Raw genomic sequence first — 72,089 nt, forward strand, 5'->3', positions numbered from 1 at the left:
CAGTTCACATGGCCCACAGCTTGTTGCAAAGTATGAAAAATTGGGGGTTTTCATATAATAGATACAAATTTCAGACAGAAATTCACTTAAAAAAATACAGGACCCAGCACCACCACCAGGACCACACGGTAAGGGACAGGAGGCCAGGCAGAGGGGCAGCAGGGCGCAGTCACGGGGGAGGTAGGTGGAGACGAGACCGAAGGAGCAGGGCCAGGCTCTGGGGGGGGCCCGGCCGTGGTCTGGACACCACCGGCGTGGGGACCACAGTCAGGAAGATGCCTCTGTGTTTGTCACAGGGGAACATCAGAGTGGTCTAAACCCCCGGGTACGAGACAGACTGCAGAGTGTTAAAAAAGGAAAGACTGAAATCAGCGAGCCATCAGGAGGTTAGGCTTTGGCTCTGGTGGGTGTGGCTCAGTTGGTTGGAGCGTCAAACTGTAAACTGAGAGGTCACGGCTGCCACTCCAGGTCAGGGCACGTGCCTACATTGTGGGTTACCTCCCAGTCAGGGTGCAAATAGGAGGCAATCGATCAATGTTTCTCTCTGAAATCAATCAATAAATACATTTTTTAAAAAGAGAGTGGAGGCTTCAAAATCCATTCTACTTAGAGATAGTGGTTGCAAAATTATAAGTTTGCTGCAATAAGCGAAGGTCATGTTCAGGGGCGGCAAAAGTTGCTGAAGTGAAAGAAAGAACGAACGCACCAAAGCGCGAGGGCACAGTCTGGGCAATGGCGGCTCCCAGAGAAAATCGGAAGTTCAGGTACAAAGCTCAGGCAGAGAGGCCTGCAGAGAATGGATGGGGCGCCTTGGGTGTCAGGTTCCTCTGCACACAGAGGCCACGCGGGGAACCACCGGGCAGGCAGGGAGCACCCCGTGCAGCGGGCACACGCTTGAGCGAGGCTGCAACTGCGGGCTTTTTAAGGATCTGCAGATAACAGTGCTTTCATACTTGCCTTATTTATCAAAAAGTAAACTATTATTTTTGAGCAGTTATTATGTATTAGTAGGAAAAATCAAACACTTCGGTACATACTCCCATAAACTGAATACACAGAAATATGACAGAAGCACCAAGTGGAAAGGAAGTTTCACGGACACACAAAGAACCCGTCTGTGACACGAGCTTTCGCGACGGAGAGCGAGAGCTGAGATGCACATTAGCTGCCTCTGCAGATGCCCGGCCCATCTCAAGAGCGCCGGGTCAATAGTAAAATTAGACCCTGCACATGCTTACGTAGAGGTATGTGAGGTTACTTCTTATAAGCATTGTACTAAAGTTCTGTGTAAAGTCAAAGCAGAACAACTGTTTAGATAATGAATGATGTAGGAAACTTAATTACAAATGCCAGGCATCAGGAATATATTCACTTTCTTGGTTTATTAAAATAAAACTACAATTCTGTGCTCTTTACAATACATGAACAGGCATAAAAATCGATCAAGGTTTCCAAATAAGTGCTGCTCACAAAATTACGCCATGTTATTTCAGGCAAAAGCAAGTTTTCACACAGTTTGAATGTTTCTCTGTGCAACAGGCAAATAGTTTAACACCTTCCATCAAGGCATTTCTGGGATTTACAGGTTTAGAAATAAAGTCAAAATGCAGTCATTAGTTTGTATTAAACTCAAATGCCAGCTGCCAAGTCTCGAGTTCCTAAAAAGAGTGTTTTAAAAAACAGATGTACATTCCAAATGAAGTCTTATAAACTTCAGTAATAGGTCATCGCTGCTGAACACTAGAACCATCTGTCGATAAAAATCTATTGTACATTCAATTGTGCAATATTTTTTTCTAAGTCGGAATAAAAATCTTAATCACTTGCCCCAGTTAATCTCTGTGTTAATTTTGCTACTTTTAGTGAAAGAACCGGGATGGCCGGTGGCCGCCCTTCCAGTCAAAGGAGAGGCTCGAACCCCCGTCCTGCAGTTCTTGGGTGCTCGCTGTCCCCAGGGGGCAGGAAACGCACAGCCGTCCAATGTAACACGTGTGCAAAACTCACGCGGATCCGGCCTTAGTGCCACCTTCACACCTACCCGAGGGAACCTAGTGAGGGGTTCACGGAAAAGGCCCTGGGTGGCACTTTGGAAACGCTGGGCTGCACAGGCGCAGTCCTCGCGGACCGGAGCCCCGCTGCGCCGCACTGCGCGGGTCTCGGGAAGAGGATCCAAGTCCACATTTGCGGTACCAGTGACACTTTCTTCCACAGAACAGCTGTGGACCTCACACAGCGCACTCGAACCGCAGGGAACCACGGGCATTGCTTCCCCCCCCACCCCCCCACCCGCAGCCCCCCTGACTGGCCCTCGGAGGGGGATGGGGAATCCCACCTCCCAGCTGACATTCACTGTGATTCCCCAGGCAGTTTATCCTTCACCTTCAGGGCTTCCAGAGACTTCCTGTTCTGAGAAGGCTGGCTCACGGTTACTTCTTTTCCTGGCTGGATGATTCCACACTAGCTCCTCCCCTGTGTTTCCCTTCAAATTTAAGAGAGCAAAAAAATTCCTTCCCCTCTTCCGAGTTACTTGGGACATTCTCATTTGGAAGGAGTGCAGTTTCCCACTGTTTATTATTGGGTTTTTTGTTTGTTTGTTTGTTTAACTTGACTCAGTCTTTCCCTAGAAGGCATGCATTTCGGTTTTAGAGAAATGCAATAGAGTAAACTGTAATACATTATTTACAAGCACCTAATTTGTTTATTTAATCTTACACGAAAGCCATTCGCTTTTGGGAAACAATGAAAATAAACCTCTGAAGCAAAACTGCTACCTGGAAGCCTTACTGCGATGCCGTGCATGTTCTCGGTGACGAGGCACTGAGGATGAGTTGTGGGAACATTCACTCAGGGCCAGCTTGTCTGGGTGAGCGTACCTTTGGTTGGGATTTTTCTTCCTTAAAAAAGGTTTTCAAAGCACCAGTTAATTACAAAAGAGCATGCATATTTAGTCTCACAGTGAGTTGAGTGGCGAGAGAGCTGGGGGATCACAGTTCACATTCTTCAAAGCATCTGATTAGGGTTCTAGAAAACAAACCAACCGTGAGGGGAGATGCAGCCCAAGAAGCCGCTGCCCCCTGCTCAGCCTGGCCAGGCAGCGGCCTTCAGAAGTCGCAAGCAGGGCAGCAGCGTCCACAAGGGAGTCAGTCCCAACCCGGACGTCCCAGAGGGCCGAGAGCTAGTCCAAGGACTCCTGGATCTTTCGTTCCAGGGATGAATAAAAGAGACTAGTGAGACGTTTGCTGGCCTAGATAATACACGGGACAGGTAAGCCCCCCTGTGCATCCCCAAATCCAGCACCCCCAATTAGTGAAATGAATGCTACAAGGTGGAGACCCCACGCCACACCAGAGCCATGACAACAACAACCGTGGCTTCATGGTGCACGTGTCCCCCTCAGGAAGGAACATACCCCCAGTGGGGGGTCCCCGAGGGGTGGGAGGCCACCAAGGGCTTGTTATTGCTACGAGTTTCCAAGGAGATTATTTTAGACAAAGTGAAGAATCAGTGTCCTGCGCTCTCCCCACATATACAGAATATTCATGAAATACGATTAGTGTTTAAAATACAAGCTTATGAAAGTACAAACTTAATTCTCAGTCCTTTTATATTAAATTCAAAGACCAGAAGCAATATTCATTAGAAAAAGTTCCTTGTTCCATAATACCATGGAGAGAAGGAACAGTGAGCTGCTGGAAAACGTTTTGCTGCCACATGATCTTTAAGAAAAGCACAATTACCACACTTAGCTAACACTTACGCTCCCCACTCACAAAAAGGCACCTGCCTGCTATGAACAGACAGGCTTTCACAACGATCCACCACCATGTGGCATCGGAGTTGACGCATATGATCCCCCTACATTTTTAAAGGGCCGTGACTTTTCCTCAAAGCTGAAGATCCGTAAATGCCTCTGATGACTCCCCAGTCAGCAGGGCCGCCAGTGCCGCCCACGTGGCACCCTGCACACCTCGCGTGGGCGCCAGTCCCACTTCCTGCCCGCAGCCTATCAGGCCGAGCTGGCGGAGTCAGGACAGCCGTCACCTGGCTGGAGGATCTCCAAGGAACAGCTGTACCTGTGAGAGGCAGGCACCGCCAGAGGGGTGGGAGAGGAAATAGACATGAAACAGCAGTCATTCCTAAATACTTGCTGGTCAGTGAAGAAAACCCAATGGTACTTTTTCATATGAGCAAAATTTTTCCACGTCAGTTTTCTGGCCAAGCGCACCTTGAATCTTGCCAGCCAAACGTACTTCCTGGTGTTGGGTGTCCATCACGTCACCTCCGTCCCTGACCTAATCAAACACTGGGTTTTCATGTAGTTTATAAAACACTTTCTGAACCCGGCTGCCAGGGCAGCCCAGCGCGACACCTGGGTGTGGAGCGGGCCGGCCCGATCCTTCGTGAAGCTCACTGGGATGGAGGGTGTTCCCCTGTGACACGTACCTTCTGTGGACAGAGATAAAACTGGGGAGGGGAAATGGTAAATGGATGACTTGATTATTTCTAAAGGGAGCTTAGCGGTTAGTGAGAGAACACACCAGTGAATTCCCTACCAGCATCCAGTCCACCACACTAGAGTCCGTGCAGAATACAACTGCGTCTTTTTGTCCTTCACAGGAATTAGTCCTTAGCAGTTACACTTAAAACATAAGCGTTTCATAAACTCCAAAATCATTTCTGAGATTTCATTTTGCAACCTACTGATTAGGAATCGCAAGCGAAGGCTGAGGGCCGGGCAGCACCGCCCGCAGGCTGCCGTGCCGTCTCGGGCCCGGGGGGCTCGCAGATCCCTGGAGGGAGAAGGCACTTGTCTTCCAGGAGGTCACGTCGCAACAGGGCAGCCCGGCCACACGGCGGTACCTTCCACTTTCCAGCAGGGCCAAGCCCACGCCAGGTCATCCGCGCCTTTCGCCTGCCAGAGGTGCTGACCTTCCTTACAGCACCACAAAACTCAGCAGATATTCGAGGAGTTTTTGCCGGTTGCACTGAGGTAGAAAAGTGCTGCTGAGTTCTAAAATACACACTCGCTTTTGTTTGGTTTCTTTGAAAACCTAGAGAGAAAGTTGAGACTAAATTAAACATGCACCAAAAAAGGGGACATTTCTGTCACCAACTCTGACCTGTGTCCTGGGCCTCCCCGAAGCAGGGAGATGCATAAACCCATATCCTGGCTTTGAGAGCACGCAGTGTATGTGTCTGGGAGTGTCCGGTGGGCAGTCCTGGGTGCGGGTGGTCCTGTTTTCAGTGGGCTGCAGCCGGTACACATGCTCCACAATTCATGATAGAATTAAGTCACACACAGCCCCTGACAAAGGCCACTGCGGCTCCACAGAGCACACGTCCCGAGTGGAAGTCAAGGATAGCTGTGATACTTCTCAAAATATTGATAAACACAACGAAATAACTGAGAGTCATGCAGCAGAGTTAACATCCCTGCCAGGCTGTAGGAGCATCTCCAAACACACTGACACATTACACACAAACAGTTTTGGGATGAAGGCGAAAACCAGCAAAATTCTGGAAATGCCAAAGAAATCTGTCCTGCAGGGCCTCACCTTCAACATGCCCCCACCCATTCCCAGGAATGCCTTCATGATGAGTCCAGCAGAAACCGCTTCTCTGAGGGTCCCCCCACCCAGCACACAGGGGGCTCAGACAGACCTGATCTAACTAGAAGAGAACAGAAGCTAGCACAAGCTTTCACACTGTGAGTGGTGGGCACTCACCCCAAGATCCTTGAACATTTTCAGAGCGTTCTTCACGAGACAGTACGTGGCACTCTCAGCTGTAGAGAAGAATGAGATCTGTCAGACGTGTAGGCCCAGCAAGCCCCTAGACCCACCCAAGAAAGTGGGGGGCTACAAGGAGGATGAGAGCAAGTCCGCAGGCTGAGGTCGGACTCTGGCTGCTGCTGGTGACCCGTGAAGTCTGAAATAATTTGCTGCTTCTTTAAACCTTCTGTGTCATCTTTTAAGAAAAAGAAGTAAGAGAGAGGAGAGAAGAATAAGAAGGAAAAGAAGGGAGGGAGGGAGAGGGAGGGAGGGAGGGGGGAGAGAGGGAGGGAGGGGGGAGGGAGGGAGGGAGGAGGGAGGGAGGGAGGGAGGGAAGGGAGGGAGGGAGGGGAAATGCCTAAAACATCCAGCTTGCAGGGGGTTTGTAAGAGGCAAATGGGACGTGTGGGAACCCTTTTAAACGGTGCAGATGGTTCCCTCAGCAGTGGAACCAGAAAGCACAGAGTCTAGAGGCCAGAGGGCTCTAAGTCCAGACGTGCCCATTCACCAGCTCTGTGACCTGAACAGTCTCCTTGTCTATAAAGCGAGGCGACACTATCGCTAGATGGAGGTCCAGACCAGATTTGTCTGGATCTTCAGACAGCAATCTCTCTAGATATGGCTCTAGATCAGGCCAACACGTCTCCAGATAGAGCTCTCTCTCTAGAGATCTCTGTCTAAAAATGATTCAAAGTGGTTTCAGTTCTAAGCCATAACTGTATAAAACGCTGCCCCCAGGCCAGTCGCATCTCTCATTCAGCAGACAGTACAGAGTGCTGGCCAGACGTGCAGCAGACTCTGCTGGGGAAAGTGCAGGCTGATAGCCACCCCACGTGCGAAGCACCACCAGGACCCAGCAGGCCCTGTGACCAGGCAATTCCACTCCTAGATAGGCAGCCAACGGAATGCGCACGTGTGTTCACCCAGAGACGTATTCAAACATGTGCAGGGCAGCGCTATTCATGGTAGCTCTGAACAAACAGCCCAAGTGCCCGTCCACATCACCGTGAATCAGTAATACATGGTATTTATACAATGGGCTACTACAACGCAACACGAATAAACAAACAACTACATGCAATAACGTCCATGAATCCCACAAAAGATGGGACTATGGAGTGAGAGGTCAGGATAATTTTGCAACTTCCCCCAAGTTCCTACAATGAGCAGATTCCAGTAATCAATCATTGATTTACAAGCAGCCAGACTAGCGGCATGCGTACCATAGACAGCGATGTGCCTCTCCGTCCTGGTGATGAGGTATTTGTGCAGCTTTTGCAGGTACTCTGGCTCAGGAACAGGGCCCCTGAAGTTGTGGATGAAGACGGCAGCAGAGCTGTAGGCCTCCAGCAGAGGGCCCAGGAGCCTCTGCAAGAAGGTGATGAACTGCTGGTGCTCCTTGGACTGGCTCACCTGGGCAAGAGCGGAGGTCAAGTCATGGAGCAGGGACCGAAGAAATGACTCGCTGACACAGGAACCTCTCGGGGTCCCAGTAACTTCAGAAGACGGCTCCCACTGTCACCACCCAGAAGCAGCTTGATGCTCTGTGGGCACAGAACCTCTGTCCCGAATGACTATCGGTTTTGAAAAGCATTCCTTTTCATAATCATTGACTTTTACAACCTTGAGGTTGGTATTCACTGAGCATCTGGCTAGAAGAAACCCTCATACTTGAATGACATAATTATGACGTATTGTCATCACTGAAAATAGCCAGTCCCAAGGTTAGACTCTACAGGCTGGCTCGACGGTCACTCAAGTGTACGGCAAGGTCCCATGACAAGGCCACAAGTTCAGCTCAGCCCTGCCTAGTCCCCACTTCCTGCCACCCTCAGCTGTCCTACAGCCCACAGTCCAGCGGAGGAAGGGAAGTGGTGGTGGTGACACGGAGGCTCTCACTGTCCCCCCAAAACAAGCACATCAGCTCCTCTGGTGTGTGCCAAGCAAGGTCACTACCCCGTCCCAGAACTAGTAAAGCCCAAATGGAAAAATCTTCTCAATGTCACTGGCATCTCCAGAAGCTGCACCCCCCCATCTCTGTGTAAACTAGGGGTGTTATCCCAATCCAGAGAAAGTAATCCACTTCAGGTGTTCAGAAAAGATCAGTCATCATTATTAATCTCTAAAGCTACAAATTAGACAAAACTGATTTCTCTAAATCAGGGACAATCAAACTTAAAAATCTGAATTTCCTCCTGTGATAGGATTTGTATTAATGAAGGCAAAGAACTAGATGCATAAAGTTTTAGAAGGAATGGCAAGACCAAGAAGGTTCAGAGAGCAGCCAGCCAGTGACAGCTGACTGCTGACTTCTGCTTGCTTTGGCGGTGACCGAACAAAAACACTGCCTCCTTAGGAGTGAGGGCAGGTGTATGTGCAGGTGTCTGTAGGTGTGCATACAGGTGTGCATACAGGTGTGTGCATACCATGCATACAGGTCTGCAACTGTCTGTTCTGGGGAGAGGGTCATGAAGGCATCAAACAGGACATTCACATTCCTAAATTTGCACTTGTTTCCTTTCCCATTTAATGATACTCGTAATGTATGAACTCAACTCAAACAGCTTGCGTGCCTTTACTCAGGAGGCAGAAAGAACCGCAGCTGCTTTGTGGGTACTTTAGCTGTGACTAAGTCACCAGAGTCCCTTGGAGCCTTATTAACTAGTGTTAGCCTCAGCCTTAACTCATCGGTGTAACGTCCACCCGAATGCTTCACCAAAGTACCTTTAGGTAGCAATCTCGCTGCTCCTCACCGAAATCACTGTCTTCGTCTTCTTCATCGCTTCTCCAAGACAAACGTTCAGGAAGCTTCTTGTCCCACTGCTGCTCAGCAAGACCGGGGCTGATATCTTCCTGATCGTCTTGCTGTGCCAACGAGATGACCGGCAGTAAACCGACATGCACGGACACACACGCCCCTGCCAACTGGGCCCCGGCCCAGCAGTTAGCTCTCATTCCCTCCCCTGCCCTCCTCTGTCTAGCCCGTGACAGCATCAATCCACTTCCTTTCCTAACACAGAGCCACTCAGGAAACGGCGAGGAGAGAAAGAGTTGGGGAAAGTTACCAGACACATCAAATAAGAATATTTACTCTTCCAGGTCATAACCACGCTGCTAAATTGACCACAATTAAAACAAAACCTCAAAAGAGAAAAATGCGTACTTGCGAGCTACAAGCACCCCGAGCAGTAAAACACCTCATCACACAGCAACTCCGGGGTGCCTGGGACTGAGTCCCGACACCTTTTACACAACAGCAGCCACACAAAAGGAACCGAAATATTAAACGGCCCCAAAGGACGTTTACTGCCCTTGTTCTGGTTTTTCTCTTCTGAACTTGACTATATATCAAAAGTAACTATTGGTTAATACAACTGGTTGTTACATTGGTTAAAATAATTGGTAAAAAAGACAAGGAAATGAAGAGCGAGAAACTAAACAAAGGCAGATAAAGAAAAGCTATTTCTCTTACCTCTGCCACTATAAGGATGCCGTACTGGATAAACCGGCCTACTGCTTCATGGCAAATTTGGTAAAATGTCTGGCAGGGCTGCAAAGAAAAGACATTTAAATGTCAATGCCAACGCACTGCGGCATTATTTACAATCGCCAAGATATGCAAGCAGCCCAAGTGTCCGTCAGTAGATGAGTGGATGAAACAACCGTGGGACATTTACACAGTGGAAACTACTCAGCCATAAAAGAAGAAAAATTTTACCTTTTGCAACAGCACAGATGGACCCGGAGAACATTGTGCTAAGTGAAATAAGCCAGGCAGAGAAAGACAGATACCGTATGATTTCACTCACACGTGGAATCTAATGAACACACTGAATTAACAAGGAAAATGGGGACAGACTCACAGATGGAGAGCAGATGACAACAAAGATTGGGGGAGGTGAGGAGGTAGAAGGACTGAGCAAAGAGGAAAATGGACCCACTGACATGCACAGCGGTGTGCAGATTGCTGGAGAGAGGGAGAGTAAGGGAACTAAACAGTGATGGGAAAAAATACAAAGATTAGATCAAAAGTATAAATAAAAATAACTGTCAGTGTCAAAGTCCTATACTCCTTTTGTTCAGAACAGAAAAACACTGTACCAGGTAGCTACCAAAACTTCCATGATTCGACCTACCTCACTCCACTGGGCACGTCCTAAGACTTTTGATACGCGCACCCCTGATAGTCATGCATGTTCATGGGAAAAGCCATGCAGAGACCTCGTTCACCTGCTCGGCAGAGCACCTGACACGGCGCCACCTGCGGAGGTGCTCCCGGCTCAGTCCCCCCCCCCCCCCCGCAGCAAAGCGAGGCCTCACGGGGCTGCTTGCCAGGCCCCCACCACCTACTTCTTTCCCTTTAGAAGACAATTTCTCCACAAACGTTCTCATGGAGTAAATGCTGTACATAAAGGTGGAAACACAATGGTAAAATAACTCAAAAAGACCCAGGAGAAGGATAAAGGCAACCTTGGGAGACTTACCTACCCTCCCTGCTCCACATCCCCCAAGGGCCACCAATATGCCACATGCAAAGGCCACCGTGGAGAAGGGCTGTACTCATCATGCTCATAAGTGCCCCACGACACATTCATATGAGTAGGTGGGAGAGAATACTAGACTTTAAATAAAATATCAATTCTATTTGTTGGTAACTTTGAGGAAAAAATCTCTCTCTGCTGCTTAATACGTATGCCTCATTATAAATGCCAACAAGTGCTGGAAAATAACATAAAATGCTCATCAGTACTGCTGGGCCTTAGTTTCCCTGTTTGTAAAGTGAAAAAGGATTGAGCACATCTGCTTTTTAAGGCTGTTTCTGTCTCTTATCTTCTGTGTTTCTATCACCCACAAGCAGACGCGTTAATTATTTACGAGCCTCTGACCCAGCGCCTTCTGTGTAATCAGAGCTCGGTAACCTTGGACCTGACTGAGGCAGAACGTGGCACAATCACGGGGGCACGAAGGGGTCACTGGAGCAGTGACCCCAACAGCACACCCCACACCCAGGTAGTAAACAGCACACTGCTTTGGAGGGCAGTGAAGCTGGCAGGAGAATGAATGTAAAGCCTTGGTAACAGGGCATAAATTCTCTAAGAGAAAACAAAGATGGCAATGTTTCACAAAAATGCTTAGGGAAAAGGGAACGAGCAACACTAAACACTGGTACTTACAAGAGAGATGGTGCCTTCGTTAGACAGCAGATAGCACAGGCTGGCCGCCTTCCGCACCAGCTGCTCCTGGCTGATCAAGCTGGAGGACCCGCCAGCAGGCCCGCCTGCACCCCGCTTGTTCTGCATGGCATAAAGGCTGCAGGCTGAGGAAACAAAAGCATCCGTGAAGCCAGCTGCCTTAGAGTGCCAAGAAAACCTTCAGCTGGCTCGGAGAACTTGGATAACCTGATGAGGTTGTTACATCAGAAATAATTACCTGCACCCTGCCTGGTGTGGCTCAATGGATTGAGCAACGGCCTGTGAACCAAAGGGTCACCGGTTTGATTCCCAGTCAGGGCACATGCCTGGGTTGTGGGCCAGGTTCCTCAGTAGGGAACACGTGAGAGTCAACCACACATTGATGTTTTTCTCCCTCTCTTTCTCCCTCCCTTCTCCTCTAAATAAATAACATCTTTAAAAAAGAAAAAGAATTATGTGCATTTCACTGGAGAAATTTAAGTAAACCCCCTTCAGAATTCATTTCTCATGAGTCCATGTGATCCCAACTCAATCAAGTGCCTTCCTGAGGGCCTTTGGTCCCCTCTGCTCTCCTTCTCCACTGTCCCCCTTGATCACACATGAGCCCCCACCACTCACATCACTGTCATGGGAATGTCTCCTCTCACCCAGTTTGTCAGCTCCTGGGTAGCAAGACACCTCGCCTCTCTCTGAGTCATCAATACAGTACTATGCACTAACTCAGGAACTATTTGTTGAATAGTAGATGTAAAAATGAGCTATAAATAGTAATACAGCAGATTATATTTTTATTGGAAAGCTAAAAATATAGCAATGCATTCCCTCACACAAGGGGCTCCCATCCAGAGGCAGACACCACTATGTGTTTTAGGCCCTTGTACTTTCTGCAAAAATGTCTCAGGGCCACTGTACCTATGATGGCCTCCAGGATAAAGACATGCAGCACCCCGTTGCTGTAGAAGTTAAGTTCAAAGACTGATGGGATAGTTGTGCTGGGAGTAATAAAAAACTCATCGTTCCGGCTGGTGTGGGTGATTGTGACGCAATTTCCCAGCAGCTGGATGGCATGTATAACCACGTCTTCTGAATTTCCCGAGAACCCCAGGTCAAAATCACGAGCCAAGACTTCCTCCTTCATGACAAAGAAGTCCTCCACCAACGTGGAGAGATCAATTCCCTGCAGAAACAGACAGAAATGGTCTCACGACAATGGAAAACCTACTTCCCAAAAGGCCAAGAGGCCATCCAAGGGCTTTTTTTCTTGCCTTGGCTTTTCTGCAGCTGCCTGTAGGCACACACAGAAAAAGGGCCAAAACACCAAAGCAGAGAAAAAACTGGTTAAAACGCGGGTCCCTCGGAATATCAAGAAACTGACACTCCACATCCAGTATTCCAACACCTGCCAAGGCGCTGCCCCCCTTGCTGGCTCGCACCGCTCAGCCCCGGCTGACACACCTGTCGGTGTCGGTACAGGAGCAGGCAGGCTACGATGTGCGTCGACATGATGGCGCAGGACTTGCTCGCGGCTGAAAGGCGAACACAAAGATTTAGCTACACTTGCATTTAAATATAACTGTAAATTGTCAGAGTACCTAAATCTTACATAGGAGTACTTAAAACTTACAAGTCTTCTATCACATTTCCCATAAAAGTGATTTATCAGAAGGAAGGTACAACATTATACCATGTTCTGGGCCATCAGAGATCATTATTCATCATCTAACAGCATTCGGTCTAAGGCAGGTCCACCTTCAAGGCAGGGCAATGGAATTTAGCTACTGAATGACCGAGACACAGCTTTACGGAAATGCCAAGACCCAAGTATAAGCCTGTCCTACAAGCTCTACAAGGATACCCTGTTGTTGTGGACCTGCTCCTGGCTGCAGGCTACTGTACTGTAACTCTACACCCCTCCCACAGGTGTTCACAAAGGTGCAGGGGAGGGGGGATTCGAAGTCAGAAAAACTGGGTTCAAAGCCCAACTTCTACACTGACTAACTCCATGACTTGGGGGAAGTTACTTAAATTCCCAGCCTCAGGCTCGGCCTCAGCCTCCCCGGTGGTAAACGGCAACACCGCCTGGTCCTCTGGGCCGTGTGAGCGTGGAAGGGGCCGGCCTGCTGCTCGCCCCACAGTCACGCTGCCCAAGCATTTCCATTTCCTCTTTCCCGCCGGCTCCGAGGCAGGAAAGAACAGGACACAAATAAATCTGAGAATGACTCTAGTCCATGACCCCAGACTCTGAATTTGTAGGACATCGTAATCACAAAAATCCAATATGAGAATGCCTACAGAATAATCTGAAACGAACACACCATTTGTGATTTTTCTGAGATGATAATGAATTCATGAACACTTCACTCACATTGATATTGTCTCCAGTGTTTAAAAAACAAAACAGTACCCAGGATTATATTTATAGCCATTAAAAAGAATGTCTGGAAAGGTTTCGTTATAAATAAATAAATAAACATTTGTGTTATAAATGGAAAAGAACACAATACAAAGTGTGAAAAAGATTTTCAGAGACTAAACAGCAATACCCTGGTCACTTGGTAGTGGGTTTTATCCTTATTTTCCAACTTTCCAACATTAAGGATGTACTGTTGGTAGCATCCAGAATTCAAGCACAAGAGAGAGACGCATTGACGTGCTCGAGAGAGAATGCTCTGGTCCAGCATGAAGCAGGGTAAGAGCAGCGAGGGTGGGAGGAGCCGGAGGCGGCGAGGAAGCCTCCACCCCCGTGTTGGCAGGAAGTGCTGCGCCTCTGACCTGACGGGCAGTGGGGCCCAAGAAATGGAGAGAAGGTCCAGCGTGGCCTGCACACCCCGGGACCGTGAGGCTGCCACGAGACAACAAAGCGGCCTCTACAGTATGACACAACACTGCCGCCTGGAACTTAAGGCTACTTCTGTGCTCAGCTTGCTCCACTTAAATTATCTGTGTACAACCACCCCACTGAGAACAGCAGAAGCTCTTTAAGTGCTGAACCATTCATTGCTCAGTTTGTATTCCCCCCAGCCAAAAACAAGGCTTCACACATGGTAGCTCCTCAGTATTTGCTGAATAACCAGTCATGGGGTCAGAGAGGAAAGGGACATACAACTGTAAACCTAGATGCTGCACTACAAGTTAGTTCAGGAAACAAATTCATGAGCAGAAGGGGAAACCAGTCACTTTGGCGATACTAAATGCTTTGTGAAGTGTGAGGCCTGCTAATCATCTGGCACTAGTGAGACGTTGCCCTCAGTGACCTCGGACCCCACAGTGCCACCTTCCTGCTAGCGATGTACCCACCACCGCCTAGCATTAGGTGCCACGGCCTGACGTGGAGCCAAACTGGGCGGAGGCGGCTCCTGCAGGGTCTGCAGCGCACGTGCCCAGTCCGAACTGCAGGACGGCAGAGCCAGCGGCTGCACTTACTGAAAAGAATGTGCTCGGCCAGGTTGGCGATCAGTCTCCTTCGGAGCGACTCCTCGGCTGCATTTCTGGACTCGTTAGTGGACGTGTCTGCACCTTCGTCAGCGGCGTCGCTGGGTCTGAAATGTTCTCTTAAAAATTAGACTTCTACAGTCACACTCTTTCACAGAGCAAACTATGGGGGCCTAAGGTGTAAATATATTAGACACTGTAAATTACTACAGATTCTAAATGTAAACTACAAATAAATTAGTTCAGTGGGTTCTTTTTCTTCATAATATACTCTATTATGTTCAGTAGACTCTCCTGGCCAAAACACATCATTCAGTTATAAACAGTCTATTAGCACATCAATTCTAAAAACCACCGGCTAAAAACATGCATAAAGCAAGATACCTTATTTTAAAACTTTTATGAAAATTTGACACTTGAACACATTGAAGGAAAGGTTTCATATTCAACTCCTCTAAGGTATGAATAATTTTGAACTCTGGAAAATTCACACAGAAAAACTCCGGCACTGTGCACTTACGTACGATGTGTATAATCTAGGCTACCATCAAAAAGAATTCAGGTAAAAAGCACAAGTCAAGTAAGAGCCCCTGCCTGATTCACGAAACCAAACAGGTTTATAACGCAAATAAATCAAAACCCTCCAAACTATGAAAGCACATCACTTCAATATCCTTTATAAAACCAGCAGAAAAGTTGCTCAAGCTAGAAAGTGAAAACAAGAACATGCATGTTCTTCTTAAAGTTAACCCGGAACTGAAGGAAGTCTGCTTCTGCACTCAGCTTGCTCCACTCAAATTATCTGGGTACAACCATCCTGCTGAGAACAGCAGAAGCTCTTTAAGTGCTGATATACAAAAATAATAGATACTCGAAAGTTTGGCTAATATGAAAATTTCCACAAACCTCACCTTGAAGGAAGTATAGCTGGTAACAAAGCTTGTTCCAAAGAGAGTGGGGTGGACACAGGTCTCTGACTTTGGCTTTCTAAATATTCCTGGGGAAGGAAGACATTTACTAGCATTGTCTCATTTACATAAACATATGCAAAATTATTCAATATTCAAAAAGCAAAGAGGGAGTTGTTTTATAACATCAGCCGCGCTGCAGAGCATGGGGGACACTTCTTATGACCTGAACGCCCTCCCCAAGTCCAGTATAACCACAGAATGTTGCGGAGCGCAAAGTCTAAGAACTGAAAATACAACGAACAGGATGATGCTTAAGCAAAATCATTTATACACTACAGGAGAAAAATCAACTTTTCTCACATCTTCAAAAAGTGATTGAACATTTCCAATATTATTATTAGTGATAAGTGACAAAAGCAGGCTTTTTAGAGGAAATCTGACAACCCTAGGGTCACGTAACAGTCAAAAGAACCTCAACCCCAAGGCCAATCACAGCAAGACAGAGACACTGTGCAATAGTTTTAAAAATGGTAAGAAATGCTGACATTCCTAAATTGAAAGCCCTTAAGGTCAGAAAGCATCTAGCACAGCAATTAGAATCATTTACAGTGAAACCAGGAAATGGGACGGAAGGAGAAGCAGGACCGTTACCCGGTATTGGAGGGCTTCTCTCTTTAACCAATTCACAAACCTTCGGAATTTGCACCCGCTGGGACCTCAGGGGCCCAGGGGGCCGGGGCTTCTCCATGAGGATGACCCCATCCCTCAGGTACGTGCGTCCAGATTCCACTGGTAAGTTAGAGCGCCACCCTACACTGTTGTCGGCACCCAGCTTTTCGAGGTCATGTCTCGACAAACTTCCCCCCAAAAGCAATTTTAAAACACAATATAAAATACTGGTATAGTATATAACAACATGCAAAATTCTCATGAATTAAAAAAAAATACCAATAAATGCTGAACTCAAAATCTCCCAAAGACAGGTATTTACTGTCCTTGGTTAACAGGCGTGCTTTGGCAGAAAAGTTTAGAAAAGGCCACTCTTGACACAGTCCTCCCTCTACGAGAGAAGAAGCCAAGGCGACGACAGAAGCAGGACCAGAGGCTGGACGAGAGCCCAGCCCCTCCGCCACGGAGCCACGCCGGCGCCCTGAGGCAGCTTCGCCCCAACAGACACTCACCTTCAGGGAAAACGGCTGTGCGAAATCCACTCGGACACACCCGTAGTTTTTCCGCAACATTCTGATGACGCCCCTCGCTATGCTCCACAGGCTTTCGTTCTTCTTAGGCTTCCCCTAAATTCCAATTTCAAAAGAATAACATGGTAAGAAATAAAGCTCACACATATGCAAACATTCCCGTTAGCTAAAGAATAGAGTTTTTGTTTCCTTTGTTTTCATGGAAACTCGAGGCTTGTGTTAAAAAAAAAAATGCATGAACAAAGAAAATAAATATTCATTGAGGAAGACCTGTCAGAAAATATTTAGCATTCAAAGGTCATAAAAGACATAATCATGTCACTGGGAGGGGTAATTTGGTCAATGAAAAACAAATCATTTAACACTCATTCAATACACTTTTTATATCATCCACAAAAATACTACTATGAACTAATGAAGGACAAAAATGACCTAGGTTAAAGAGTTACACTTATTCTGTAGTTCTCAGATAAAAATAAGATGTCAAAGAGGTCACTTATCTAAGGTCTGATGGTCACCAGAGTCCAAATACTTCACATCAGACAGCTGAGTGCCAAATCCAGCCCCAGAGTGACCTTTAAGCTTATTCCTTTAGTAAACATTTACTGAAGATTTAAGATACATATGGCACAGTGACAGCCATACATAATGGATGTAGGACTCAGATATGACCTCATGAGACAGTCAGGTGAGTGGAATACACATTCAGAGCAGATGCCTACAAACACGAGAAGGAATTTCACAAGAGAGAGACAGATAAGAATCCAGGCCTATCACTTAACTTTTAAAGCCTACAATTACCAAGTGTCCTTGAGCTTCTGACACACTTTGGGCAGGAGGCTTGAAACAAGCACCTTGCCCAAGACTTCCACACTAAATAAGGACAAAACTAAATTCCTCTGGACCTCTCACCACGCCGGCAGGAATGGAGGTGAGCTGGTAAAAGCACTCTGGAACACTGTTTGGCAGTATTTGCTAAAGCTGAATACACACACACTTTACGACCCAGCAATTCCACTCTTCGGGACATGCCCAACAGGAGACACACACTCGGCCATCGAGAGAAATGTACGGGAGTGATCACAGTCACAAACTAGAAACCAAACTGTTCTTCCACAGTGGAAACCATGGTACACTCATACCATAGATATACCATCCGCGTAGATGACTGTGGCATATTCATGCACTGGAACACTATGCAGCCGTGAAGATAAACAAGCTCCAGGTAAAGGCAACAGCAGGGATGAACTGCACAGACACCGGCTCGAGCAAAGAAAACCAGATGCAGAAAGACCTCGCTCTACACAATGCCCTTTCTATGGAGTTCAACAACAGGCAAAACTAGTCTGTTCCTTAAGAAGTCAAGACAAGTGATTGCCCTTGAGAGGACAGCTATGGGAGGGGCACCAGGGGGGTCCCCAGGGTCCCGATCATATTTTCTTGAGTTCAGTGCTGGTTACAGGGGTGTGTTCACTTTGTGCAAATTCAGGTGACGTGCTTATTATTTGTGCCTTCATTCTTCTAAAGCTATTATACCTACTTCAATGAAAAGTTTACAAAAACGTTACTGCCATTTCTCAATTTAATCTATAGTTCCTTCGTCACCATAGCCCCCCAGTCCTTCAGGCTTAACTTAAATCCGCACACACGCAGTAAGCCCCGAAGAAAACAAGCCACGCAGCGCCACCCCCTGCCCCACTGGAGAGGGCAACTCTGCGCCCAGCGCTCTTCCACTTCCCGGTCCCACGACGAAGGCAGCACTGGCACACCGGATCCTGTCCCCTCCCCGGGTGCAGGCAGGCACCACCGTCCGCTGACGTGGGCGATGGAGGCCACTCACGGCACCCACCCGGCCGTGCTTCCTACAGTGCTTTACGACAAGGGGGCACCAAAAACATTCCTAATTAATTTGAAAAGCAACGGACTTGAAAGCAAAGCAGATTTTGGAGAGGAAGTCCCCTTACCAGCTGTTCACCATTGTAGTGCCCTTCAATGATGCGATCGTAGGAGATTCCGACCGGTATCACCAGGATGTCTGGGATGGTGTTGGTGCACACGGTGTCCACCACCACGGACAAAAGGCCTGCCCGGGCACAGGAGGTCTTTCCACTCCTGGAGCGTGTGCCTTCCAGGAAAATCTCCAAGGACTGCTGCTGTCGAAGCAGTTCAACCACGTGCTGGGATAGCAGGAGAAAGTGAAACGTGAATTCAAGACCACCCATCTTAGGAAACGGTCTGCAGAGTTGAATCTTAAAAAAGCACGCATAATTTCACTACTGACAACATATTTTACTCCCAAAAATAATAAGATAGCTCTTCCAATGCTGTATTTTGGTAATCACAAAAAATAATCACCAAACCCATACCCAAGCAATAACCAATTAAATAATCCCTCAGACAACAGCTACTTAAAATCTCAGTCCAGCCCGTATCCTTCCGCGGTGACAACCGTCACACGGCTGTGAGCGATGGCACCTACCCCACGCAGCAGGGCTCTATAGAGAACATCCTTCCGACCGTCTGGCGTTTCATCCAGCCTCCGTCTGATGAAGAAGCCCCCAAGCTTGTGGATCAAGGTACTATAAATTCAAAGATGCATAAGTGTTTACGAAGAAATGTAAAAGGAACACTCAAATTGCAAGTCACTTCAAGACATTTGCCGAGTGAATATAAATCACGTGTGTTGTTGAAGCTGCTGACGGTGAGAATGCGGACATTTTTCCATTCCGTATTATTGACGTTTCAGTCATTTACACTATTCATCAGTCTTTAGAATGTCACTCCGAGGGCTGAGGCCCTATTGCATCCATCCCAGGCCAATGGGTGTATCAGACAAGCCTGCCTGATACTGCACCCTGCAAATTCCATGCTATAGGTTTAAGTGGATTCTGAAGTTCTGTGTGAATGGAAAACCCTGTCCAGGGTCTCGAGACACTGACTGTTAGACGCCCCCAAACGTGCCTATGGCACATTAACTACAACACGTGTGCGATGTCACAGAAGCCACTTCGGAGAAATTTTCTCAAACAAGCACTGCTCCGAGAGTGTCTCCGTGAGAGAAGGACAACTTTCTCAAACTGAAACTGAGCACCACCATCTTTCAAACCATGGAATGAGAATCTGCTTCGTGTGCCTACACTTAGGAGCAAAACAACTGTTTTTCACAGCCCCAGGTCTCTTTCTGTAACAATGATGGACTTTTGACATGAACTTGAAATGTTCTAGTACTCACGTCAACCTCTCCAAACTCAGAGACTTTATTCTTTCCAAATAGAGTGATGTTAATATAACTATAAATGCGAATATATATACATGTATATTCAAGGTCTTCTATAGTCAGCATAAAAAGGCCACAGTGAGACGTTCCTAGAGCTTAATATCACTCTTTGGGAGTAAAACTATGCAAAACAAGTTCATAATGAAGGAGGTGAACCACCCACAAAATAACCCATGCTGAAAACCGGTTTGTGAGCATGTAGGCTGGCCCATGACAAGAGAAAGGTGCCTATAAATAGGCCCCGTCATCCACAGTCCGTCACCTCCGAAGGAATGGAGGGCTAACCAGTGACTGGCAGAGAGCTGTAGGACGAGGACTGTTGAGTTACGAGAAACTACCAGGGTCTGCTAGCACTTCCAGGAGACCAGGTTGAGAGCCTGGAGAGAACGGGTATGTGAGTTATTCTCGTGACAAAAGAGGCAAACCATTACGGGGCAAGAACCCCTTCTCTAGAACCCCGACTTTGCTCTAAATCTAAGCCTACCAGCGACTTTCTGGTAACACTCTAATTCAGCTTTCTGGGTCCCTCAGTACTGGGAAGACGTGCCCGGGAGAGAAGACAGATACTACTCCCTGGGAAAGCACGTCTGCCCTGGGGGGTCACACACAGTGGATGACAGCTGGCTGCCTGGCTGTGTTCCCCATTAGGTTACCAGCCAACTGAGGGCAAGGCCTAAGATCCTGTTTGCTCTTGCCTTCAGCATGGCTGAGTATTGGCTGACCTCGTGAGTGGGAGGCTTCTTGTCAGTGGTTCACGTGGTCTGGTCAGCCGCAGAACTCTGAGCTACACAATGAGGAATCAGCTCTTTGGACTGGGAGGCTGAGGATCAGACCTCGCAGCTCGCAAAGGAAACGGGCTGCCACTCTGCAAGGCCCCACCTGTGCCCTACCTGTACAACCTGCCAGCCCACCTCCCTTCCAGTCTCTCTCTCAGTTCATCCCCTTACTCCCTACTACTACTCACAGAGCTGACTTTACTGATGCTTTATGCTTTGAAGTTTGAAGCTGCAATTTCCCTTACCAACTAAACCTACTCCTCACCAGTTTCCCGTTGGTGGTCAGCTGTACCACCTACCCAGGTCCCGGTGGTAAACACCTGGGAGTATTCCTCCCTCCTCTCCCCTTGCCCCTTTCTGTTGAGCCCTGCATCTAGACTAGCATTTGCTCCTGTAAATTCAACTTACTAAACACTTTTCCAACCAATGCCCACCTGTCCAATAACACTGCTATGCTTTTAATTTAAGCCTTCATTACCTTTTGCTTGAACTACTCCAACAGAGCCAGAATTGTTCTCACTCCTTCTAATCTGAGTTTACAAATGCAAATCTGACCATGTCACTTCTCAAGTACAGGCTACACTCTACACTCTGGGCTGAGAAACTGCTCTGATCCAGTCCTCACTATCTCTAGTCACCCGCCCGTCTCGACCCTTCCCAATGTATCCAGCATCCCAGCCCTACGGAGTCGGCTGCCACAGCCCAAACAAACCAGGCTGTTGAGTCTCTCTGCCTCTTCACATACTATTTCCTCTGAATGGAATGCACTTCGTCCTCCTGAAAACCTCTAAAACAGGCGATACACGGCTTCATAGGATACTGGAGTTGTTACAGGTTTCTAGCTCTTCTCAATTACAAGATGGACATTATCGGGGATGGTTCTTCTTAGCTATGGTTGTACCATCAGCACCACCCCACCTCTCTACTTTTACCTCCCGACTGCCAAGCCTGATGCAGTAACTTGCTATCTTGTCTTTTTAATGGCCTCTTATCGATTTGGTAAATATTACCTATAAAGTTTAAAGACTCACAGCTCACCAAGTGTCCCATATAACACACAAAATTAATGGTGAATGTCTTCTTGCTTTTTTGTATGTTTCAAATTTTTCACAATGAACATGCAATACTTTTATAATGAAAATTTAAAAACCTAACATCTTTACAATCATATGGCAAAAGGTATAATAAAAAAAAACAAACACAAGTTCAGAATATAATCTTTTCCATACACTCAACTACAAGAGAAGCTGACCTTACCTGAAGACGGGGATGTTGAGATTATTGCCAGAGGCAATGTATGGGGCTTTGATGTTGTGGCAGAAGAGAATGAAGGTGAGCAGCAAGTAGTCAATATGGGATCGATGAACCGGGAGAAATATAAGGGGCAGATTCATCTAGTGAAAGGAAGAATGCCAAATGTAAAGTTCAATTGCCCTTCACAACCTCATATTTGGTTAGTTACTCAAACACTAGCTAACCAGTGACTCAGTCTTTAAAAACATTTCCCAATAACAGGAACTCTTTCAATTTAATATTGACCTAGCTAAAAACAAAAAAAACTACAAAAAAAAGTCAGCAAAGAAGCAGAGTAACCAAGAGTTCAGGGTGAGTCTGTATCTCTGAGAGGCGGCTTAGGTTTTGGAGTCAAGCCCGGTTTGGCTTGAAATCCTGGGCAAGTCACGTGTTAGCCGCAACTTGTAAACATTTCTTAATCTAATGGAGGCTTTACTTCCTCATTTATAAAATAGGGATCGTTCTCCCTGATTTCCAGAATCGTTGCGGGGTAACTCACTACAGCAATCCCGCGTATGGCTGGGAGGTCTCCCTCACCCCGCTGCCCCTCCTCCCATACACGGCTCCAGGGTGAGTTGCAATGCACAATGGTAGACAAGAGAACATTTCCAAGAGAAGCCTAAAATCACTCTACAAGTGTAGAGAAGATGGAATGACAAATCCACGTATGTCTTGCCTCGGTTGCAGCCTTAACCATCTCAAGCTGACCCTTGTGAATCTGAATGTTCCAGAAGAAGCTGTTGAACAGTTTTAGCAACACCCATCCAGTCAGTCTGAAAGTAAAAACAAAAACAAAAGAAAAGGAAGTGTAAGAGTGTGTGTGTGTATAGTGTTTGCAAGTACGCTGTGTATGTGTGCATGTGTGTACCTGAATTGCAGAGTCAAACAGCTAACTGTACACGTGCACTACTTATGAAAGTATCCATCTGTTACGGACGAAAATCTTGCATTTCACTCTAGTAGCACACTTTGGACTGGCAAATATTTCAGTGAACAGAATGACAGGAAACCCCTCCTTTAAGACATGGGTATGTGAAAACCGGCTCACAACTAGTCTAGAGAGCAAATATCAGCAACAATATGACTGCTATCATTTAACAGAGGATAAGACCCCTTAAAGCCTCCCACAGCACCACCTGCCATGGAAGCTGAGTAAGCACATAAGGAGGAGTTGGGTTTAATGACAGAATATGTTAAAACATCTTGGTCCGAGAGCATTGTGCTGGGGAAGGAAGTCCAGTGGTTCAGTCCTGTCTGCTCAACACAGACGGCTCTTGTCGAAAACTTCTGCCTTCCCTGGTATTACCTGATCATTGCTGGTGAGACAGTGGCAACCATTTCTTTCAGGATCCTTCTAGCTTTCTTTCTCACTTTATTGATGGCTTTTGATTGCTGCTGAGCCGAACCGTCAGGGTTTAATTCAGCGGCCACTTGGGCAATGGCATCTTGCACCCTGATTTGAAAATGGAAAGACCGGCAAATCAGCTGACTGTGTGCTACATCCTGTAATCAGTATTTCGTAAACTGTAGCTACAAATCACAAAATAAAATGTACCTTCTCTCTAATACACGGTAACATGAGAAAATAACCTCAAGTGAAAATTCTTTTCATTGCCTGCCTGTTAAATATTAAGGATATCATATTCCTAAAGCAATGAACCCCTGAGGACGCTGGAAGAGCAATTTAGGAATTTAATTCAAATGCACTGGGTAACAGCTCTGTGAATTTCAATCTGGTTACTTTGTGAGAGACACGAAGCTGCACTCTAGCAGAAGAGAGGAAAGGAAGATAATCCATTTAGGCTTATATTTCAGAGCCATCCAAAACCCACTGTCAGAGTAAGGTCTAATTTTACTTCCGAAGACCTAATTAGCCATTTATATTCTGACTCTTTAGAACTATATGTGAAACTCCCTAGGAGGGATGCAAAGGGGACACAAATATTTACAAGTGTTTTCTAATCAAACCAATAAGCTTTAAAAGGCAGAGCTGAAGATTAAATCAGCATGGAACAATGAGCAGTGAGGGAAAAGGGAAGACTCTGTCCAGTTTGATAAATCCTCCACGTGACGTGGGGAAGAATGCATGTACTTAAGCCTCCTCTAATCACTTCTAACATTCTAGTCTCTGGTGAAAATATCTGGTAGAATAAAACGCACTTGAAGGCTTTTACCTAGAAAACAGAACATGTGATAATCCAAGGAGTTTCAAGTAATGGTGTTTTCTCCTGCTGCTGCTGATATCAGACGACTGTACAGAAAAACCCCACACAGCCGTGCAATTCCTTCACGTGACAAGACCAACCCCACAGGACACGGATCGCCTGAGTCTATTCTTTGAGAAGCATCTATTTCAATCTGGCCAGCGATGTTTTCACAAGTAATGGACATGATTATTACATCTCCATTATCAAATATTCATTCATTCCCTCATTAAATACTTGAGTGCCTATTATGTGCTACCAGCGTTCAGGCCTTAACAGCCAACCACACAGGGCCTGCACGGCTGAGCACCTGTCGATCACCCACCTCCAGCTACCCAAATCCAGGCACGTGAGGAACACGGGCCACGCCCATGAGGCGGAAGAGGCCAGCCTTCTCCCAAAACCCACCACATCCTCACGCCTGGTCTGTAGGATGACTGGTGTCCCCTCTCCCTCCGAGTCCAGGCTGGTCTCTTTTGTTCGTAAGAAAGCTCCTGGAAGAGCTAGGGCAGCCTCTATTCTCTCCAAACTCCTCACAGTGACTTTCCACTATAAAAATTTGTGCCTAGGTACTCAATAACTGTTTGACCAAACTCACTTCTCCATTGGCTAAGAAATAGGAAATGCAGTGTCTTACACATTCATCTTACAAAAGATGTAACAGAGAACTTGGAAATCTGTGCGTGTCTGGCTCCAGCTTGCCTTTTGTATATTAGAAACCCACTGATTCGTTAACCCATAAAACCAGACTGCAGTCCCCACAGGGCACTGCCTACCCAGACCACACATGCCCTGCCTTTCCTTGGCTTCCCTTTGGAGCTTAATATTTAACTTGGAAACGCAAAGGCTTCTGCAGGCAGAGTCCCAGAGACACCGAAGCAGGGGTGTCCAACCCTGGGCAGCCGTGAATGCGGCCCAACCCACAGTCACACATTTACTTAAAATATTGTGAGGTTTGTTTTTGTGATGATATGTTGCAGTGTATTTAGTGCATGACCCAAAACAACTCTTCTTCTTCCAGTGTGGCCCCGAGACACTGAAAGGTTGAACACTCTCCACTAATGGTTAATAAAGGAAATTACTTCCTCATTCCCACCCCATCACCATCCCGCTCTCCCCTTTACAGCGGTGCCCCACCCTTACCGACTGCTGTTCAGTACGTTTTCTGTCACGTTGGTGGCAAACATGCCTTTATGGACGTCTCGCTCTTGAACAAAAAGCATGTACGAAAGACGCCTTGCAAGCCATCCTCGGTGCCTACAACGTGAGAGTCATTTAGCAGAGAAGCACTTTAGCACACTTTAAACAAGCTGCTTAAATTATACAGGGGTTTCTCTCTTGTAAAAACATGTCCTCATTTCATCTACCCCTGATACCGGGCTTCTCACATAGCAAATTATCCTTAGGAGTTCAAACAACTTCATTCCCAATTTCTTTCACGTATTCTCAGCTAAAATTTAAACTTGGAATCTATGTACTGACACTGGAATAGCATTATTTTGAAAAATAATAAACCAAATACAAAAACAAATAAAAAGACCATACTTTATTAATACCATAAAAAGAAGAGTATATTTAAATATATATGCATATATATATATATATATATATATACACACACACACACACACAGAGATATATATGCAATACATCTTATAGCTATAGCTATGTGCTACAAAAGATGATTCGGAAGTCTTTTCCTACCATCCAGGGCTAATTTCATTGTTGTTGTCATAGTAATCCTAAGGTTGTATTATAGGTTCACAAAGCCAGAAAAGTTCTTGCTCTTAAAAAAAGTAAAACACACACACACACACACACACACACACACACACATTCAACATGACTAAGGGGTAGGACACACTCCTACCAGTGACTATGTGTTATCTGGATGAGGCGGCTGGGGACAGGCCCCTCAGCATAAGAATGCTACAGACCTTCATTATGCAACGCTCTGATACCATTCACGATGATTATGTAACACCTCATTACCATTCCCGCCATAATGATATTCACACAAACAGATTTCAATTGTAAATTCAGCAATTCTGAAAAGCCCTGGAGCAAGGAAAAGTCATTTGAGGGAGAACTGTTTACGAATCCTATGCTCCATCATCCTTCCCTTCCAACATTCTCTCTTCCTTCCTCCTCTCCTTTCTCTCCACTCTCTGAACACTTGGCCCAGCATGTTCAGTGCTTCATTCTAACCTCTTTCTTCAGTGAAAAGTTTCAGAATTATGACTAAAATGTACAAAGTGCAAACTCTCCATGAAATCCCTTTGCAACTGACTGAAAGCTGTGTGTAAGTGTCAAAACGTTCAGGCTTTGCTTCATGTAACACAGAAGAGCTGAACAGCCAACTCGACTGGACAGGCAGCTTGTTACTCTGAATAATTTCACTTTGTCTTCTCAGTACAGCTTTTGTTTCTTGACTGCCTCCAACTGAGGGCAGTAAATGGACCCTTTGCCTTTATATATTAAATGTGAACTCACACAAAGAGGAGACCCTGCCGGATCTCTTTTCTCAGGGTCTTAATCGTGTGAACCATGGGAAAGGAAAAAATATCAATGAACCAAAGTTTCTCCTGTCACCTTTAAACTTAAGAGAGGGGGAGAAGGGAGGGAGGGAGGAAGGAAGAGGACAGGGGAGCATAAAAATGGGAAAAATACGCCCCATGACTTCAGCTGTATTTAAAAAAAAAGTCTTAACTGATACACGTGTGCATATTGTCACGCTCATGTGACCTTGTCATCAAAATACAGGCCGTCACATCAGAAAGACTAACATGAAAGCACTTCGTTTCTTGGACCCGTTTTTCAAGAATTCAAAAGTATTTCTCATCACCTGAGCTCACTGCTTACCGATGCCAGGCACTGACTTACTTACTCACTCTTTGAATGAGAAGAACTGGTAGCAGTTTTGGCTGCTGTTCCTCTCTGGCCTCAGGGACATTCACACCACCTCCCCACCCTCTGTTCTTCTCTCCCAGCCTAGATTCACCTGTAACAAAGCCTCTTTTCTCCTGCTCGGGTGCCTAACAGCCCATCCCCATTTGCCTGGAATTTGGAAGTAAGAATTCTAAGAAAAGTCTTAAGCTGATAATTTATTAAAGAACATTTGCTCAGCAGAGGGCAATATTCTCTAAAACTCCACATTAGTTTTACTTTTTTTAAGTACAAAATAGTTATCCTTTATTTAAGTATAAACTACTCATGATAAAGCATAAGACATTCAAACAAACCTACACCTCTCAGACAAATCTTTATCACAATTTAGAACAGTTCAGATGCAAAACCAATACAGGAATAAGTTAGAGAAAGCTGTAAGTGATATCTATATTTTCTAGAAAATGTTTATGATATAATTACAGCAGTGGTAATAATAATAGGTCTCTCAGGTGGTTATATTGTTTCTCAATTTTAGATAAAGCCGCTTGTGTCAGAGGTGCATATTTATTAACTCTCAAAAACACGAGACTCATCTTAAAGTACATGAATTTCTATGGAGTTTTTCTTTTGAGGGGTACTAGAAGTGTAAGAAATTTCTTCATACCTTGTGTGCGTTTCATTGATATAAATAACATTCCGCAAACCCAGAGACGGGATACTGGGGTTGAAAAACTTATCCTGCAGGAGACAAAATGAACACAGATGTAGTCACACAGCTGGCGTGCAGGCGGGAGCTCACGTCACTAGTCCTCGCCAACTTTCAAAATTCAAGCCTAACGTTGGGCATTACTTCGAAAGTCAAAGTGATGAAGAAAGATTATGTTTTATCGAAAAGCACCTTTTAGCCTTTAAAGATGGTCACAAACTCAACATTAATCCTTAACATCTTATACAGGGAATAGTAGTGCCTCTCCCTTCCCTGCCCACCCCCCCACCAACCCCAGAGAATCGAAGCCGCCGAGTGCTCGAGTCATTGACACTGATACTGGAGATTTCCAAGTTGCCAAAACAGAAAAGCACTATGCTAAAAGTAACATGCACATTTAAAAAACAAAACCAATGTAGAGAAATTAGTAGTTATTTTCACATGAGTCCCCACATATCAGCTGTTCCAAACTGAAGAGGAGGATCACTACTAACTATTCGAAAACTTCCAAGTGAGTGCATACTTTGGGGCGTAAATGTGGACTTAATCTTTGATGTTCAGGGGAAGGGATTCACGGCTGGTTTCCATGATATACCAGGGAGATAGTTTGTATCTCAGCACTGACACCAGGCATTAGGCTACAATCAATACTACTACTGGCTACATGCTCTGTTGCTGAAATAAAACTGCGACTGTTCTGCAAATAAAGTTTAATGACTAACAAAAAGAAGGGACATGCAGTTATAATTAGATTATTAACCCCCCTAATAATCTTGACACACAAGAAGTATTATCCCCATCTTAGAAACAGGAAAATTGAGGCTGACATATGTTTAAGATTCAATCCTGGATCTTGCTCCACAGAGCAGGCACGGTGTTGCTATTCCTTTAAACCAAAGGTTCCACTTAATGAGATAACACGTGGTTAAAGGTCATCCTCTTTACAGGTAACCTTAAAAGATATCCAGCAGGACCTGCTGAAAAGAAAAAGTCTGGAAAGTAATGTGAACAACAGGTAAACTTGGCACGAATAAATGCTGAGATAATGTATTACCAACAAAAGATGTAAAAATACTAAGTGAAATTTTCTTAGAGAAAAGGGAAACAAGATTTCAGAGAAAGGGTAACGAATACTCAAAAGTTACAATAAAAACATGGTCAAACAAGTATTTTAAATAAACATGCCATCGAAGAATTTTAAGATCAAGTTCACCTCTTGTATTTAGGTACTATAGTACCTAAAGTTCAGGTACGATATTTAGGCAAGAATCAATGATCTGTTATATTACCCACCTATCCCTGCCCCAAACCCATCACCACCACAAATAATTCCCCATACTCTTTCCTGACTTAATAACACATTAGAGTTAACGTATTGCTTTAGTTTTTTAAGCATTTAAAATTACAATTAGATGAGATGACAGATCTAAAAAAAAGAAAAGCCACATGATCTTCTATTTAAATCTTTATTTCTATTGGCCTATTAACTTGAACTGGCCTTACTCCTAGACTAGAAATTTCCACGGTCCTTCAATGCTACCAAATTCTTAAGTTCTTGCACCAGCAAAGTACTTGTGACTTAAAAGGAACAACTTTTAGCTCTGGCCGGCTGGCTCTGCTGGTTGGAGCATTGTCCCATATATGGAAAGGTTCGATTCTTGGTCAGGGCACACACCTAGGTTGCAGGTTCAGTCTCTGGGTGGAGCAGGTACGGGAGGGAGGCAACCGATTGATTTTTTCTCTCTCCTTCTCTCTCCCTCTCTCTCCCTTTTTCTCACCTCCATCCCATTTCTTTCTCTCCCCTCTCCCACCTTCCTCTCTCTCTAAAATCAATAAACATATCCTCGGATAAGGACACAACAATAAAATAAAATAAAGGAACAATATTTATATCAACACATTCATGAGCAGACATGCATATTTAACGTAAACTGCTTGGGTCCCACAAAAATCTCTTCCAGGTTAGAAAGTCCCTGTATCCCAGACTCAGAATTCTACTTCCTGCCAAGCCAACCCTCAGTAAAACATTCACACTGCACAGTTTACCTACTCACACAAACTATGAGCAACCTCTATGAATGGCAGGTCCTCTAAGGGCAGAATTTTTATGTCATGATAACTGACCCATTTCAAAGAGAGCTTAACAACCAGGTACACCTTTTTAGAGGTAACTCTGCAGCTTTAGGACACAGCCACATTCAAGTCCACCGTCCGGTGCTCACGTGTCCCTCTGGCAAACTGCCACCAGAAGCAAACCTCTCATCTAATCAGCTCTCCTCAAATACCAATACCGGCACCCCAATGTGGAAGATTTTGCATGGCTTGAGGGTTTTTTTTCACCAAAATACAAACAACAAACCCATACACACTCTTCTAAAAGTTGTCACCTAAGCTTTCAGTGACCATTTCTCACTGTCAGGGTCAGCAGACACCTGCCCCACTCACCCCTGAAACAGAGGACTCACACTAGACAAAGCCACGCGAGCTAAAGTTCGATATCTGGAAGTTACTTGAAGGTTCCTGCAAATGTTTGGGAAGAGTTAACCCAAAGTAAGACCTGCTCTCCCCAGGACGTCATACCAAAACTGCTGAAAAACCCAATCTCGCTGAGCATCAACTACCAGACCAATATTCACTGACTGCAGGAATGAAAGACCGAGTCAACATCTTGACGTGGAATATTCGGTTTATAAATATAGCTCTAAATTCTAAAAATAGAAATTAGAAAAAAAGACTAAAAATAAATTCTAAAAGTGAATTAAGTCTGTTTGGTATTTGCCCAATACCAAATTCACACAAAGCTGGAAATCTATGTCACATATATCAAGGGTTTATTAAAGGTCATGAGCAGTAACATTCTTACCCAGCTCTGGGGAGTACAGGAATAACAACATCTCCCCACAAACGGCCTCTTCCGGCTCATTAGGCTTTCTTTCCATTTCAAGGTTGCAGATCTGAAGAGAGTAGGTCTGAAACCACATTCATCCTAAAAGATATTAAGGAAAAAGTGGTCACTAAATGGCAAGAAAATTATGCATATCCACATGATCTCCAAAACTAAGATATTCCAGCTAAAAGAGAAACTTTTGAGACATTTTCTTTGGGCGGTGGTATAATTACGTGTTTCTCAGAGTGATTTTCATTCAAGGTACTCCCTCCAGAGTCAGCTCTCCGAAGAAGAGCAAAAGCTGAGCACCTAAGAACAGCAATAGCTGGCAAAAGACACTGCACACTCAAGGCAGCATTCAAGGTTTTAACACAAAGTTGGCAAAGCTCAAACAGCCTCGCACAACAGCAAGATGAATAAAATCAGACGCCTGGATCCCTATGTTAAGAGTTCTTCTTACTCTCTCTTAAATCATACACTCCCACAAAAAGAACTATTTGCCACGGCCTTACATAGTAAGCAAATTGTTATAATACAGCTTAAACTCTTTTGCTTGAAATGAAAAACAAGATACACTTACAGAACATTCGTTTATCCTAAGAAGAAAGTGTAAAGGCTGAAACTGAAATTATAGGTGTATTGTACAATTAGGGCCAAACTCTCCTATTCTAAGCATTTTTTCCCTAACTTTGAGTTCCTCCATTGCTCAAATGCTACTGATACTACAGTCTCAAAAATAAGCAAAAAAAGAAAAAACCTATCACCATTTTTATATAAAGCAAATATTTTAAACATGCCAAGTTATGTTGAACTAGAGAAAACAACACAAGATAACATTTACCCTTTGGATTGGGTTCATGCTAAAATTTATTTCCTATTTTTAATTATTTTAAATAAACTTTATTTTCATTAAAAACTTACATTTATTAGATACAATTATGGAAAATAGACATAGAAACATTTTAAAGATATCTTTATAATGACACCATCCCAAACAAATACTAGTAGGTTTTGTCTAGGCAAAAGTATTTTGCTTTTTAATATGTCTGTAGTTAAATTTCTTACTCAGTTTTTCTTCCCAGTTATTGATACAAAGTCAGCTCCAGCATTTCCACCTTCATAAATAATATTGCAATGAACGTCTTTAGGCTGACCGCTTTTAATCCACATTTTAATCTGAAACTTACCCATTCCTCACTTGCATGCTTGCATTGGCCAACGCTGTATTCTGCTGAATTTGGCAGATAAGAAACATCTAGCGTGCCAAGGGTCAGTGCAGATTCATCCATGACATAAAGCGTGACTCCTAAATCATGTGCTGTAAAGAAAATACACGTACCATTTAAGTTAATCAGGACTCTAGAGGGTAAATACGAGAACTCGAAATTCTGACTTCCACATGATTTTGCTCCGTAAGAGGATGTCAAATGAACTACCGACAGACTTCCACCAGGTTCAGTCCAAGTGTAAAAATGGACTTTGACGTGTTTATATGAATTCAGTTAGGCAGATTTGATTTCAAAATAATCAATCTTTGTATCTTTAGATTTCCTAAAGAAAATAGCTATGAATTTGTAAGAGTAAATAATAGCTTATTTCAGGTACATGACAAAGAATTATTATTTGTGTTAATAACTGAATAATTCCTGAAGGATTGAAGGAATGGGTTTATTTAATTAAATACAAGTTATAGGTATACACATAATTAGGTAACTTTTTAAAATTCTGTGCTGGGAATTTCAATAATGCAAAAGGAGTATAGGTGATGAGGACACCTTTAAAGTTTCCCACTTAAACGGAATTAAGCTCTTCATTTTCTTGTGATGCCTTAAACGCAATATTTGCACTTTTAGTACATCTGCAAAGCCCTAAAACAAAACCACCTTTTATGAAATCTTTATTTGATGTTTTCATCCTTTTCAACAAGTCTTTTCCTACCTACAAAAAAATCTTCACTAACAATGAACAGCTAAAAAAAAAGTAGATATGAACCTAAAATATAAAAACTTCTAACATAAGCTTAGAATTATTTTTCAGATGGCTTTTGACTAATTCTCACCTGGCCTTAAATTATTCCTTTAAAACTCTGGAAGGTCAATTCCAGCTTCACAGCGTTCCTTCGAGGTCATGCCCACTCCTTCACCATCGCCACACGGGCTTGTTGCAATAACGTGTCCTAGCATAACTACCACATGTGTCCTTGACAATTGACGTAAGTTAACGATAGAACGCAACAGGCGAGAGGAAGAGGGTAGTAAGGCAATGCACGTGGCACGAAAGCTCTCCGGTTGTATAAACTAAAACTCAGCTCTCGGTTCCACGGAGTCACAGCAGCGGGAGCCCGGTGCTGCCAGAGAAAATGAAGACGCGATGGCGCCAGCAACGAGAGGAGGGGGAGAGAAAGCGTCTTGTGCCCACGGAAAGTCCACACTTCGCTCCTCCCTCCCTCTAGTGTCTATCCAAGGTCGAGAAGTTTAAAAAAAGAGGAAAAAAACCGGAGGTGCCAGACTACGGACGAAGGGGAGCCAACTGTGGGCTCTGAAACTCGCAGAGGCAGGAGGGCAACTCTGAAGTCAAACATCCCAAGTTCAAGTCCCCCCGTCTTAGTACCGGCGGGACTTCAGATACAGTGGTTAACTTCGATGCCCTGGTTTCCCCGCCTGGAAAATGTGCATAATACGATAGCTCTTACCTCCTGGGATTCTGGGAGGACTGGAAAATACCCATGCAGAGCCTCGCACCGTGTCTTAACACCCAGCGAGCGCTCAGTACGATCACGCACCGGTCGCCCGCCAGCGCCAAGTCCCAGCACCCGCCGGTCTCGGAGCATCCCTGCCGCCTCCGCGCCAGAGCCAGTGCCCCGCGTCCCGTCCGAGCGCGCAGGGCGCTGAGTCCGCAGAACCAGCCCGGCTTCTGATCCCCCGGAAAAGCACACTCCCGGCCCCGACTCCGGCACTACCCGCGACCCACTTCCCAGGGAGACCCCCGAACTCGGGGCAGAGGTCGGGGGACACAGACCGCTCCGGCAACTTGCGGGAGCCGCGCGGGCTCCGGCGCAGAGGCGACCACGCACCTGTCCCGGCGCTCCCGGCCCCAGCAGCCCCCCGCAGCCCGCCGCTGCCCTGGCCGCAGGCGCTCGCAGCCCCGCCGGCGTCAAGAGCTGCAGCTGCCGGCCCTTCGAGTCTCCACCGGTGCTCACCGCAGTGTCGCGCTCCGGTGACGCAACGGGCGCCCGGGAATGACGGGCCAGCCGCGAGTCCGCAGGCCTGGGGTGGCCCGTGGCCTTGCACGCCGTGTGTGGGTCTCGGGGGAGAGTGTGTGCACACGAGTGTGTCTCTCGGTGGCTAAGCAGGGTGTGTGCGTGCCCAAACGAGTGGTTGTTCTGCCTCGGCGCTGACTCACGTGAGCGTGTGTGTCTAAGTTTGCATTGTGCAAACTGCTCAGCTGGGAGCTTGTATATGCACCAGGCGCTGGTGGGAGTGTGCCCCGTGGATTTCTGTGTACAAGTTGATCCGCCTTGTTAAGAGCTTTGTAAGACTATGTAGAATTTATTAGGTAGGGACTGGGGATGGCCCTGTTGTGTAATTTCTGTAACAGTGGCTGAGTGCCTTTTCCTTAACGGGAAAAAAAAAAAAAGAGGAATTAAAAAAAAAAAAGTCGTGAAGGAGTCTGAATCCAAATTTGCCTACTGTCAGCCCTTCAAAGTAACGCTGGAGACAGAGGTTCTTTCACAATATTTTTCCTGCTGTAGACAAGGCCATTGCTTACCCAGGGCATCAGTAAATTAGGAAGAAAGCAATTACATCTTGCATGGACTCAAGCCGCAATCATTACCTTTGAACTAGCAGCTGAGAATACAAAGATGATTTAGAATAGTCCTTGCCCTCACATCTCTGCCACCAGTCCTGGCCTCCCTTGCACACATTAACCCTAAGCCTCTCTTCAAAACATGTCTATAGTCATGCCCACCCATCAAAAACCACCCAGAGCTTTCCAACAGCCCACGGGCCCGGGCCCGGCACAGAAGGCGTTCACAGGTAGGCTTCCACTTTTCCCACTATTCTCCCTCAGGAGCCCCTTACTTCAACCTTTCTGACTGTCCCCAGACATGACATGAACAGTCATACTACTGCGTTCACGCCAACACTTTCCCCTAAATTCTTGTTTCTTCCTGAACTAGGTCTCCAAGCCTTAATCTACTCAGCACTCACTGATGATCCTCTCCTGGGAAACCAACCTCACAGACTTACTCTGGTACCACGCCTTGGGTCTTTAGCCATTGTGTCATTCTTCCACAAGATAATGAACTCATCATCGCTGTCAGTGACTTGCCTCAGTCTCTTAGGTAAGACTGTAGTGCTTTGTAGTGTTAAGCACCCAATACACACTTGTTGGAGCTGGGGAACAAGAAGAAAAACAGGAATTCTTTCTCTTGAGCTTTCTACTTCTGGTATAAATTGATCCCAAAATGCAGGTGTGTTCCCTCTTTTAAAACAATCATGGAGATACACACACACATACACATATACATATATATCTTGACGTTTAAGACCCTGTTTTTATCAACCCCCATGCTCCTTAGCTCCAACCACACACCTAAATACTCAAGGACTCTGCTAACCAGAATCAGAGAAATTCTAATGTCAAAACATCATGAAATTTTATGTACAGATCACTGGTACCTGACCAAAAAAGGAAAAGAAAAAAAGGAGGGGGCAGGGAGAAAACAAACAAACAAAAAAAAAAGCCTCAGGTTTTGAGTCACTGCTCAAGAGAAAGTAAGGCAAACGAAGCAGAGAAAACATTACAGGAATTAAAAGGTAAGCCATGGGGGGAAATGAGATTGTTTCACGTGAAGTTCATTTGTGGGACTCATAACACCCATTGCACAAGAGTGTATTGTACTTACAGGAGTGTGGATTGCACATCTTCAGGTTACTTAACGAGAGTTGTTTTGGAAACAAGTGACACCCTTGGCAATCTTTCTTATAGACAGAACCACGATAACCTAAAGTAATCTAGTCCAGCCGGCCAGGATGGCGCAACCGGGACTGAATTTACCCTCTTGCTACAACAACTAAAACAAACTAAGCAAAATAAAGCAGGAGGCAGCATAGGACACTTGTCTACAAGGGAGTAAAAAGAATGAAGAGAAAAATAAGCAGAGTATCGGGAGCTTGATAAACACACAACTGGATTCCCTAAAGTAAAGGAGAAATATGATAGGAGAGGTCAGGAAGGACAGAAAATATTTGTAGAAACAATGGCTGAAAACTTTACAAATTTCATGAAAACTGTAAACTCACAAATCCAGGAAGCTCAACAAACTAAGTGGAATCATGAAGAAAACTATACCAAAAACATCACAATTACATTCTTTAAAACTAGTGGGAAAGTGAAAATTTTTAAGCAATCAGAGGGGCAAAAAGGCATTCCCGTGCAAAAGAACAAAGATAAAAATGACATTAGACTTCTCATCAGAAATTGGCAAACAAGAAGACAGGGGGCAGCCTCTTTAAAGTACTGGGAAAAAGTCTATAAAGATATGCTGTGACGTACAAAAGCTGAAAGAATATATACTTGTATCACCTGCAGACATTTAGTATAAGAAATGTTAAAAGAAAATCCTTCAGGTAGAAAGAAAATACAATCAAACAGAAAGCTGAGTCTACACAAAAGAATTAAGATCTCAAGAAATCACATGTAGGTAAATAAAATGTTTTCTCCTTTAATAAGATTCTATTCAAAGATAATTGCCTAATGCAAAAATAAATGGTATGTTGTACAGCTTATAACATATGTAGAAATAAAATGTATGACAAACAACCACATTCAGAAAGGGGAGAGTATTTGTTGTAGTATTCTTATACTAAGCATAAAGTGGTCCGATATACTTGAAGGTAAATTGTGATAACATGTATACTCTAACTCCTATAGCTAATACATCAATGAAGAAAGTAGAGTAGAAAAGTTAAAAGAAAGCTCTCATGAGTTTAAAAGAAGTTAGTAAATGAGAATAAAGAAGGCAAGGGTGGGGTACAGAGAAAACACAGCAAGATGTTAGATTTAAAACCAAACATATAAGTAATTACCCCCAAGTGAAAGGCAGGTTGTCTGACTTGATAAAAAAAAAAAAGCAAAAACCAATTGCTGACTATAACAAAAAAATCACTTTCAACATTAAGGCAAATAAAAGTCAAAGACTTAAAAGCAATGGACCATGCTAATGATAATCAAAAGAAATACAGGTGGTTAGTTAATATCAGACAAAGTGAATTTCAATGGAAAGAATATTCCCAGAAATAAAGACGATCATTCCATGATGATGAAGGAGTCTATCTACAGGAGGAAACCAATTCTGAACATTTACTCATCTAAAAAAAAACTCATGGACACAGATGACAGTGTGGCGATCACCAAGAGGAGGGGATGGGGGAGGGGGAGGAGGGGATGGGTGCTAAGTGGTGATGGACAGAAACTTGATTTCGGGTGGTAAACACACAATTCAGTGCGCAGGTGCTGTGTTGTAGAATTGTGCACCTGAAACTTGTATAATTTTATTAACCAGTGTTATCCTGATAAATTCAATAAAAAAGCATGCATCTAATAAGGAGCTTCCATTATGTATGAATGAAAAACTGGCAGAATTGCAAGGAGAAATAGAAAAATTAATGATTATAATCAGCAATTTTAATATACCTCTCTCAGTATCTGACAGAGCAAGTAGGCAGAAAATCAGAAAAAATGTACAAGGCTTGTGCAACACTATCAACCGTTTTGGCCTACTTGACATTGAGAACAAACACTACACCATATACTATGAGTGTTTACTGCACTCAACGGTAGGAGAGTATCTTTCTTTGCAAGTGCATTTCCAGAACATTTCCCATGACACACTGTACTGTGAGCCATAAAACAAGTCTCAGTAGATTTAGAAGAATTCAAAGCACATAAAAAAACATATCCTGACCACAATAGAAACTAGAAATCAATAACTTATGGGTATCCAGAAAAAAAAACATACATTTGGAAACAAATATGCTTCTAAAAATAACATGGTTTAAAGGAGAAATAAGAATGGAAATTAGAAATTATTTTGAACAAAATGATATTGAAAACCTAATATGTCATAAGTTGAGAGCTATAACTAAAGCAATACTTAGTGAGAAATTAATAGAAGTAAAACTCTATGAATGTAACAACAAAAAAAAAAACACACAGTAAAGCATTTAGTGTTCCCAGTCACGTTCCAAAACCTGAAAGACTCACATTGCAGAGAGGGGGGTGGGAGACTGTAAGGAAAGTGGGAAAACCTTTGGACAGTTTGGTGCATTACAAAGGCACAATGTAAATGTAAACCCTGTGAATGTACAAAATGTGGGAAAACATTCCAGCACTCTAGTAGTGGAGAGAGTAAATGAACAAATTCACATGTAATTCTGGGCAGAGTTCTGGCCTCTAGACTAACTTGAACATATGGAAGGAAACAGAGCGTTAAGGGACAGTCCCTGCCAGCGTGTCATGCCAGTGGAAGGCAGTGGAAGTGACTTTAGAGCGTGCTGTTTTGACAGTACCTTAGGCAAGAAGAAAATGGACTCTGCCTGGCTCTCTTTCACCACATTTGGGGCAGAACAAGGGCTTTGGTTTGACTGAAAACTGCCTTACCAAGTAGAGTAAGCTAGAAATTTCAGATAAGCCAAGCAGCAGGTGGTCAGACTTCTGGGGGGGGACTGTCTTGGCAAGTCGATCTGGACAGGTTACAAGACAAGGCCCAACCCCACCCGAGCCCCTGCCCCCCAACTCTGTGAAGGAAGGCCAGCAGGAACTAGGTAGGGCTCCCCAGGCCCAGCCCGTGCTGGGAGGGCTCCAGGCTCCCAGCCACCAGCTGTGCCTCAGGGGAGGACACCAGCTCTAGATGGCGGTCTGAGTACGGGATCTGCTGACCAATAAAGCAGGGAAATTAAAGTCTCGTTTTTTTAAAAATCATTTTTAGTCTATTCTTAAGAAGTGAAAGGATTTTTTCCCCCTTCTCCTAGAAATGTATCCAGGTTCTATGGCTTAAATTCTGAGTTCCCTAAGCCCATAAGGCATGTTGAGTAATTGCAATTAACAGCCTCTTTTGTTACTAAAAGCCAAAAAGAAAAAAAGAGAGACAGAAACTGTTGGCTGGGGACGGTTGCCAAGAAGGCAAAGCCTACATGGGCCCCTGTTACTTTTGTGTGGACCTGGGCTGGAGTGTTTGGGAAGGCGGTAGAGGCCGGAGTGGCCCAGGCACTGAGAAGGGGCAGAGGGCAGAAGCTCTGATCACGGTCCCTATCCAGAAGTCCTCCTTCCCGCCATGGGGGGCCTTGGGGGTAGCAAGTCTCAGAAGGAGGGTGAAGGAGGCAGGACGGGGAAGAGTCTGGAGTCTTGGGAACCTTCAGCAAAGGTCCCACTGGCTGATCACGTTGTGGAGGGAATGGCGCTTCACACACACGCAGGGCCTGGGCTAGGTGACGAAGGAGACCTCTCCAAACCCAGCCTGGGCCTCTGCTTTCAGGCTCCCTGCATGACACAGTACCAGACAAAGGGAGAAGAGGGGAATCGCCCAAATGACCGCCCCTGGACTTCTAGGGTTCCCCGACATGAGCAGCTCAGACGGATGATTTGAACACCCATTCATTCATGGCACATTGACTGACAGCCGGTTCTGTGCCAAGCACCTTCTCAGGCACTAAGGGCACGGATGAAGCTGTCACACAGGGAGCCTGCCTTCGTGGCATTAATCGAGTGGCCTACGGCATGTTGGGAGGGAGACAGTAAGCAGAAAGTGGGAGACAGGGAAACAAATGAAACCACAACAAAATGTGAGACGTTCAGAGACAATCCAAACTCACCTATCACAGAGAATAATAGAGGTGACCCGCCTTGGACAAGGGGGCCAGGCAGGGCCTCACTAAGGAGGAAGCAGGCACGTGAAGGCTGCGGTGTGAACAGCATGGAAGAAGCCAGGGAAGAGCTTTCCCTGACACCTGCCAAAGCCCGAGGGAGGGCAGCGGTTGGCGGAGAGGACAGAGCAGTGTGGGCTGAAGGGGAAGAAGGGGAAAGCGGCAGGCGGAGGCGCTGGGAAGCCAGACGGGCCCGGTGGGGCAGGGCTTTTGAAGCTATAGTAAGAAGTTGGGAAAATTGAAAGTCAAACTGTGGCCCTGGCTGGTGTGGCTCAGTTGGTTGGAGCATCATCCCACAACCGAAAGGTTGGAGGTTTGATTCCAGGCCAGGGCATGTACCTAGGCTGTGGGTTCAGTCCCTGGTCCAGGCACATACAGGAGGCAACCAATTGATGCTTTTCTCTCACACAGATGCTCCTCTCTTCCTTTCTGTCTCCCTTCCTCTCTCTCTAAAATCAATGAAAAAAAAAATGTCCTCAGGCAAGGATAAAAAATCTTTCTAAGAAAAATAAAATGAAATAAAATTGTGACATGTGTCATAAAAGTAGTGCCGGAATGCACACGCCCTTTCCCCTGTAAATATCAGAGAAGGATGAACCTAAACAGAAGCTCAGGCCTGCAGACTAGGAGGAGGGATGGGCGGTGACCAAGAGCTACAATGTAGGTAGGCAGGCAACTGCCTGAGACAAGTTGGCAGCACAGAATCTAGGGAAGAGGTAAGTAAGCCATTTCATAAGCTACCATTCCCTGAGCACTTATTATATGCCAAGCACTGTTCTAAGAACTTCATAGGCATTATGTCCTGCAACCCTCTGTAACTAGCCCCGGTACAATCTGGAAAACATAAAGTCCCAGACAGCCAGTAATGGGACTTTACTTACTACTGAGACCTACTTGGAAAGGTCTTAGGAGAGCAGAAAGAATGAAAGGGAAGGGTGAAGCAGTCCAGAGATCAGCAATAACAGAAGATTACTGCCCTCCCTGGAGGAGTGGGGTCACTACCCTCCAGCAGGGCTGGAGTGGCTAATCAGGTTGTTAACAGAGCCAGGGGCCAGAGACAAGTAGGAGACGGCTGGGACTAAGGAGAGAGGGGCTGCCGAGAAGGAGCTGAGTCCACCAAACTGTCTGTCACTGCTGGAGATGTCACCTGAGAAATAAGAAGATACCCTCCCAGGCTTTTCTCTCTATGTGCCCCGTTATGACCTGCCAGCCGCTCTGATTTGACTGGCTGAAGCAAAGAGCAAGGCAGCCTGAAGAATGGATTAGGCTTTTCCCATCCCTCAAGCATAGAGTAGGATAGAGGAGGATGGGGAGTGGATCTGAGGGTCAACAGGCAAACGAGGGGCCCATCCTTTCACAGCTCCAAGAGCTAGGAACTATTATCACTCCCATTTTTCCTATGGGAAAAACTGAGGTGCAGGGAGAGGGAGTGGTAAAGAAGAGGCAGAACTCCAATTTGAGTTTATCTCTATCTGACTCTGGAGTCCAAACACATAACTAATATATTTTTGGGCAGCGCAAGTGAGAGCCTAGTAGTTAGGACAGGGCCACCAGATCCTGGGTCTGAAAGCATATCTTAATGTTAACCCCACTCTATAAAGTACTCAGAGGGGGTTGGCTTAGGAACTGAGTTGGTCGTCTGAACATCAGTAGCTAACCCTCAGTCTTTTTAGAAGAATGTCTGAGGGTGCTGCCCTGAATTTCGACCTTGATTCTCTCACATGCTAGCTTGGGCCAGTTATTTAACCTCTCTGGGCCCCAATTCTCTCATTTTCAAAGTAGATTAGCTAATGTCCACTTACTTATTGCATTATTTTAAGGTAAAATGGAATAATGCATAAAAAGTAGTTAGCATGGTGCCTGCCACATGGTAAGATTTACTAAGCAGTAGCTATTATCATTGTTAATTTCTTCTTACAGAGACTCCAAGGACAAAAGAGAGATCCTATGCCTTTGAGCTGGAATCGTGGTATAGAACTTGTCCTAAAATCTTTGGAAATCACATGAGCCCTTAAAGTTACTTTGTTCTGGGAAGAGTATTTCTGTATCAGTCAGTGTGGACTAAGTTATGATACAGTGATAAATGTCACATTGTCTTAAGACACAAAGTTTGTTTCTGTCTATGGTGCAGATCAACCGCAGGTTATTTAGAGGCTCTGCTCATTAAGGTCACTGAGAGGGGCTCCCTCATGTCCCCCACTTCTGTGATTGCTGAGGCTGGGAACAGAGAGTGCAGTGAACCACGCACCAGCTATGAACCCATACATCACTTCTATGCCCATTTCATTACCTCGAACAAGTGGGTGAAGAAGCGTAATCCTACCAAGTACCCCAAACAAGATAACTACACATTTATGAACAACCCCCATGACTCTCAGGACAACCTCAGAGGACCTTCCGGTTGGGTTGGGTGAAGCTAAGGTCCCAGTTTGGAATGAAGAGATTTGTTACTTCTAACAGGCCAGATTACCCTGCAGAACATCATAAAAATATGTCTTTGTCATGCTGGGAATTGCATGTCTGAAGACAACTTATCTTTTAGGGAAAACTTTTGTTCCTAAATACTGCTAAAGACCACTTCCCTGAAAATCGCCAGTGGTTCTGGGAAGGTATTGTCCAATGTGCCCTGTGGAGCTGAGATGCTGGCTGGAAGCAAAACGTCTCATCTTCTGGAAGAGGGAGCCTGACGTGGACTAGACTGTACATGCCCACGGTTCAGGGAGGTCTTTTCCAGAACCTCGCCACTGTTGTGTAACCTGATGTCAGACTTTTGGGTACTGACGGTTCATGGAGCAAGTTCAAGCTCTAGGTGTTAAGAAGCAAGGCCTTTTCTCAGCTTTCACAACCCCACGCACTCCTAGATTCCTTTCCATCTACCTGGAAGGTTTTTCTTGACCTCCTTTACTGACTCAAGACCCTCTTTCATTTTTACTCCATACTTTCTCCTTAGCAGATCAAGAACCTAGGAGTCTTTCTTAACTTCTTCTTAATCCATCCAACATGAACTTCTAGTAATTTTACCTTCTTATTAGCTTGAAACTCATTATTCTTTTCATCTCCCTCTCTGTCTGCACTGTCCTAGTCCAGGCCATGACCATCTTACCTGGGGCCATAGCAACTTAGCACCTGGAATCCTTGTGTCTGTTTCCATCTCACCACGCTCCCCAGTGGCCCACACCTTGGCCAGAAAGAAGATTTGAAAATGCAACAGGCAGTGACAAACATGCCCTGATCCCATGCCAGCTGGTTAAAATCCTGTCAATCATTCCTCAAGTTTTCAGGACAAAGACTTGAGTCTTCAGCACGGCTTCTAATGCCTGGTGGCTCCTGCTAACTTCACAGCTCTCACCTCCTCTCATTTGTCCCTTGTTTCTCTGACTTTGGCAACCCTGGCTTTCTTTCAGTTCAAGAAAGATGGATTCTGGGCTTTCCTGACACACATTGCCTCTTCTGCCGGCGGTGACTCCCACACAGTCCCCTGCTTTCTCTCCAGGTCATGCTTTGTAATTAAATCTTACCTCCTCATGAAAGCCTTTATTGACCCTCAGACTAAGTCAGGCCCCCATGTTTTGCCCCCCATGGGAACTTGTCACAATTATAACTGAATGCTTAATTATAGAATCATCACCTAATATCCACCTCTCTCTCTTAAATATCACTCCTGACTTTTCTTATTCCCTTCCTCTGTGTTCTAACATGTGCAGGGCTTTGCTCAAAACAGACATTCCAGATCTATTTGTTGAATATCTAAATACAAGACCTGATTAGGTAACAGTTTAACAAAGGAGTGTGTAAATGGCTATTAAATAGTCCTGGACAGGGTTAGCTCTAGGGATAGAAGTCCTCGGAGTAGAACACATGAAACACAGAGTTTGGGGGGCTCGGGACTCTGTAGGTCTTGGGACACCATGTGTGCAAGCTTGATAGAGAGGTAGGAAGAAGATTCCCTTCCCCACCCTAGTCACTCCCTGGGCCAGAGAAGAGGACAACAGAAATAACTACCAAGGAGGACAGGGGCCCAGGTCTCCAGTAGTGCCCAGCCACACGGGGGCTAGTGGCCCAGCATGGAACTGAATGCTGCTATGGAGCCCAAGGCAGAGCAGAGGCTGGGAGGCCAACGCACACCTGCCCAATGAATTTGAAGGAAGGAATTTGCAAGGGAAAGCTAGACATGACTGGAGACAGAGTCACTGTATTTTCCCTGCCCTAGAATTGGCCTTTGTCAAAAAAAAAAAAATTATTAGATGGAAAAGACAAGGAGAAGCAGAACTACTTTGCATGTAGGCCATTCTTTTTTTAATGAGTTTGAAGGAAGCTAGAACCTTACTAATTAAGTCTTGTTGGGAGGAAGATCAATCTATGTTCAACGAAGACGATTTTTAGAATATTTTTTAAATTAGCATATCAGGGACATAGAGGCCCCCAAATTTTCTTTTGGAAAATTTATTGAAAGTTCTAAACATGCTCCTTACAACTGTCTTTAGCTATAACTTAACAGATTTCTCCAAAGAAGAGGTTTCCAAAATAAAGAGTATTATCCACCCAGGTTCCAGTTGTCTAAATTACCTGGTATAAAGCAAACTACAATAAGCATATAAGCCACTGGACTGTGTCTTTAAGCAAATATTTTCTGATAATCGTCATCACACTATTTCACAGAAGACTTTAAATTTGGTACAAGGATGACCTCCAACACGAAAGTAATATATTGAATAATAGGCTTTTCTGTAACGTAGGGTCGCAAAGTACAATCCCCTGATCTAACCCCACTTTGCTATAGAGCTGATTGGGTGGCCAGTGGAGCCTGACCTCTCATTCAGGGTGACTTATACTGTGCTCCTTCTTTTTTTTTTTCCTTCAAGATTTTACTTAGTCTATTTTTAGACAGAGGGGAAGGGAGGGAGAAAGAGAAGGAAGAAACATAAATGTGTGTTGTTTCCTGTGCGCCCCCTACTGGGGACCTGGCTGGCAATCCAGGCACATGCCCTGACTGGAAATTGAACTGGAGACCCTTTGGTTCGCTGGCTGGTGCTCAATCCACTGAGCCACACCAGCCAGGGCTTCACTCATTCTTGTTGCACATTCTTTCCTGCTTAGTTGGAAAAACATCTGCCCCTGTTGTCAAATTATTTTAGTTACTTTTTCCAGAGGCTCTCAGTTCTGGTCCAGGGTTCCTACATTATCCAACATAAATCACTGAAATGCATATGTAAATTTCACATGTGTACATGAATTGTAGAATTCCAGGTCACCACTATACATACAAATGGGATTACATAAACCTTAATGTCCATAATGTTGGTGTTACTCCAGGTTATTTATAAACTATGTTTTTAGAAAATAGTCTGTCTAGATTTCTAGGTCAACTCTCATTAACAATTGAATAAATATAATCTAGGTAGAAGATCGATTATATCAAAGGTCCCATCAATTGATCAAATCCTGGAAAGCATGAATTTTAACTACCCAGAGACAAGGTTCAGTTGAAGCCTAGAGGGTTATAGCATGCCTTATGTACAGTGTGGATTTTTTTAATGGTGATAATGGTTAAAATAATAAAGATTTCCACATGGTCCGTAACCCCGTTTCGTAAACCACAGTGACTCAGCCAAACTGTAATTAGGCAGAATAGTCTCCTCTCAGTGTGACCTGCAATCTGCTTCTATTTACAAAACCAGAGACGGCACATATAGGAATCCTGTTGCTAACTAGGCCACCGCGCCATAATTACGGGTGCCATACAGACACATCCAAAACGATCATTATTCCAAACCCATAATTACAGCTTGACAAACTGTATCGTCCAGAACTATGAAATATGGCCTGTAAGCTTAATCTACGGTTTTAATCTTCCTGCGCCTTATCTGTAAAACAAGGCTAATAAGAATCCCAGCTTCGTAGGGCTGCTGTGAGGATTATGAGCTAAAACATGTAACGCAATGGACAATCAGTACCCAACGCATGGTAGGCACTATATAATGTTTGCAGTCATTGTAAAACTTCCTAGGAAAATGTCCGCACCTCAAAAGGGAAGGCTTTATTGGATCCAGGCATCAATCCCCCTTGCCTTCACAGGCTGTAATCAATCAATGCATTATTTTAGAATCACAGGCTTCCGCAGCACCAACCCCAACAAGGTTTCCTTCTCAGGTTACAAATTTGCATACAGTTTTCTTCTGATAACTATACAGGTGGTCCCAGACTTCCGATGATGCAACTTACAATTTTTGGATTTGACAATGCTGTGAGAGCAATATGCACTCAGTTGAAACCATGCTTTGAATCTGACCTTTTCCCAGGCTAGCCACATGTGACATGATGCTCTCCCATGATGCTGAGTGGTAGGAGGAAGCCACAGCTCCAATCCAGAGATCACACAGGTAAACAACCAATACCCTACAGCCTGATGTGTTGCCAGCATTTTTATGGATATTGTATTGTGAGCAGGTTTAACATCGACTGGGCTAAACTATGATGCTTATTACGTTAGGTGTATTAGATACAATTTTGACTTACTATGGGTTTATCAGAATGTAACCCCATTGTTTTTCAAGGAACATCTGTACTTTGATTTAATCAGTAAAATCTTTTAAGCAGGAGCTCCTAACTTTGACGTCACAGAATTGGATGCAACTCTAAATTCTCCCCCAACGGGGCAAAAGTGTGCATATAAAAGTTTACATTCAACTTACGAGGGTTCATAATGCCCCTCTGAGGTCCTTCATGGACCCCAGATTAAGAATCATCATTTGAGAGCCTGATCTGGAAGATAGCCAAATTGAACCTGGTTCTTTTCAAAATGTCTAAAGCAAGATGAGACAGAAACATGTATTTGCACAGTGTAAAGGAAGTATTAACCTCTCTGAGCCAGCTAAGTACTATCCAATAAAGGGTTCTGATGATGATAAAGGAGGGGGAAAATGAACAGTGAGAGGAGGAGTCGTCACTCAGAATGGATAAAGGTAGGTAAACTAAAGGTGTCCTTTTACCTTTGAGAGAGCCAAGTATGCAGCCGCGCTTTGAAACTGGGAGCACTGTATGGCTGTTATTATAGCAACTCTGGAGGCAGTCTGAGTAACTGATTGTATCTAAAGCTTTCTTTTAAACCTCAAACAGGTAAAATATTATCAGTGGGGCTCTTCACGCCTGGTCAAGGATTCAGACACAAAGGAAATGTTAATTATGGGAACTGAGCCGTGAATTCTGAGTGACCCTAGGGACAACAGGATTATCTGGTGGTCTTGTGTTGCTGGAAATTTATTAGAGGGTTTTAAGGTTACATTAACTGATTTTCACCTTAAGTGCTCCACCTGGAGAAGCATTAAAGGCTCCTGATAAGGAATGATTTTAGAGGAGGAATGACATCAGCCAGGAGAGCTTTCAGGTGAGTCAGGGGTACTATAAGGAGAAAGGCCCAAGGAGGTAGGTGGCTGTGACCAGCCAGGGCGGAGCTGTGGGCTTCCTGCCACCAAGAGCTGTCACCCAACAAGAGCTCACCAGGCTTCCACTCATCTCCTGTTTCTAACAGTCACTAGTGACAGGGCCCAAAGAGGAAGGATAATACATTCACAATAAATGTCACCGGATGAGGCCAAGGACTCAGCTACATTATTGCCCCCCCATGATGGCCTCCGATTGCGCCCCTGCCTGTGAGCGTCTTCTCAAGCCCTGCAGCGCCGCCCTCCTCTTACCCGGGCTGAGCTCTGCTCCCTGGTCCTCTCCCTTCTCCCCGCCTCACTCTGCCTCCATCTCCAAGGCCATCTCTCAGTTCGTGGACTCACCCAAGTTCATCCCTGGTGTATGTATTGTCCCCTCTGCCAGGAACATTCCTTCTCTGTGTGCATGGCTGACCCGTTCTTATGTTCTGGTCCTTGCTCAGTTAGAAAGCTTTCTGTCCTTCCTGAAATGTGCCACTGTCTTGAATATCACTCCCTTTTATCGATAGCACTTACCACCATCGGAAAATAATCGTTGATTTATTTGTTCATATTGTGCATATCGTCCATTAGAACAGGGGCCCCATGCGAGTGGGCACCTTCTGTGTCTCGATCACTAATGCAGGCCCCAGGCTCAGCGCAAAAAATGCACCCAGTACACATTTGTTGGATCAAAGAATAAATGATCATCATAATAGCTGCTATTTATCAAGCTCTTACTCTGTGCCCAGCGCAAAGCTGCAGGATTTTATAAATACCATCTCACTGAATTCTCACAGCGACCCTCTAAAGGAGATGTTTATCTATTATTCTTGTGGTACAGATTAGGTTGCAGAGGGGTTATGCAGCTTTTCCAGTGTCAAAGGTAGGATTCTGTGAGCTAGCAAGCAATCGGGGCCTGATTCGAACCAGGTATGTTTGACTCTGATGCTCATACTCAAATCAGGAGGCAGTACACATTTTCTAGAAAGAACCAGATAGTGAATATGGGAGTCTTTGCAGGCCATATGGTTCTACGCATAGCAACCACTCAACTCTGTTGTGCTATGAAAGCAACCATAGACAGTACATAAACAAATGCATGTGGCTGTGTGTTAACAAAACTTTATTTACAAAATGTGGTAGGCAGGCATTGGCCCAGAGGCCATAATTTGCAGATATATATTCTGTATGCTATGCTAAAGGGGTTTTCAAAGAAAAAAGGGGGGAGAGGAGTAAAAGAAGAGCATTAAAGTGTGTGCTTGGTGCTTGGTGAGCCCTCTTTAAATAAGAACAATAGCAGGTGGATAAAACTAAGGTAAAAAAGGCAAAATCAGCGATAAGGTTCTGGTAGAAATTATAGCTGTATTGATTCAACTTCTCGACTGAATTATAACCATCACTTAAGACCATAGTAGGGTTTAATTCAAATAAGATGTTCCACTTTAACCAAGTTCCCATTCATACTGTAATCACATAATTTCACATGCCACCACTCAAGCAGATCTACATCACCCTCCACCCCAAGGAGGCCCCAAATGTTCACTATTGAAGGTCAAAGTGCACCGAGCCACTCTGACGGTTTAAACCCTCCTTCTTTCCAATGTGGAGCCTGAACAGTGGTCTTTCCTTCTCAAGCAACCGTAAGAGTTATTGGCAAGAGGTGGAAGACAAGATATGACTCACAGGTCAGAGAAATCTCTGCAGCCTCATTGGGAAGGTGACCACTCTGGGGTTCAGTTGTCGAGTTGTTCAGAGTGGTGGCTCATGACACTGAATGAGAACTAAAGCAAGAGACCAACTCGTAGTCTCTTGGGTCTGGGATGGGAGGCAAAGGCTGAACTTTGGAAGGTGGGGAACAAGGGACAAAGGCAATGGTGTCTGCAGTGCTGATCTATGCGTGAGTGACAGGCTGGTGTGGGCCAGAGCCGGGCAGGTGGTGGAGGGGGGAGGCCTCTTCTCGGTGCTGTTTTCCTCCCCTGGGTCACTAGAAAGACATGAGACAAAATATTCACTTTTCTTGTCCCCCAGAGAAGGAAGAAATGACATATAGTTCTTAAACCAACAGGCACATTTTCCTGGACTCGTATGCAATTTTCTAAACATGGGCCTTGCATGTTGGAGTAAGTGACAAAGATTAAACTTCCGTCAGGCTTCTGAACCTTTTCCTTGGCCCATCTATGTGCTTGGTTCATGCATGTGTAAAAATCTAGTTTTAGCAAAACCAGAACTCTGACCTCTCCTCTGTCAACCCCCCAGGTGGTGTCTGATGCCCTAGCCCATCTTCAGCAAAGAATCCTGTTAGGTCAATTCAGCCAGAATCCCCTTACCCTAATGTTACCTCTTAGTCATTTTCCATCCACTAACTGCCTCCACCCTGCTCCTTGGCTATAATTCCCACTTGTTCATATTATACTTGGACTTGAACCCAACCTCTCTCCTGCATTGTAAAATCCCATGGCAGTGGCTCCTACCTTATCATGATGGCCCCGAATAAAGTCTGCCTGACTATCTTTAACAAGTGCCGAATGTTTTTTTTCTCCAACATAGTAAAGCAGCCCCAGCACAGAACACCCAGCACCTGCAGGGGACCCTAGAGGTGCCAGGTCTATCCCAGCCCTGCTGTTACCCCACAGTGATGTCCTGGGCACCCCTGCCCCTGGCTTTCCCTCTCTGAGCCTGTTTTCTTGTTAGCAACAGAATGAGTCAGCCTCCTACCTTCTCATCCACCCAAATGTTCATCTTTTTTCATCTTTTTGTTGTCTGTTTAATAATTATTATATTTGTGATTGTTCAGAGGTGCTATTTAAGATGCTTTATGTCATTCATTAAAATGGATTTCTACTGAGCATTTAGCATTTAGAAGGATTGTGCCACATGCCTTGGATCTGCCCTAGTACTTAACTCTCACAACCTCCCTATGAGGAGGGACACTTGTGTTTGCAGACTTCACAGGTATGTGAGCTGAGGTTCAGGAAGGTGACAGGATCTTCCCAAGGCCAGAGAGTCAGTGGCAGAGCTGGGATTTGAGCTTGAACCTTTTCTTTTTCCTTCCTTCCTTCCTTCTTTCTTTTCTTTTCTTTTTAAGAACTATACTGTTTTTGTGTGCCCTGTAGCCCCTGGTCAACATCTAACACAAGAAAAAATGCAGATTCAAACTCCTTTGCCCCAGACTCCATGATATCTCTCACCATGTCAGGCTATCAAATACCAAGATGTTTTCCTGGAGGAGATGGTGCAGGAGTTGCCTCGGATGTCCAACACATGGCCTTTGCCCTTGTGAACCTGAGAAAGACACTCAAACCCATTGTGGAATCAGGGGCTCCTGAGGAGCAGTGCTGATAACTTACAAGGCAGGAGTTTCCTCATCCTTGATTATTCCTTCATGTCATTCTTATGCACAAGCAAACATTAAACCATGGTCTCCAAACATCTCTGATTACTGGAGACCCTCTTTTCTTTGCTAGGAAGAGGCAATCCCTTTAAGGTTGGACCAAATCAACAATCTGGTGATTCAAGGGAGCTGGGGGCTCTCCTTAAACAAACCAAGATTTTTAAGAAGGCAAATCAGTGCTGACCTGATCAGAGAGTCTTGGAGACCTGTGGTGGGATAAAGGTAGATTCCTAGAGATAGTGGAGCAAGGCTGATAAGATTAATGTCTTGTACAGATCTGATTCTCTCAGGGGTACGGGAGAGAGAAGGGAAACGAGTCTAATTTTTGAATGTCTGCTATGATCTAGGTGATTTTGTGTACACCGAGTGTTAGGTCCTGCCAGCAGTAGGTAATGTTGACATTTTACAGATAAAGCTAATAAGAGCCTAACCAGGGATTTTCTTTCTCTCTCTCTCTTTCTCTCCATTTTTGTTTTCATTCTACTTCATTGCTTGCGTAGACACCAGCCTACATCTAATTCAGATTTCCGAGATGTAAATGGCATTTTCTCAATTGAATATTTGTAAAAAAAAAAATTTAGACTGCTAAACTTAATACAGTGCCTAGCACAGAGTAAGCTCAATAAAATAGGATGAATTAACAACCAGTAATGTTGTTTATTAAAGTGGAGTTGATATCATCTGATCCAGTCGTTCTCAACTGGAAGTGACTTCACTCCACAGGGGACATTTCAATATGTCTGGAGATATTTTCAATTGTCACAATAGAAGGGAAGGGTGCTGTTGGCATCTAGTGGGTGGAGGCCGAAATGATGCTAAATATCTTACAAGGCACGGGACAGCTTCACACACAGAAAATGATCTGACCCATAATCTCAATAAGATGGCTGATGTTAAGAAATTCTGATGTAATCTAACATGTCTTACAAATGAAGCAGGCAACCATGACTCAGACAGACAGAGACTTGTCCAGGTCCATACTACTGGTTGATGGCAAAGTCATGGTGAGAAATATCCCCTGAAACCTTCTACAGTGTTCTTGCCAGAGCTCAAGCTGCTGCCTAGCCAGAGGGTTGCCTGTTACAAGAGAGATGGTTTCAGTGGAAAATGACATGTTGGCACAACAGCCCAGGTAAACCAAACATAATGGGGCAAATTCAAGTGTACCTAGCCTGTTGTCCCTCAGTGTGAGTCATCTTCTCACTAGGCAGGCAGGGGAGGTTCCAGAAACCAAAAAGACCAGGCTTTGGAACCGAGTGCTCACCTAGAGGCCTTTGCTGCTGACCAGCCTCACTGGATACCTTCCTTTTCGTAGGATTGCAAACTAACAATAACAATAATCAAACTGAAGAAAGAATTTCCTTTTAATAATTAAATAGGCAAGTTAAAAATATTAGTGATTATGTGGTCATATTAAGTCAAGGTAGAAATGGCTAGCAAGTGATTCTTTCCAAATCATATGAGTCATTTGCACAATCATTGTCATCAATGACAACTTTTTGGTTTCCTATGAGCCAAGAGATGTGTTGGGTCCCGGAGAAGAGATGGGCAGAGGAAGAAGAGGAGGATGCACCCCTGACCTCAGGAAGCATTCAATTCAAACACGAGAGTCTGGGTTGCGTCACCATCACAGGGCAAAGCCAACACTGCAAAATGGGCGAAGTGAATCCCCGTTACTGCTAAACAGCTAAGCCTGGCACAACTTGCTTATTGTAAACAACTTTTAACATGGGAACACTCCCTTGCAGCCCAAGAAGTTGGACTTCCCCACTTGCATTATTGGGATTTGGCCTGCCTAATGGTCATTTTTTCTTTTGATCCATTAAGCCCCCCGGGGGAATTCCAATGCCCTGTACCATATCCAAAATGACAGGATATCGACATGCAATAGTGGACATCATTGAGTTATGGCAGCTCATTTGACTCCCAAATCCCTCCACTTAAGCTGGCAAACGGAGGACCCCAAAAGGCTACCCTGGGCATCTTTTCCAGCAGCCTCTAAGCTGCATCTACATGGAAGCAGTAGATCTGGGTTAACACAACTCTGAAGATTGACTTTTCCCTTGAAATTTCTATGAAAAATTAAACATCCTGATAACACTGAGTACTAATGGTTTTTATTTCCACTGCAACTGCTTTCTGAAACGAATAATTCCCCTTTAGATTTTCATGAGTTTGGCCCAGAAATCAGATACTCAAGGCATTAAACATACAGGAGCTTGGGGCGCCAAGAAAGGAGTAGTGTCTGTTTAAGCATTTGGCTGCCACAACCAACTTGGTGTCTTGGGGAAGTGAGTAGAATTTGAATGCACCGGCTCTGCCACTCTCTGCCGCAGACCTGAAATCAGACACTCAGAAAGACACCCCGGGGCTCCCGCCTGGGTCTGCACATGGGTGTTAACCTCCGTGACAAGCAGCTTGCTGAACAAGGCTCCCCACACTTTGAGCTCTCACAGTGCAGTAAACTGAGGGATGCTAACTTTTCAGTTCTGCCCAGCCATAATATTAAAATTAAACTAAACATTCACTGGCAATCCAAAAATACCATCATTTGATAAAAGAAAGAATGTTTTAATGTTTCAAGAAGCATGAAGGAAAGACTCTCAGGACAAAGGGAAGTTCTTCAGATGGAATACAGATAGCTGCATTAAAGACGTTGTGACTTTGTCCTTAGTTCTTCCATTGCCCTAGACTGGAAGGAAAACATAAACCAGCACCCATCTGATGATGTCTGGAAGGTGGGTACTGGGAGTAGCCACTGGAGTCTCCTGGAAAAGAATTGGGTTTGAGACCTAGAAGGTATTCCAGGCCAAGGACAGGGAGGGGCAAGGGGATTGAACTGGGGGGACAGGATTTGCCCTGAGAAGAAGCCTCTGCTCTATGGTGGCACTTTCCACACTGTAATGCTACACTAAGTAGCTTGTTTAATTACCCGTCTCTTCCCCTGGGCTTTGAGTTCCTAGAGAGTGGTGCCTTGTTGCCCTGAGTCAGGCAGCTAATTAGAGGAGGGGTGGGAACGGTGCTGTAGTGAGCAGACATTCAAAGGAGAGACAGCAATGCAACAGGGACACACAGTGCCGCTTCACAAGCCCACAAAACCAGAGGAGTATTCTATGATTTAATTGTGTGTATCATTTCTGGCTGATGTGTGGTAGAGGGCCCCCCTCCCTCCATCCTATCCGGCAGACTCACCCTGAGCGTGATCCCACAGGATAATTAAAATGTGCTCCAAAGAGAGTGGGAGGGGGTCAGGACTGCTGCTGTCCCTGGGAGGTGCCAAGGGACTGCTGAGCAAAGGCTCAGCTCCTCCCCTGTGGCGCCTGGAACCGTCTCAGCAGGAGCAGGGCTGGGGGCAGGGCGGGGGTGCCCACCGTCTCCTGCCTGCCTACTGATTGACCCCCTTGGTTTTCCCATCACCAACTCCAAAAAGAGCTCTCAGTCCCAAGGATTTCCATTGTCCCAGGCCCTTCTTTCTCATAGTCACTTTTTGGAATTGACTCAAAGAAAACATCATGCACACTGTTAGCAGCAGCCCCCGGGTTAAGTTCCACAGCAACCACCCCTTCCCAGCAGAGAACGTCCAGCCCTGGGGGAGATGGATGGCACTTTCTTTCAAGACTCATTTTGGGTGTTTTTTGTTTTTTTTTAGCCAACTTGATTTCTGCCAGGATGTGGAAGCCCAGTACACAGAGGCAGCCTTCCCTAAACTTCCCACCAGCCCCAGCAGCACTGGGAAGAGGCCAAAGGCAAAGCTCACTGAGCAAGTGCACCCAAGGCAGTGGGTGGACAAGCAGGGATAGGGCTCCTGCCCCCCGTGCTGCTTCGGAGCCCAGGAGTGATGATGGAGTGTTTTCATTAGCACTGGCTCAGCATGCAACTGGGAGCCCCATAATGTATCTAAAATGCTACTCAACCAGTTCCACGTTGGTGGGATTAACAAGGCCATGGGTTCTGGGAACTAAATGGTGCGGGTGGGCTTCCCATTGCCAATATTCTGTTGTTTTTTCCTCTTAGGACCTGTTGGGGATATCTGTGTTGGGTTACGTTTGCTATTCCAAGTCTCTTTGGAAATGCTCTTGGTCTCACGTACTATTTATGACATGGAATCTCTGTTTCTTTCGCAACATCAAACCTTTATGGTTCTCCCACCAAACAGGGATTTTGAATCCTGAGTTCACATGAAGACAGTTGTGGGCCCTGAAGAATCGGTCTTAATGCCTGTTCCCCTGCACCAGCACCCCCAGGACTGCTCCCTTCGGGAATCACTGGCTAAAACAGGGGTGTCCCCAGGAGGTTCTACCTCACACCCTGGCCAGCAAGCAATGGGTGGGGACTGACCTGAGGTGAGAACAAGCGCCAGGTAGGGAAGAGAAGATGAAGAGATGGTGATGGAAGTCAAGGGCACAGGGGAATGTGAGAGAACTGAAGGTGCTGACATCGCCACTGTTTCTGGAGCCTGATGCTGACCATTGCCTTTCCTCATTGTCCTCCATCACCTTAGCCTTCTTATCACCTACCAGAGCCTCCGGCTTTGTCTGGGAAAAATGCTAACCAGCATTTCACCAGAGCTGCCGCTAAAGCCCAGAGAGCTCAGAGAGGCACTGTGTGCAGTGCAAAAGGAACATGGTGCTCCTGGTGGGAGGCCGCGTGGGTGGGGGCAGGGGCAGCTGGGAGCATTCAAGGGCAGCCAAGGAAGACTGCGGGCTGGTCTCCAAATCCTCAGCTCCATGCTCCCCTCTCCGCCTGCCTGTCCGTGAAATGTCACTACCGGAGAACACTGCCCCAGGAGGGTTAGTCATCCAGGCTAGACATGTATGAACTTGGGGTGAAGGACATGGAGAACCTGGTTTTGGTCCCCAGTCCCTGACTTAGGGATTTTTACCTGGGAGGAGTGACCACAGGGCAGTGAGAATGCTGGGCTCTTGCTGAAGAGTAGGAAGGAGGTGCTGGGAGAAAAGGATTCCGAGAGACAGAATCAGCCAATCCCTCCTTTTGCCTTCTCTGAGTTTGAACCCAGCTTCTTGCCATCAGTGGAGACAACTGGGGAAGGAGAGCGCTGGACAGGGAGTTGGGAGAGCCTTGTTCAACCCAGCTCCGTCTTGTTGTGAGTCGGGAGAATCAAAACACCAGAGATGAGCAGCTCAGCTCCGGGAACCAGCCAGTGCAACCCCCTCACTTCAGACCCACAGACTGAGACCTAGAGTGGCAGGTGCTTCACCAGGGTCTCCATACCGAGCACCTGCTGCGTCTGGCTGAGGTGCACATCAGGCGCTCAAAGCTGTTGGCTCATCCAAGAGGGCTTTCTCGACCAGCTCCCCACCTCCATCTAAATTAGGCCCTTTGTTCTTTTTCCCATCACAGATGGCAATGACCTATTAATTTATGTGAATTTTTAATGCCTGCCTCCCACCCACCCCCATTCTACAAGGTCAGGGGTCTTTCTTTCTCTGCCTTATTCTCCACGACACCCCTTGCACACAGTAGCACACAATGAGATTGATTACATTCAGAATCTCAATTCTCAAAGCAACCTGGTGAGAGAAGTGCTATGCTCATTTTACAGATGAGGAGAGTGGGGCTTGGATAATTTTAATGACAAATGGACAAAGCAAAGTTCAGCAGGGGATGTGAATGACCCTTCCCCCCATGCTGTACTCTTCAAACCAAGGTGATCAGACCTGGGAGAGTCCCTTCAGCCGGGCACCTTGGGTTGGGTTTTCCCAACTGTGATGCCCTGGCACCAGAGGCCTCGAGATCACTCCCCGAGAGAGGAGGAGAGGGGCAGGGTCACTCTGGGACTGAGGGCAGCTCAGAGCTGGGGTGCCCAGTTTGGCACCCAATCTTGCCAAGCCAAGTGCCAGATCAGGGTCTACTCAGGGAAGACGAGAAACTGACCACCACACAGCAGTGAGGGGTCCCCCACTCAGCAACTGGGGAGGCAAAGAGAGAAACAGGAATATCTGCCTGGCAGGAACATTAGAGGGGACCCCTCACCAGGAGGCAGTGAGTCCAAGGCTTGGGATTTGGGAAGGGTAGGCTTTGAACCTAGACACTTTGGAAATTGAATTTCAGCTCATGCACTGACTATCTTGGGCATGTTACTTATGGTCTCTTAGCCTTAGTACTTCTAAAACATAGGATGATGCTAACCACACTATCTCACAGGAGTAGATGAGATACACCAAGGAAAGCCCCCAGCACAGGGCCTGACCCAGTGGGAATCTCCAACCAATGCAGTCTCTTCAAGTACTTCCTTCAAGGCTCAACTGAATTCCTGATTGGAGCCCCTTTCAGGCTAGAGGTGGGAACCCATGAGTGATTAAACCTAGCTACAAAGGTAGGTGGGAGGCCAATGGGGAAAGCAGATCCTGATAGAGAGAACAGAACACAGAACTGAAAGCATCCCAGGCCAGTCTGTGCCCACTTACTACATTATCCTCAAAGCCTTGCTCACATCCTGCACCGTGGTTCATGAGCAGTAGGTCAGCTGAGTGAGCAGGCCCAGCAGAGGAGGTGGGGGAGCTGCCATATTCTCATCATTAAGACGAGAACATTCCAGCTTTCATCTGTAGTGATGAAGCCTTTGACATCCAGCTCTGTCAGAAAACACCGCTAAGCTGGGTATATGATGGCGGTGGGAAGACAGCGCATATCAAGCACAGATTGCAAAGTGGGAAACATTCTCACAAACAAGGTGCCTGGCCCCCCTCTTTTCTCTCTGCAACCTACCTCCCAAGGCTTGGTGCCAACCTCATATGACTTTAAAGGCCATGTTTTATTTGCAAACCAGGCTCAATGATGTTTCAAGCTAAAGCAATTGAATTTCTCATAAAGTGTCCAAAACCCTCTGAGAACTTTGGGGTTCTGAGCCCGAGGGAAGGATGACAAGGTGGCCAAGAGACCAGGTAGATATCAGGAAGGACTTTACAGGGAGCAAAAGCAAGCAGACCTGAATGGCACACCACGACCCGAGCTCACGCCCCTTTGCAGCTGCAAACAACTCATGCCTTGACTTGAAGGATTCCAGGATTCCGAGGTCTTGATCCTTGTACTTCCTCCCTCCACATTCTCTGCCTCTCCTGCTTTTCACTCTGCTAGTCCAGCCTTCCCACCCCCCATCTCACCCCATTTCTAATGCCATAACATCCTAAGAAATTGATTCCTCCCCCCACAAAAAGTCTTTTTTAATACCTGTATGCTTGCCTCTGTGGTGTCTGAGGAGTTCTTTCCAACCAGGTGCTTAGCAAAGCCGATCAAAACTCTGGAGAAGACAGCCCCAGTCTGTGTGGGAGCGAATCAAAAGCTCCACGGGGTGCCTGTTTGTATGGCCAGAGGCTGAAGGACTTTGGGTGCTCGGCAGTAACCTCAGAAAAATTCCCTAGGCAGCAGCAAACTCTTCCAGCACATTTTTAAACACCCCAGCAGGAGGAAGCCTCTTGAATCAAATAATAACCAGCCAGAGATAAGGCCTGCTAGGCTGATCTCTGTCAGCCAATCACATGCTTCCTTCCGACTGCAAGAACAAACAGACCCAGGCTTCTGGAGTGAGTTTCAGTGCTTGTTATAATTTAATGATGCTGTGGGTGGTGTCTTCTTGGCTGTGCCTGGTGGGGATTTTCTATCCGTGGAGTGAAGCTCTGAGCTCAGGAATCTCATTTACAGTGGCACCTGGCACAGGGGCTAGAGCTGAGTATCCTGAGTGATCATATGGGTCACGCAGCTTCCTGCCTGGATGCTTCCATGTTGCCCAGAGTTCTTGCTGCTGCTGAGAAGCCAGGCCTGAGTGGGGCTGAGCAGGGCTGGGTCACCAGGGGGGAGAGCACATTTGATACACACAGTGCAGATAATTGACTTTGACCCTGAAGAGGTTGTTTAGACCCTAGTGACTTGCTTTCACATGTTGGAGATGCTTAACACACATTTCCTATAGGTACTGAATTGGCAGTGACGTTGAACTTATCTGCACTCTTCATCCTTTCCAGCCATCCTCACCTTCCAGTGCTATCAGTGCTGTTCAGCCACAGAAGTATCATTAAAAGGATGGGCTTAAGGGGCTATACAGGTCTGGCAGTGACTAATGGCCCTGTGTGTTTCTAGCCTTGTGACTTTGAACAGGTCACTTAACCCCCTCCTTGCAGAGCTGCTACAAGTATTAAAAGAAAGAACTCTGCCAGGTCCCTATAAGGTTCTTATAGGCCCAGAAGAAAAGCAAACGAATCCTTACATGGTCTGGATGTATTAGGGATCAATATTTAAAGGAACTTAGGGAGAACCCTTTTGTTATGTGAGTAACACTTAGCCATCAGCAGGACCAAATTTAGGACACTTCATCACCCCCAAAAGAAGCCCCTTTCCACCATCCTTCATCCCCCACCATGCCCCAGCCCTGCCCACTCCAGGCAACCACCAGTCTACTCGGTGTCTCCTACGGATTTGCCTATTCTGGATAGGTCATACAAATAGAATCATGCACTTTGTGGCCTTTGTGACTTGCTTCTCTCACGTAGCATAATGTTTTCAAGGTTCACTTTATTCCTTTTTTATTGCTGATTAATATTCCATTTTGCATGAATACACCACAATTTGTTTATCCACTCACCCATTGGTGGAAATTTGGTTCACTTCCACTTTTTGCTGTTATAAATGATGCTGCTATGAACAATCGTGTACAAGTGTCCAGCCCCTTGCAGGACACAGAATCACCACCCCTTGCAGGAAAGCAGGAAGGAAACAAAGCAGGTGAGAGAATTCACCTTTGAAGGGCTTCTTCCAGCCAGAGGTCAGAATATCATAGTAGCAGCCCAGCATGGTATTCACAAGCTTTCCCAATGCTGAAAGTCCCGCCACAATTCCCTCTCATGTAATCCTCCCCCAACCCTAGACATAAAGATGAGATCATAAAAGGTAAGGAAGTTTGAGTAACTTGCCCAAAGCCAGCCAGCCCGGAATTGAAGTCAGAATTAAGTCTGATGTTCTTTCCACTCCAGTCCTTCACACACTAAGCAGGTCTGTTCTTCTCTTATGTACTCAGTTTTGGTCTCCAAGATACATAGTTTAAGGAGAGAAAAGAAGAAAGAAATTTTAAAAAGAGCTTCACTATTATTTATGGAGAAAAATGGTAACAAGGGCAACAAATAGTTTTTATTGGCTACGTTTTTAAAAATTGTGTGTAAAGCTCAGGAAGATTAAGTATCTAATGGCACAGAACACAGTCAATACTTTTGTAATAACTATGCATAGTACGTACTAGAAATATCAGAGAAAACATTTTGTAAAGTATAAAAATAACTATCTAACTACTGCTGTAGACCTGAAACCAATACAAAATAATATGAAATGTAAACTGCAATTGAAAAATAAAATTTCAAACATAATAAAGGCATATAGAGCTAGTAAAGCAGCCCTTGAGAAATTGCAGGCAGATATGTGATTCCCAAACGCAGGCTAGATCAGCTTGCTTTCTTCCTAACGCCTAACTGGGGGCGGGAGAGGGTCTTGGTGGTTAGGTCAGGAGGAAGCTGAACTTCACAGGGGCCACTGCAGGTCAGGGTAGGTCTGGATGAAGAAGGCGCCACACACAGCAGGGAGGTGCGGGAGGGGATTGGGGGTCATGAGAGTCTGAAGATACAGAGGAAGATGCCTTTCTCTCTCCTATGAAGAGAAGGAGGGGAGAGTTCAGTCGAAAGGCTGGACAACTTCCCAGTTTTTCCCACGGCCAAGAACATTCTATCGAAATCCTTGCAGTCACTTGGTAAACAACATGAACACTCACGTGATAAACAGAGACACGTGTTCTGGCTGGAGTGCTGTGGGGAAAATGTCAGCCGGGGACAGCGAGTGTGGTGACAGAGCTCGAGCTTCTCGTCACCTGTCTGGCCCCAACTCAAGAAAGCAGGCCTGGCGGAGCAGCACCAGAGAGGGATCTCCTGGCAGCAGGAGGGCAAAGGACACTATAGGGAGAGATGGGGCCAAGCAGGCCCGGTGAACACAGATGACGGGCATGGCCACGGCTCACCTACGAACTGGACAGTCCAGTCCCAAGTGCTCCTTACCTGTCAGTAGGAATCACAGACCAGACAGCAGGGACATGGGAGTAACGAGGTCTGGAACCATCCAGGCATCTCAAGGCTCTTGGATCTTGACTCATTGTACCAAGGTCAGGCCAATGTCATTTAGTTTCCATGGGCCCATGACTGAATTACAGAATTCAGTACACACACATCAGGCAAACCACTGCTGGGAATCATCCGTGATAAAAGCTCTCTAAGAGGAGGAAGCAGTCCCAAGCTAGTTTCTGGCACCTCGGATCTCTGAACTACCTACAAGGTCCACTTCTGGAACATGAAAGGGGACCTTTAAGCTTGCCCCCACGCCAGAGGACCCAGAGTGCTGGGTGTCAGCGTGCAAAGCAAGACAAGTCCCACCACTAGGTTCCACTGGTGAAAAGAGAACCTACCTAGTGGCACTTATCATGGGCCAAGTCCTGGACAGATGCTGTCCCTGTCACACTTTCTCTTCACAAAACCCTATAGGGAAGGAACATTTACACTCATTTCAGAAAGGGAAGAGCAGAGCTCAGAGACATGAGCTGACTGGCTCACGATCATACCGTTAACATGTACTGGAGTAGGGATTTGAGCCTCGGGCCACCCGACCCCAACACTCACGATCTTTCTATCATTTCATGCTACCACTCATGAGAGTTTTAGATTCATTTTTTTATGTGTCCCACAAGCTGCCTCTTAGTCCCTTTATCCCTTCCATAATTTTTCTTTTTTATTTGTACACGATAATATGCAACATATATGCATCGAGATCCATACACACACATAACTATGAGAGTACATATCTGTTTACATGTATATGTGTATCTCCTTGATTTGAGCTACATGTGTCCTATTGCCTTCAGAGAAGTGTGCAAGTGGCTTTAGTTTTCATTTTCCATGTCTGTGTAAAAGTTTGTCCTGAGATCTTTGATGGATGGCAAGCTTCCTATTATATGTCAGCTCCTGAGCAAAGAAACTGGCTCCTGTGACCGGGCAGTTTTCCTGCTGCAGTCCTCCTCTGAGTCCCTGGTCTCAGGATGGGTCTCTCAGCCCATGGGAGAGTGGTTCGACTTCCATGAATGACGGTGACCATTGACCGGGACCATGGACGTCCATCATAATAAAACCAAAGCCCCATTTGATCTCCCTTCTCAAGGACAGAAAACACACACACACATTTGTCAATTGAGCAGGAAGACTGTCTAATGTGTCAAAAATTCAAAAGCATCTTAGTACCAGCAAGGAATGTAAATGAGAAAAATGGATTAGGGGGAATTGATGGGAATGCTGGGGGCTGAGGTCAGATGCAGGGTACACAGCTCATCCAAGGACATCTACCACCCCAGCCATGTCATGGAGAAATGTAGGCTGAGGGTTGTCCGGTCTTATTATCTTCAAGAGAGACTAGAAATACAAATTGTAACATGAAATCTTCAAAAAAGATTTAATGTGCAACTGTTCAAAGGAATTAAATACTATTCAGCCCAAAAAATCCACACAGATTTCAAGATAAGTACAGTCCATGAGCAGCCGGTGTGTGTCCCCTAAGGTAGGCAACATATGCTCTGACATACACGCACCTACCAACTCTTGCACGGTGACCAAAGGGTCTGAATAGCTTCTATAAGGGCCAGTCCTCCAAGTGGCTTGTGGGTTTCTCTCTCTTGTTCCCCAAGTTTAGAGACAAAGTGAGGTCAGAGGACCCCTATGTTAGAAGTTTGCAGGTACTGACTAAGCACACAGACTTCTACAAAAGACCCCAGAAGCCCTAGGGACAGAACCCAGGAATCTGCATTGTAACAGGATTTCCAAGTAATTCTAAAATGCAAGGTAAGACCATACATCTTCTCATGGGTTTCTTCTTAGAAAGAGCTTCTCTCTTGCCTTCCATTTTCTTGTTGCTAAAGATAATTTTCTTGTTGGGACAAGTGAGCTTGAAGAAAGTGAGTAAAACTAAGTCTTTTTGTGCCTGTCGAATTCTGCAAATCAAAACAAAGAGAGAAGTGTTTACGCAAATACAGAAACAAATGCATCTTTCTATCACAAGTGGTGACTATAATAAAAGTTGAAATGTAAAAAAGGGAAATGTGAACGAGGGAACGTGGAAGACTCACAGAACTGATACCTGCAACATAATGAGAAACACGTACTCGGTCTTTGTCCCCCTTTCCTGCACACACCTTCTGACATGTGTCTTCTCTTTCTTTTTAGAGAGGAAGAGAGAAACATCAATGTGAGAGAGAAACATTGATCGGTTGCCTCCTGTATGCACACCCTGAGTGGGGATGAAACCCGGGGATGCAAACTTAGGTACGTGCCCTGACTGGGAATTGAACTCCCAATGCACCAGCCAACCAAGCCACCTAGCCAGGCCAAGCATCTTTTCATATGCCGGTGAGAGGACACAAGAGCCTGGATGGGGCTGGTGCCACTGGAACCAACCAAGTGATTAGAGGGTTGGCAATTTCAGCTGCACAGCTCCCCCCCAGAGGTTGTTAATCACTAATGGCCAATGATTTGATCAATCATACCCAAGTAAGGAAGCTTCCATTTAAAAAATAAAACCCTACCCAGAAGGATTTGGAGAGCTTCCTGGGTGTGACACAGGGAGGTGTTAGGAGGGTGGTGTGCCCCAAGAGGCATGGAAGCTCTATGCCCCTTCCCCACACCTCCATACCTGTGCATCCCTTCCATCTGTTGAGTTGTATCCTTTATAATAAACTGGTCGTCTAATGGGTAAACAGTTTTCCCAAGATCTGTGAGCCTCTCTAGCAAATTATCAAACCCAAGGAGGGGGTTATGGGAACCCCTAGTTGATAGCTGATCCGTCGGAAGTACTAGAGGCCTGGACTTACCAGGCATCTGAACTGAGAAGCAGTCTTGTGGGATTGAAGTCTTAACCTGTCCTGCTGGATGCTAACTTCAGTATCAGCATTGAATTGAATTGAATTGTAGGACCTCCTGCTGGCGTTGGAGAGCTGGCGGGTGTGAGGGAAAAGCATCCCACACATCGAATGTCGGACGTATTGAGAATAGAAAGAAACTAGAATTGCTTTTTAGTGGCCTTCCTGTTATGGAAGAACAGTCTTACTGCAAGTACTTTATACAAGTGGCTTAAATAATTATACCGTTATTTTTTTCTCACATAACAAAGAGCCTTGAGGTAGGCAGTTATTGGCATTGGGTTAGTTACCCAACACCTTTGCTCTTCTGTCCTTCTGTAGTCTTTATAGTTGCCTCAGTTTTGCTGCAGTAACAACACCCAAATGTCAGAGATTTAAAAAAAAAATCACCATACAGGGCTCATGTTTATCACATATTTGCAGAAGACCTCTGCTCACTTATAGTTTCTCAGAAATGGACAGTGAGCAGGCCCCAGCTTGCCACGTGCTTCCACAGTGGCTGAGGCAGGAGAAGAAACATGTGAGTTTTCTTCTCCTGGATACACAGAGCTCATTGGCCAAAGGAAGTCACATGACCAAACCTATTTTCAAAAGCAGCAGGAAAGGACAATTCTGTGCTGCAACCCCAAGAAGGACCATTGGCAATATTTGGCAAATAGCACTCATGATTACCACATTGTCTCATGCTTGCAAGAGAGCTGCCACTATTTCACAAAGCACGTTCCTGTTCAAGAACAGTAAAACATGGAACAGGAGTTAAGTAGAGTCCATGCCAGGCTTCTGTCCCTCTTATCAGCAAAAGCATTCCAAAAGACCGACCCCCGACACCACCAACCCTTCCCACACCCAGCAGGCCTTTGCTTACATCTCATTGGCCAGGACTCTATGACATCACCTCCCGAGGCTGGGAGGGAGGATACCTGCAATGAGCGCCTCACTTTCCCAGCCTCATTATGGAGGTGGCTTTCCCAGGGCCCGCAGAACCTCAAGAAATGATCGTCTTTCAGCAAGGGCAGAGGGTGCGTACTTTGGTAAATGCTGAGAGACCAGGGGTTTAACATGACATAGTGTTACCACCAGAAATAAGAACACTCCTAATGGATGAATAGGTGTCCTGGGAATTTTATACACATAGCTAATACTCCGAGGGAACTAACATAGATCTTGAGACCCAAAATCATTAGTAATAATATGAACTGATTACACTCAAAAAGCCAATCATTGGAACACATAAAAGTCATAACTATGTCCAAACCGAAAGCACATATAAAAGATGCAAGACATGTACATGAGAGACAGATTTTGTATACTTATGTGATGTTTATGTGTAGATGTGTGTAAGAAAAATGAATATATGTGTGTGAGCATTAAAAAACTCAGGTAGTAATTGATTTCTATCCAAAATAAGATTAATTAAGCAATTTGAGAATTAAGATTCTCTTTAGTTTTTTGTTTTCAAGGCTAATTATTTAATTAAATATTTCTGCTTTGATGTATATTTTGAATATATGAAAACGTCACTCTGTTTCATGGAAGAAACTCAATTCACCAAATATTGTTTTCCATACAAAGTGTTCTGTGAAAGCAGAAAACACACAGCCAATGACATTTCTTGGTTTTTCTGACTGGACTGAAAAGTTTGGGGGCACAACTCAGGCTTTGGGCTTGTTTGGTTTTTGTTTGTTTGTTTGTTTGTTTGTTTGTTTTTTCACTTTCCCCCATAGCATAGATCATAGGCACGGTGAGGTAGCTGTGGCTTGGACTAGCTCCTGAGCTAAGCACTGTAGAGAAAATGTAGCGAATAACCTTTCACAATAGATGTCATTATGCCCATTTTATAGATAAGAAAAGTGAATGAGGTTCAGGAAGTTCACATGTGTGACCATAGTGTTGTGGATATGCTTTAAAAGAAAAGCAAAACCCTTCTCTTCCAGAGATATGTACTAAAATATTCACTAGTAAAATGAAATAATGTCAGGATTTTTAAATCCCTGACATTATGTAAGTGGGGATCCAAAAGCATACATGAGTGGGGAAGTGGAGTAGGCTAACAATGTAACAAAATTTTCCATAAGTTGGGAATTTTTGAAGCTCAGTGATGAGTATAGTTGTGGTCCATTATATGATTAATTATTCTTTTCTTTCTTATATTTTCTATAATCTGTTCTATTTTTCATAATGAATGGAATGACAAGACTTCCTTGTTACTACTGCATTATGAATTTCAGAGCTAAACAAACACATGGGAGCTAAATGAATGACTTGGCCCATTGTTTGTGCCTCACCGTGAATATTGGCAAGATTCCAGCCAATAAAAGCCCCACACAAACCCACACATACTTCTGCAGATTTGTTTTTTTTAAGTGATTCCTCAATCTATAAGGCCTCTCAATATCCTAAGCCAGGGACACACATAATCACTACCTGCCAGAGAGCCTAGTGCTTGGTAGGTACTCAGAGAATGTCAGACGGGTGGAGGCAACACGTGGGAGTGGGAACGGCTGAAATGATGCAGAACACCCAGTACATCCGCCCATCCTAATGCTTAATGGGAACATCCCAAGCATTCCTCCAGGGACCCTTTGAAAGTCTAGCACACATTGTTCCTGGCAATCTCACACTGCTCCATCACTCACCTTTTATTATTGCTTTTGCCACTATTTCACACACATTTGCTTGTTCATGTGTGCATGTTTGGCCTTCCCAGCTCGACTGTGAGTTCCCTGGGGATGGGAGCAATGTTCCTCAGGTCTCTGCAGGCTCCAGGCCTAGCACAGAGCCTGGTACGAGGTGCCCAGCAAACAGTGCATTGCATACGGCCATAGAAAGGCACTGCTCACTTCCCCTTCACGACACCCAGCTGCAGGAGAATGGTTGACTGTCAGCCTCTAGATGCAGCCCCTTTGGGGCTACCACGCTTTCCCAGCAAGGTCACCCTTCCCCCAAGCTGCTTCTGCTCAATGGCTGGGCATGATGTGGGCAGCAGAGCCAGTCCTCTCCTGCCCTGTGCAGCATTCCTCCATCCAAGGAACGGCAGAGATGTTCTCAGAGCTGCACTGTGGTCTAAGGCTCTTCCTACCCAATCCTTCCTGCCATCCCCCTTCCACTGGGCTCACACCTGCAGCGCGGTCCCAGGCCTGTTTACCTCTGCTCCCTCCCGCTTTATCTTTCAGAAACCTGTCTTCTAATGACTCTCTCGCATGACCACTCCTGTTTTAGCACCAGCTTCCTGGAGGACCCAAACTGTAGTCGAACAGATGAAGTTCCTGATCTCCACTAATAAGCAGAGACTTCTATACTTACTACATTCTTGCACAGGAAATAAATTCCACTGGCCTCTCAGTTCACATTGAAAGACTTGGTGTAAAATTCTATCCTAGAGTCAATTAAACAATTTTGGTAACAAACTAGATTGTTCTGTTCTGTGCTGAAGCCATGGGTTGTAGTAGATGAATCAGGGCCCCTAGGGGATCTGCACAGTTGTACATGGCACTGTGACCTTGAACAAAGCACTTTCCCTCCAGGTGCCTTATCTCCTCTATTTTTCAAATGAGGCAAATAAGATCTTCCTATGTTGAAATAAATTTCCAGTCCCAAGATGGAGATATTCCTGCTTGGGGTGCCACATCAGCAAACCAAATCTTAGATAACTTTAATTTCCTTGTAAATGTTCTGCTTGACCAGAAATGCAGGTATATCCACTCAGCCAGTCCCCAAGCATCTCTGCCCCTAAGAAACCATGTGTCCTTACAAATATTAAATAAGTGAATCTTTGCCATTGGGTATCGACATTTTTGGATGATATCCAATCTGATGATAGCCATGACCTCCTCCATACAGTGATCACCGCAAATCTTTCCAGCCCCCAGGATTACCTCTTCATTTATATATAAACCACAATTACCCCAGAATAGTTCATTGCACAATCATTCCTGCAGATTGCAAACAACTTTCTGTTAAGCAGAACACTTAACAGCTCAGTTTGAAACACGTGCCTTAGCATGAAGATCCCACCTAGGTGCCAACCTGGCAGCTGCCCAGCAAGGAGCCTCCCAGGTGTCCCTCCCAGAACAAGTGGGTGCTTCCCTGGAGCAGATTCCAGCTTCTGGTCTAGACTGCGGAATGTGCTACATCTTCACAACATGGCACAATCCAGACTCCATTGCTGCACACAGGCACAAATTACCCAGGATTTCAGAATCCCAGAGGAGAGCCCAGCAGCAGACCAACCCCTCTGCTAACCCATCTGAGGGTTGTCAGCTCCTGGAGAAAAGACTGCTGAGAGTGAGACCACTCTGTGAAAGCCAGAGCCGAGGGTTCAAAGCTTTGGGACACTAAGCACCTGACTCAGGTGTCACTGTCCGCCTCTCCGTGCCACAGTTCCCTCCCAGCTGCACAAGCCCACCAGCCTAATTTCACTACAAGGATGTTTGTGTGGAGAGGCAAAGGAAAAAAGAATGTTCTAGGGAGCAATGGGTCAGGGACGAAAGGGCCCTGAGTAGGATCCCTTGGCATTATGATCTCTGCGGCAGAACAGGACAGCAGTTCCCTGTTCATATATGAACCCTCTATGACCTTTACATACTCAATGGCAACTCCCCCCGACCTAGAAGAATGCCTGGTCCAATAAATATTTTGTTAAATACATTTAATGAATAAATAAAGGAATCAAAAACAGCCATGTTTTGGGAGCCTGGTTCAGGCTCCACCTCTTCTAGGAGTCTCCTCTAAGTTTGTTGAGAAGCACACCGTTTTTTTGTGGCACTCACTTATTTTTATTTTCAGCAAGGTTGTATCGAGCACCTAGTATGTGCCAGATTCCATACCAGGCCCTGGACTTAAAGAAGACACTAAGGAAAGTCCATCCCTCTGGGTAGCTCACAACGTAATTTAGCACATACAAAGTGCCCATTTTGGGTTTCCAATTGCTTCCTGTTAGTTTTTTCTCTACAAAGAGCAAAGACTCTCTGAGGAAGGGGACAGGCTGACATTGCCTGAGACCCTACCTAGTGATATGTGCTCATATCACTTTGACATTGTCATAACATATGACCTTGCCCAGCCATGTGATATGGCTGTAACCAAGTGAGTTACAGAAAGTCATCGATGAATAGAGTATGGGAGGGGACAGAGAAGGGACTTCCAGAGCATGAAAGTCCAAACTCAGAGGTTGTAGGGGGAGTGGGGGGCCATTTCCCATTGGAAATACAAAAGGAGGCTCAGAAAAAAATGTAGGAAGGAGCACCAGGCCTGGAATAAAGAAGCCAGGTTATTTTCCCGAACCCATGTGATCTTAGGAACAGCACTTTCTTTCTCTTAAAAGTTTCCATGTCAGAAAAGGCAGTTGATGACCTAAATGACCTCCAATTCTCTTTATGTGCAAACTTCTGTGATCCTTTCTAATTCACTCAGCATCTTCCTTCTTTACTTCTGTAGACCCCATCCACATAGAAAATGGCTATGATGTTTCCATAAATGTGGTCTTTAGATAGAGGATGACCCATTTAACCTGAACCTCTTAAAGAGAATTAGTTTTAAGGATGAAGGGACATAACAGAGCTCAGTGCTTTCTCTATTCTAGTCTTTTCAACTACTCTTAGAGCCCTTCCTCCATCTCCACCCTCCCCTCTGGCATCTCTCCATCCTAGAGCCCTACCATTGGCTGTCCTGGTTCTTCTCTTGCTCAGGTGATTCATCTGATTGGCTGTGAGGCCAAAACCTAAATGTCTTCTAGAATCACCAAAGTCTTTGGCTTCTGGTCATCTGGACTTCCACAATGCAGGAGCCAGCAAGACTATCTTCTCAAGCGACTTTTCCCCTACCACACTGGTCTCCTTGGCTAAAACAGATGGATTGAACCAACCACTGAATACATGAACTGAAATCACTTATTGAGCAATTGCCTCTCATTCTACTGCTGCAAGTGGACAGGCAGAGGTCAAGGTTTTCACCACCACCCCCCAACCATTGCCCAATTGTACAACAAGGAGCACTGCCTGGCAAATAGTAACTTTGGGGGTATGAACAGCCTGGATCAGTTTGTTCCAAAGGCTCATTGGGCAACCACACTGCCTTCTTGCTCTTTTTCTGCCTGGCCATGAGGCTGCCTGCTGACCACCACCTGCTCAGGCAGGCAAGAACACCAGCCCCTTAGTTACAAAAGTCAGGGGCACACAGAATATTTCAATTCATTGACTACATTCCATTTGCAATCACAGTAAGATGACATGAGCAGAATCATAGCCTGCTCACTTATCATTTCTAGGTCTTTCTAAATACCACCTCTCTTTCAAAAGTGTTATTTTACCCATGAACTGAGATATGTTGCTAGTAATAATAATTAAGTAATGGGTGCTGGGCAGCTGGCAATATCCCTTAAACCAAAGAGTACAAGTGTATCATTTTGACTGCTCTACTTAGTATTTTAAGAAACAAATTTTTTGTGTTGGTGGTTTCTGTAAAGATGTCTGAATCAATAGTTTCAGAATTTTTTACACATTCTGTAACCGGAAACTCAGAGAGTTAAAAGCACTAATATTTATTACTCACCATTCACAAAGCGCTGTGCTGTGGGTTGAAATACAAAAGCATAAAGCTGGGTTAGGCATGTTACTGTGCACATGGCCCCATCAAGGTTCAATATGAGTTAGTAATTTTACATGGAACATGAAGAGGCAAAGGACAGACATGAATGATTCTGGATGTTATAAAACATCACGCATCCTGAGTCAGTGAGGAGAGCATTCAGCTACACGTAAGAAAAAGCCTACAAATAGTGGTTTAAACAAGTATGGGGCACATTTTTCTCACTCAATATGAATTCCAAAGGTAGACAGCTCAGAGATGAGGAGATTATCATGAACATCATCAACAGTTGCTACTGTTTTTCTGCTACACCATCCTCTGCTTAGGGATATGGTCCTCACGTTTTCAAAATGGCTGTTGTACTCGAGGCATCGTGTTCCCATCCCAAAATGAAAAAAGAGGGAAGTGTGAACAGCAAAAGTCTCCTCCTTTTTAGTTGTTGTAATTTTATTTGGGAAGAGAAGCTGCTGTCAGGTACTTGCCTTCACCTCACTGGCCAGAACAAATCACATGACCATGTCCTAGCTGCAAGGGAAGCTGGGTATCTTCTATTTTACAGGCTTCATAGCAGAGAAAGGAAAGGAAAAGGTGACTTAGTAAATTGCACTGGACCAATAGTATCTGGCCTATACTTACCACATAGTAATATATAAAATATGCGTGATTTTAAATGGTCATATTGTAAGATACTATTTCCCTGTCCTCTAAATGCACAACGTGACTGTATTTTTACTTTTTAATAAAAATGCTTTTAAATATAAGCATTTAAAATGCTAAAAATATAATTATATTTTAAGAATATGTTTTTTTAAGATTTTATTTATTTATCTTTAGAGGGGAAGGGAAGGAGAGAGGGAGAGAAATATCAATGTATGGTTGCCTTTCATGCATCCCCTGCTGGGAACTGGCCTGCAGGGAACCAGCCTGCAACCCAGGCATGTGCCCTGACTGGGAATCGAACCGCGATTGTATGGTTCGCAGGCCCGTACTCAATCCACTGAGCTACACCAGCCAGGGCCTAGAATATGTTTTTAAAGAATTGTTAGATATAATTTTACAGTGATTATCTCTGGTGAAATTACAAATATCTTTATTTCTTCATGCTATTTTTTTGTCTATTTCATTTTGTTTTCCAGTTTTCAATAACAAAAATGTATTGTTTTGTAATAAGAAAACAAAAATTATTTTTAAATAAGAATGTTCAGGATTGTTTGTGATATAGTGTCAAATGAAAAAGCAGTATATATGTTATGGCCCCAATTTTCATACATGTACATGAGAGAAGCAAACAATATATGTATTAGAGAAATAAAGGCTGGAAGAGTTGCCTCTGTGTGCTCAGAATGTAGGTTGCTTTACTTTTCTTCCTTCTACTACTTCGTATTTTCTAAACCAATCACAGGGGGGAAAAACTGGAAATAAACCACAATCACGGGTTAAACAGTTTTCTGCCTGGACCTGAAGGAAAGGCAGCTTTTGAACACAAACTGAACAACAGGCTTTGAGAATAAAAATTGCAGAAAAAGAAAAGGGGGGTCATTCTACTGAGGAAGGGGCCGTGTTTGTTAGGACCAAAAGAATACAGGAAAATGCTCCCTGCACTCCCCATTTCCTTTCTCTAAAAGTTGAGAAATGTTAAACCCCCTTAACATTCTTCAGGGGATTCTCCAGCCTGGGGCTTCAAGCCCCACAGAGGGGTTTTTGTTCTGTTCTGGTGAGTCATCTGCAAAACGTGGCTCATTGTTTTCCTGGCAGTTATGGCCCCTGAAGGGCTTTCATCACCTCCTTTCCTTCCAGGAGACGCTGAAGAGCAAAAGATGGCTCAATGGTTCCTTGGCCTTTCAGGTGCCCGGTCTCCATATAACCCAGCAGCCATTTCCTCTCTCTTTTTTGGTTTGTTTATTTGTTCTATTTATTTCTAGTAAACACTTTGCTTTCTCCCAGAAAGCAAGAGGCCTTGTATAATATTCCTGAACTTGCAGAAGCAGAGGCTAGAATCCCAAAGGCCTGAGAAATGAACAATCCTGTGAAGGGTTCTCCTAGACAAATCTCAAAGAGACACTGCCCAGTTATTAGGCATTTATTCATTCATTCATTCATTCATTCATTCATTCATTCTCTCACTCATCCATTCATTTATCAACAGTGCCTGGCCTGGGGATACGGTGAGGACAAGAGACTAGATACAGCCTTCAGGGTGCTTCTACTTGGGGGGACCTGGGGGTAGGTAGTCAGAGAATAAGAAAAAAGGAAATGCATTAATAACAAATACTGTATTTTAC

The 72,089-nt window shown here is 45.1% G+C and overlaps 1 protein-coding gene across 6 annotated transcripts; it reads right to left on the reverse strand.

Moving 5' to 3' along the window:
* Nucleotides 1–1,363: 1,363 nt before the first annotated feature.
* On the reverse strand, nt 1,364–57,772 carry GPAM (glycerol-3-phosphate acyltransferase, mitochondrial). 6 transcript variants are annotated; one of them, XM_037165604.2, is made up of 22 exons: nt 57,465–57,772; nt 34,788–34,934; nt 31,725–31,855; nt 30,514–30,636; nt 27,609–27,682; nt 25,199–25,312; nt 23,158–23,304; nt 22,528–22,624; nt 21,816–21,952; nt 18,985–19,084; nt 18,470–18,682; nt 16,488–16,601; nt 15,307–15,392; nt 14,387–14,514; nt 12,419–12,489; nt 11,876–12,140; nt 10,946–11,088; nt 9,244–9,321; nt 8,496–8,636; nt 6,995–7,184; nt 5,727–5,785; nt 1,364–5,051 (listed from the first exon to the last, which is right to left on the reverse strand). In XM_037165604.2, the coding sequence occupies exons 3-22, from the start codon at nt 31,824–31,826 to the stop codon at nt 4,935–4,937; spliced, it is 2,499 nt and encodes an 832-aa protein (XP_037021499.2). In that variant the 5' UTR covers nt 31,827–31,855; nt 34,788–34,934; nt 57,465–57,772; the 3' UTR covers nt 1,364–4,934. The 6 variants fall into 6 exon arrangements, with proteins under 6 accessions (XP_037021499.2, XP_037021498.2, XP_037021497.2 ...); XM_037165603.2 differs by lacking the exon at nt 34,788–34,934 and having other exon boundaries at nt 57,465–57,771; XM_037165602.2 differs by lacking the exon at nt 34,788–34,934 and having other exon boundaries at nt 14,387–14,502; nt 57,465–57,768.
* Nucleotides 57,773–72,089: the final 14,317 nt, after the last annotated feature.

Source organism: Artibeus jamaicensis, unplaced genomic scaffold (assembly GCF_021234435.1).
Source record: "Artibeus jamaicensis isolate MK-2021 breed Jamaican fruit bat unplaced genomic scaffold, CSHL_Jam_final contig_490, whole genome shotgun sequence".
NCBI classification, from domain to species: domain Eukaryota; kingdom Metazoa; phylum Chordata; class Mammalia; order Chiroptera; family Phyllostomidae; genus Artibeus; species Artibeus jamaicensis.

Coding starts and splice junctions, on each gene's coding strand:
- GPAM (XM_037165604.2), bottom strand. CDS start 31,826: ATGGATGAATCTGCACTGACCCTTGGCACGCTAGATGTTTCTTATCTG. Junction 30,637..31,724: donor AGCATGCAAGTGAGGAATGG/GTAAGTTTCAGA, acceptor AATATCTTTTAG/GATGAATGTGGTTTCAGACC. Junction 22,625..23,157: donor GTCTCACCAGCAATGATCAG/GTAATACCAGGG, acceptor TTTTACTTTCAG/ACTGACTGGATGGGTGTTGC.